This window comes from Choloepus didactylus, chromosome 16 (assembly GCF_015220235.1).
Source record: "Choloepus didactylus isolate mChoDid1 chromosome 16, mChoDid1.pri, whole genome shotgun sequence".
Lineage (NCBI taxonomy): Eukaryota > Metazoa > Chordata > Mammalia > Pilosa > Megalonychidae > Choloepus > Choloepus didactylus.
Window position 1 is genome coordinate 33,340,723 of NC_051322.1, and position 66,227 is coordinate 33,406,949.

The following is a 66,227-nucleotide window of genomic DNA, read 5'->3' on the forward strand; positions in this document are numbered from 1 at the left end:
TTCCATCAGAATTTGTACCTACAAGCTGGCCCTCACACAGCATTTTGGTCTGAATTCATGCTACCTATGTGGTCCAGTAAACCTCAAGCTTAGAATTTAATCTAAAGTGGTCCTGGGAACACAGGTGAACCTCAAAAACATTATGATAAGTGAAAGAAACCAGGTACAAAAGAGCATATATTATATGATTCCATTATATGCAATGTCCAAAAAACACCAATCTATATAGACAGAAAGTAGTCTAGTGGTGACCTGTAGCTGAGGGGTAGGAATAGTGAATAACTATAAACAGGCACAAGAGATCTTTTAGGGATGATGAAAAAGGTTTGAAACTGGATTGTGGTGATGGTGCTGAACACTATAAACTTACTAAACCTCATTGAATTTTACACTTAAAATGAGTGAATTTTACAGAATGTGAATGATACTCCCATAAAGCTGTTTTAAAAGTAGTCCTGGGTTAATAGTGCCCCAGGTGACTTGCAGAAGAAATGCAAGTCTTCTCTGCAGGAATACAACTTCATAAAGAATTCTCACAAGTTCCAAATATACTGAACAACTCACAGTCAAAAAACACAAAACACACAGGGAACAAAGATACTATGAGTGAGAACTAGCAGAAACACAGACAGTAGATCAGAACAGCAAAGAGTTCAGATAATGGAATTATTTTATACAAAATAAATAATAACTATATTGTCAAATTTATTAATTATAATTATGAAGTAAAAGAAAACTTTGGAAGCATATGCAAGCAACAAAAGATTCTAAATACAATGAAGCATATTTGGAAGAACCAGAGAATATCTCAGAAATAAAAAAATATATAATAATTTAAATTGAAAATGTAACAGATTGCTTAAATAGCAGATTGAATATAGCTGAAGAGAGAATAATGGAAACTGGAAGGTAGAGCTAAAGAAATTAATCAGAAATCAGGGCAGAAAGCAAAAGAATTATATATATATAGTTCCAGTTTGCTAGAGCTGCCAGAATGCAAAATACCAGAAATGGATTGGCTTTTACAATGGGGGGTTATTAGTTCACAAATTTACAGTTCTAAGGCCATAAAAGTGCCCAAACTAAGGCATCAGCAATAGGATACCTTCACTGAGGAAAGGCCAATGGCATCCGGAACACCTCTGTCAGCTGGGAAGGTACGTGGCTGGTGCCTGTTGGTCCTTTGCTCCTGAGTTTTGTTGCTTTTAGCTTCTGATTCCAGTGGCTTTCTCTCTCTAAATGTCTGTGGGTCCTCTCTTAGCTTCTAAGGGGCAAACTCTGGATTTCATCTCTTGGCTTCACATGTCCAAACATCTTTCTGTCTGATCTCTAGGTGTCTGGGTCTGTGTCAGCTCTGAGCTCTCTTAAGGACTCCAGTAAACTAAGCAAGACCCACCCTGCATAGGCGGGGTCACATATCCATGGAAATAATCTAATCAAAAGGTCCCACCCTCAAGTTGGTGGGTCACATCCCCATGGAAACAACTTAATCTAAAGGTCCCACCCACAATAGGTCTGCCCCCACAAGACTGGATGAAAAAAACACAGTCTTTTTCTGGAGTACATAACAGATCCAAACCAGTACATATATAAAGAGAGTTTACAAAGCCTGTAGAATAGACTAAGAAGGCTAATCAAAATTCCTGAGAGAGACAATAGAACAAATGTGGAAGTGGTAATATTCGAAGAGATACTGGATGAGAATTTCTCAGAGATGTTGAAAAACATCAATCCTCAAAATCAGGAAGCCCCAAAAAATCCTAAGCAAAATACATAAATCTAGATACATCATAGTTATACTGAAAACACCAAAGACAAAGAGAATAGATTTTAAATTTTCCTAAAGGAAGAAGAGAGAGTTCACCTACAAAGGAATGGCAGTTAGAATGATGGATGTGCAGCAAAAATAGCCAGAGCACAGACGATTAATATTGTCAATGTGCTGAGAGAAATAATGGTCAACTTAGAATTTTATAGCCATAAAAACTATCTTTCAAGAAGTGAAAATAAAATAAATTTTAGAAAAAATAAGAGATAAAAAGGAATAAAGGAAATTCCAAAGAATTTACTTTGGGCAGATAAAAATGATTCCCAGATACAAAAATGAATGAAAAAAAAAAAAAAAAAGACATGGGTAAATGAGTGAATAAATGATAGACAAAAGATATTGACACATGTATGAGTAAATACAAATATTTGGATAAAATGTGTAAATATAAAGTCATTGACTAATAAAATAACATTAATAATGTCCAACTTATATGACTAAAAAATAGGACTAAAAATTAAACAACAAAATTAAAATACAAGGCAATGATAGCATAGCCAATGAATTGGGGGAGGGGTGATCAGCTTTAAAGTATTATAAAATCACTGTATTGTTCAGGAGGATACTTGTTAAAATGACCATGATAACCATAAAAGAAATATTATGGAGTATATAAATTATAAACTAAAAGAAGTAAGAAATCAAATGAGAACATTATTTTTAAAAAAGAAAAAAAAAAACTTAATCCAACCCAAAAGAAAGGAAGGAAAAAAACAGAAAAGCAGAACTGATAGCACAAAATAAAATGATAGAAATAAATTCAAATACATCACTAATTATAATAAATACATTTAAATATATCAAATTGTCTGGTCAAAACACATTGTTGGCTGTATCAGTTGGTATAGGCCAATTTATACTGAGGTTGAAAACAGTGACCCCAAAACTGCAGTAGTTTACAACAAAGCCCTCTGTTCAGTAATTTATTGATTCAAATAAACCACCCCCAATCTTAATGGCTTAAAATAACAAAGATCTTTTCTTTCTCATGATTTTTTTCTTTTTCATGTTACTGTGTTACTGTGCTCACCCATGTGGCTGCATTCATCTGCTGAGTCAGCTGGAGCTGCAAGGTCTAAGAAGGCCTCATCTTTGTAGGAACAGCTAGAAGGCTAGAGGGAAAGTCTGTCTCGGTGAAGTCTCTCATCTTTCAGTGATACTCTAACCTGAGCTATTTCATATGGCAGCTGGGTCCCAAGAGAGTGGAGATAGAAGCTGCAATGCATCATGAGGTCTACACTTTGGAACTCACACAACATTACTTCCACCACATTCTAATCGTCAAAGTAAATCACAAGCCCAGCCCAGATTCAATGGAGTGGAGAAACAGACTATACCTCTTCATGATAAGGACAGAATAAGGGTGTGGGCAATCTACTTCTCAATCATGCAATATATCTATTGCTTTCAAAATATACCCATGTTGCTTTCAAAACAAAACAAGCAATGCTCCATGTTGCCCTCAGAACCCAGGCTGATGAAGGAATGTATACCTAAAATATTGCCAGTATTATGGAAATGGGAGAAAAGATCCTGGTTTTGCATATGCTGGCTCTTAAAGCTTCCATCCAGAGTGATCTTTGCTCATATTTCACTGGCCAAGGCAAGTTACATGGCCAAGTCTGTCTTATAGCACTCTGGGATTGTAAGGGTACCTTAAAAGAGATCATGATTAGACATGCTACTGAAGTGCGAACCAGTTGGGTGGGGAGAGAAGAGGAAACCACAAAATATTTAGACAATATACAATACTAAGAATCAGCTTTCAAGAAAATTTCCAAGAATATATTATGTTATGCTAACAGGGTTAACCGACACTGACAGTTATGGAATATCATGGAGCCCATGACCAAGAGGCCAAGCCGTTAGGCAGAGTTCCAAGAGACCCTGGCCACTGCTGTGTTCAATGCTCTCACCAAGTCCCACACTACCTTCTAAAGAATTTCTTCTCTGGTTATAAACCCAGTGCTAGAATCCTAAAAATGTATACCAAGTTCAGTCTTCTCCACACACAAAGGCAAACTGAGGATCATAGTTACCAGAAAATGTTAGAATTTGCATCTTGGGATAAAACAAACATTTACTAAGCATCCTTTATACTATGTGCTACAGTGAATGCCAAAGGATGAGAACTTCAAAACTCAGGAGGACAAGATTTAAAATTGTTAAATCATCAGAGGATGACACAAAAGCTTGTATAAGATAGCTATGATCCGGTCCTTGTTTTCGAGGAGGCAGCCATGGGCCCCTGAGATATTTGTACTTATTTTGGCAATTTAAGATATGCTTAAAGCATAGAAAATCATAGCAAACAACAGGGCAGTCTGTAAATGATAAAGCAGATGGTAGAGAGTCCAGGTGCTGGAGAAGATCAAAGGAAAGAAAAATCACAAAGGCCTGAAATAGCTGTATTGAAGGAAGGGGGACTGGATCTGAACACTGAATAATAACTCAAGATTACCCTTGGAAAAAAGATGGGAAACTTTTCCAAAAAGTGGGAACAACATGAACAAAGTGACCCTCCCCATGAGGTTACCAAGAAAGCAATGACAGGAGGAACAGAAGAAAATGTCCTACAGTCACACTTTATCATTATCTCTATTTGGGCCCAAAACCCCAACACAAAAAAAATTCTAGTAAGAGGCCAGCCCAGGAGTCAAACTCTTTTTCCTAAGTTGGTTGAGGAGACCTCCTGCTTAGTTCCACCTTTACCAATGCCCATACCGAAAAGCCAGATCTCATTACATTCCTAGGTATAAAGGATAGAGCAATGCCCATACATCCTGCAACTAACTTTTATGGCATAGCATCTTTCTCTAGCAAACATGGTCCCATCAACTTCCTAAAACTCAGCCAGTTAGACTAGCATTCCTCTTCCTTCATGAGAAGGGAGGAATTTAAGGGTGAACTTCTGAGTACTAAGTGCCATTGGGCCATACATAACTAAGTGCAACCAGAGTCACAGAAGGTTTACACTAAAAGTTGAGAGTCAGGGCTGGCAGCAAGAAGGGACCTATTAGTCTCTGCCTTCACTGGTTCTTGATGGTAGGTGCCATGATTACTAATGTTGACATTTTGCTTTTATATTACTCTTCTCCATATTTTGTTCTCATTCTTTTTTGTGCCACAGTGAACTCATTTCTACAGAGATTTCTGTCACAAGAAATGAGGAATCCAGAAAATGTTGGTTTTGTTTGTTTGTTTGTTTTTCAGTATCACACATGTTTTGTTGGCACCACAAAAGTACCCCAACTCTCTGGCCCAGACCTTCAACACAAAGAAGGGGGTTTTTCTTCTCCATACTCCTATACTGTTTTAATTCTGAATCATACAAATTAGCCTTGATTGCATGCTGTCCCGTCTTGTTCTCTGTTGTGTGAATGTCAATTCTTGTCTCCCCAGGTAGAATTTAAGGGCCCTGCAGGTTCCATGCCTGTACCCCCATCGAACCTCAACCAGTGTGCTGGGCAGACTCAACCTTTGGCAGAGTTGTACTTTTGCTCCCTTTTCCCCTAGCGGGTTGTGCAATTTCCTCTCTAAACCCAGGTACCTGTCATCCTCACACTTTTTATACCTCACTCCCATCAAAATACAATCTTGGAAAAAAATCTGATAAACTAATTTACCCTAAGATAGAAATGGTTGCCTGAGTTTAAAGTGACCTTCAAAGAAACAAATCTCCAATAGTAGAATTTCAAGTATTACCAGGACAGCAGGGAAGAGTCCTTGCTGGACCACTGAACCTCCAGAAGTTCCACTGGATGCTATATCCAACACTTCAGGCCAAACAAAATCCTATCTATCAAATATTTTCCTGCTTCCCACTTCCTGTGTATAGCAGACATTTTTAAAAATCAGTGGAATACTTATTTTCACCCTAGACAAGAAAAAAAGGTGATGAAAACCGAGCCAGCCCCAACTTCCACTGCTGCAGTAGACTAGCTCAACTTTCAATAAGTTCCTACTGTACAATATAATAATGGCAGAGTGTTGACAGATCTGGCCTTTTCATGACACTAAATACATTTCTACTGCTGGACTAGGCAGATAAACTCAGAATATGTGTCACCCAAAAAGCAGGGTAGACAAGTACACTGTTTAAAGTTAATAATGTGCTATTAAAACTATGTATGTCAAAGTATTTCATGCATAATGCAAACACATGATTTATCACAGTTAGGACAGTCTTGAAATGCCTAGAGGCAAGCTAGATTATGGGTTTAAAATATTTTAGTTTCTGCCATAACTTCACCGGAATGATTATGTAGGTAAAACTCTTCTACTGTCTGCTTTCACAAATCCCCTTTTTCAAGGGTTAGGAGACTGATTTGATTTAATCTTGGTGATATACATTGGCCTAAAAACAGAGGTAAACAGGGTAATTGCTCCTAGGAGGTTTCTGTTAGAACGTTCATAGAGTTTAATGTGACAGAAGAAAAAAGGGGTCATCAACTACCAGGTTTATTGGTTCCCAGTGGGACCAGAGCCCATCTGGTTTTTTGCACATAGTTCTGGGTGTAGTTCAGGCCCCAAGTATACCTAGAGGAAAAGTCAAAACTTGTGGGATGGAACAGGTCAGGTGCACATAATTACAGCTCCCCATTTTCAGGCTTCTCTTAAATTGCATGTGCCAGTTGGGTCCAGACATTTGTCTTCTTTGACCGTGCTTCCCACCCCCTACCAAGCTACATGTCTGTGGAAAAATAAAATCCATGTCCATGTTTTTTTGCCCTCTAATCAGTGTTTCCTTTGGAGGGTGTTGCTAAGTCCTAATAGTAGGGCAGCCCTGCTCCTTGAAGCACCCAAGTTTGCCTCTCCAGGCACACATCTCCTGGATGTGTGTGATTTTAAGTAACTTTAAGACACTGACTTCCATGAAGCCCAAGTTGGTAGCTTCTGGGAGGTCAAGGAGAGGTGCAACATGCTGTAATAGCTCTCTACCCACCCACCCCTGTCCCAGGCCTTCCAGCCTCATGTCTAACTATGTGAATTTCAATAAGGAAGTCATCACCCTCTGCTGAGACTCTTGATGTAAAGAAAAGGAGACCAAGGATCTGGTACCAATTTGGCCCAATCCTAACAACCCTGATCAAGAAACACCATGCCAGTGTTTCTCAAAATACACCAGCTTCGTAATCACCTGCTGTGATCTGAGCCCTATCCAAGGCTGTGAATAAATCAGAGTCTCTAGGGTAGAGCCACACTCACATTTGAGAACTATGGCCTGAGGACTCTGAGTTTATTATCTGTCAAATGGAACTAACACAGGCCATATCTGCTTAATGGGGTTATTGTAAGTATCAAAATGTTATGTTGTATGTAAAGTAATTTGAGGTCTAGTTTACTGGTTAAGAAAACATTTGAGTTTCAAACAAATCTGTGCTTGAAACCTGGTTTTGCCACTTACCAGCTGTGTGGCCTTGAGAAAAGGTATGATTTCTGATCACTTATGATCACCTGTTTTCATAATCTACAAAATGTCGACAATAATCCCTAACTCCTGGGAGTCACCTGAGGCTGAAATGAAATGCCTAACACGCACTTGGCACATTGGTAAGTATTTTAATTATGGATACATTTTTCCTCCTCCCCAGAAAATATCTCAAACATAAGTCAGAGTCTACTTCCTGTTTCATGTCTACAGTGAATCTCATGCTGCTTTTTCTACAGTAGGTCCAGGCTTGGTCTCAAGTCACCTTTCATAAACAATTGCTCAGGCTCTCCCAGTTCCTAGCCTGCTTAGTTAGGACATAAATTGGCATCTTTGCTATCTGTGTAGTTTCAAAGTGTTGGTTCTCTATTTCCTCCACCCCACATCTTCTTTCTCAACCTACAGTACTAAACAATGGGATAAGGGTCCTCGCACCATAGCCACACTTCAAGAAAGATAAAAATATTTTTAGCATATTAACAGACAGTTGATATCTAAGGGTGTATCTACACAGCAGGGTGCTGCACAGGAAATAAAAAGAAAACAAATGAATGAAACCAAAAGGTTAGTTTAAGCTGACCCTGAGAAACCTCTGGCAGCTGTACCCCCTAAACTGGCCTTGCTCACCCCTGTTCTCAACATTCCAGGCCAGGAAAAACAGAGGTAGGGGCTATATGGGGTGCAGCTTGGATAAAAGCACTTGACAAACAAGGCTACCTCCTTGTCCTCCAGCGCCAATTCTAAAGGCTCCCCTTGATGCTGTGGGGAAGCCATCCCCTGAGCAGTAAGTTCCTAGTAATCCAAAAATGTACCGATATATACCTCTGTTAGCAGATACTTCTTTGCATTTGGGAAGGAAAAGTGAAGGAAGATAATCTATTTAAGTTGTGATCAACATCGGGCAAGAGGGAACTCTTCCAAAACGTTTGCTGAGGCAACTTTCCCACCACTGGGAAAATTTCAAACCAGGAAACCCGGGGAAAGAGGTTTCGTGCGAGGCTATCAACTCGCACACATTTGTGATCCCAACGCTGCCACCTTCATTTCAGAGGCCTGAATGTCTGAGTTAGGATCCGATCTTTATACTTTCCAAATACTCCGGGCTGGAGAGAAACTCTTCTCCGGGCAAGCTCCGCGCGGCCAAGCAGGCCCTGGGCCGCCCCGCCCAGCCGCCAGGGGTAGGCGAGACCAGCGTGGATCGGGTGAAAAACAACAAAACTGAACACTCCTGAAACCCTGCGCTGAGTCACGGGTCCCGGCACCGCCGCCGCACACAGGCAGGGAAGCTCCCGCGCGCCCCCGCCCTCCTCTGACTGATCCACCGCGAGTTAGCAGAGGCGCGAGAGCGGGGAACCGAGTTCCGGCTGGGCCACAGCTTCTCCCCGCCCACCCCTGGGAACCCGGGCGGCGCGAAGCCCGGCTAAGCGTGACCCCGGTCTTTCGGTGAACCCAATCTGACCCCGCAGTGCCTGCTGCCTCCCAAAGCTACAGACATTCTCCCCGCTCCCAAGGTTCCACACGCGCACTAACAAGTCACAGAAGCTCCGAAAGCGCCCCTCACGCTCCTTGCGAGCCGCCGGGCTGCGGCTACCCGTTCCATTACCCTCAGCTGAGAAGAAATCTCGTCGGCCCACTCACCTCCAGGTGGGGTTGCCGCTTACCCTAGGGAAGAGAGCGACTCGGCACCAGAAAGGCAACAGGCCACCCTGAGGAGGGGATGCGGGATGAAGTGAGGGCAAAAGGCCTCGGGCATTGCCGAGAGGCCCGGGGGCAGGGCCGAGGGGGAGCGCTGACCGTCTGGGGAGTCCCCACCGCCTGTGGGGGGCGGAGCCCGGCCAGCGTCGGCCCCGCGGGGGAGGTTTCCAGTCGCACCTAGGGGGCGCGGCGGCCTGAGGTTCATGCAGAGTTCTTCCCCCCACCCCCACCCCCAGCGAAAGTAAGCACCAGGAACTGAGGCACCAAAAGGGCGCGAAGTCCTTTGCTTAACCAAAGCCGCGCCCTTTGTAACTCGCGCTTCCCTTCTCTTTGGAAACTCCCGCGCTGGAGCCTGGGGACCTAGGAATTCACTCCTGTCCGAACTACGGAGCGCTCAGAACACGCCAGCACTGTTTCTCCAAGGTCCGGCAGAATTAGGGGTGAGAGGAGGGTGGACGCATCGAGCCTGAACTGCTTGCGCTCTCGCTCGATTATTAAACGGGAAGACCATAACAGTTTCCCGTTGCCCGTGCGTGATTCACTCTGCAACTCTTTCTCCATTTCTCTTCCATACAGACGGCTGGTCTCAGTTACAGATATGGTCATAATCCCAGCCCCGCTCTCAAGCAGTGGAGAAGAGAGCAAAAGGAGGAAAAGGAGAGGTCTGGACTTCCACTCAGATCTCCATTTCTCTATCCAGCAGTCTTCTCCCCAACCCCCAACCCAGTCAATATCCCGGGAAAACGGTCGGTCCCCAAGCATGCAGTGGAAAGCCGGAAGTGGGCGCTGGGGCCGGCTAGATTTTTCTTCAAAGGCTAGTGCAAAGCGCAAAAAAAACTTGCAGGGAAGGCCGCGGAACCTGGAAACCGGCAACTTTCTCCCCGCTGTGGCCCAGCCCCACACCACTGCTACCCAGCCAACAGGTTTGCAAATAGAAAACGTTTCAATTCCGTGGGACTCGAGTCAAGAAAGGTCATCGCTGAGGCTCGGAGAGGCAATGCCCGTTGTTTGCGTTTGAAAGGGGACTCTAGTCTTCTCAGGTTCTGGAGACCCACTGGAATCCAAACCTGATTTCGCCCCACGCAACGCGAGGGCCGCCGGCAGCTTGCCGTGTGTGGACTGCGCGGCGCACTTTCGGTCTGCGGTGCCTTCCACCCGCCAGCACAGGGCTGTTCTCTTAATGAATTACTAATGAGTTAAAATTGGGCAGCAGGCTTAATTAAAGCGTAGAGGCAATGTGTTTACCACATTGTAATTGAACTCATTGGGGCTATGGCTTTTTGTTTTTTAAGCTGCCGCCTGCCTTCTGTGCGTCGAATAATCTATGGGAAACATTTATTAGAGAAGGAGGTGGTAGGGAAGAAACAGTCCATCAATTCTTTGAATGAAAAAGGCCGGATGAGAATGGGGAGGATGGTCCAAAGTCTCCATTCCACGGATGCATCAGCAGAGCCCGGGCTAGATTGAGGCTTCCCAAAGAAGTTCCAAGGGTAGAGTGACCGGGTGAGTGCTGCCCGCACTTGGGAAGGTGCCAAGGAAGGGACCAGGCCAGAGCCGGAAAGGCTGCCTTTGTAATTCCACACAGTCTTCCAGTACTCGGCCCATTTTCCCGCCAATCCCGCCCAAAGCGCTAGGAATCGACTCGAACCCCTGGCCAGCTCTCGTCTGGGAACGCAGTCTGCCACTTCAGAACGAGACGGATTCCGCTAGCTTTTCTTTTAAAAGTAGCGTATGTGCCCTATAGCTTTCCTCCCTGGGGGTTCCAAGAAGGAATCACTTCCTGTCTCCCATTTCCCCAGTTCCCCTGCCCGGGTTCTGGAGATGCACAGTGGGTGCCCATGACCACGGCTCCCCCAGGGACGCCGCTCTCCCAGCCCGACCTCACCTCAAGGTGGTCGTTCCTCGGGGGACTGGGGAGGGGTGCCCCCTCTTAGTGGACTGCCCGCGAGGGGCCCAGTAGAGGCGCACCTGGGGACAACCCTTCTCCTGGCAGGGAACTTAAGTAGTCACCTCGGGCTGCGCGCCCCAAGAGAGATTTCTCCCTCTTGCCCCTGCACCCACTTTAATTACCATGCCTCCAACTCTCCTCGCTTCCTTTCTCTCTTGCTTGAATCACTGGGTGCGGAGAGGTGAGGGGTGGAGGGCTGGGGCCAGCGCAATGCTCCTCGCCCTGCCCTGCCCTGCCTGACCGACAGGCGGCGTCAGAGACCTAGGTCTGAGCTGGGGAGTGGGGGTGCGCATCTGAGCAAGCTAAGCCGAGAAGCTGGGCGTGAGGAGAGCGACCCTCGCCCCAAACTTATAAACTTGCTCAGGAGGGGAGTGGGACGAGCTAGGTGGTCGCAGGGGACTGCCGAGAAGGGGAAAGGCTAGGCCGGACAGGGTCGCAGCGAGCAAGAACTCGGAGACCCGCGGGCGGCGGCGGCGAATTCCGCGCGGGGGAGGCGGCAGGCACCGCAGGAGGCAGAGCGCGGCAGAGGAGCCGTGCAGCGCGAGGCAGGCGGGGAGGACCGGGAGCGGAGGGCTGGAGACCGAAAGAGCGGCGCGGACAGGTAAGTGGCCTCTCCGCTCTCGGTCTCCCCTCCTTTGGAGAAGACTGGGTTGAAAGGAACTCCAGGAGGTTCTGGGGATCGGCACAGACCCACTGCTGACCCCTATCTCTTCCACTCCCGTCCTTCTTTAAATACATACCTATTACCAAGTCCCCACCTCTCATCATTTGTGGATTTTGTAAAAGTCTCCTGCTCTGTCCATCTCCTACCCCATCCCGCCTCCTCTCTCCTCCTGACCCGGGAGGTTGAGGTAAATTGTCTCTAATTTGTTGCCAAAAGATTAATTGCAGAGGGTGGGTAGATGTGATTAAGGCAATTAATCTTTGGTTACAGCGTTCTGGTGTCACTCGAGTCAGGGGGTGGGTATGGAGAGAGCTAGGGAAAGAAGGCAAACGAGGCTTTTTGGAGACGCGTGGAAATCGGATCCTCCGTCTGGGACCGCGGTCCAGTCCTAGCCCCCAGCCCAGCGCAGCCTGCAGCCCCAGAGCCAGGGCCGGCTAATTCAGCACCGGCAAGCCCGGACAGCGACTCCCGCGGACGCGCCTAGTAACTTCGCGTCGCAGAGTTTACACAACGCAGGCGATAGCAGGAGCTGGACGAAGGGTACTCTCTCCGTTCCACCTCCAGTCCAAACATTAGACTTCCCTTTCCCCCACTGCTTCAAAGCAGGATCAGCCAAATGGAGTCCCTAGAAATCTCCGATCCTCAAACCCACCTTGGGAGTGGAAGAGGGAGAAAGGGTCAAACGCCTCCTAGAAAAGTTCCCAAAGCTGGACACTTTTCTTTTCGTGAATAATTAATGCCGGTCATAAATAACTGATGGAGGCAGCCGAGAGGGGAAGAGGGAGGAGGCAAGCGAGAGCCAGAGCGGCCAAAGAGAGATCGAAGAGTTTGTTAAAGAACCATTAAGGAAGCCTCGCTGGGAATGGCGTTCTTCCGTAGATTACGCAGAGAAGATCCACGCGGTAAGAGCAGGGAAACCAGGAGCCCAGGGGAACCGGGGTTGTGCCGACCAAGCCCAGAGCACCCATTCAGGACCCTGTCTCAGCACTCTTCCTAACCCACCTCTCTCACCCCCAAGGCCAGGCCTCCTTTTCCCAGATCCCTTTGAACCCCTGGCCATCCCTTACTCTCTGGGCCCAGGGCCCAAAGTGCAGAACTTCTAGGCTAGAAAGTAGAGGCCCAGGGATTGTCCTGAGCTTTGGGTTTTGATATTTCTGCCCAGGCCTATGGCAAGACTTGCCCAATCCCAACTAATTCCCAGGCCACCTCCCCAAAGCCGCCCATCCCAGACCATAACGTTTCATTCCTTTCAAACTGGTCCAAAGTCTTGGGACTCCAGCTGTCAGCTGGTTCTTTCCCACCTGCTCACACCAGAGCCTGCAAGAATAGGGTATTCCCACACCCCATTGCTCCACTGCCAGGGCCTTTTGGCCCCTCAGGGAAACACTGGCCTCTTAGCAGACAGCCAGACTCAGATGGCCAGCACATGTTTTTTGAGTGAAACTCCTGGGGGTCCTTCAGCCAAGCAGCCAGCACAATCCTTTATGGGGCTCACTGAGGCCATCCCAAAACCGAAGCCATATCTTTTCTTCATGCAATTTGGAATAGGGAAGAAGATATTTCAGACTGTACCAACCACCACTAGCTGTGAAGCTGGGTTCTGACTTGGAGCAGGCAAGAACCTATTTCTGAGACTTTTCATTGGTTAACAGCTTCCATCATGCCCAGTTCTCTAATGACCATGTCCCACCAATCTCTGGGTACACAAAAGGCCAGCCTGGCTCCTGATTTTTCTGGGCTGGAAGATGAGAATGGCTTCTAAACAGGAAAGTTGGTGACCAAGCCTAGGAGAGCCTAGACTTTTTATGAAAACTCTCTCTTCTCTTTATGTGATACAAAAGAAAATACTAAAATCAGTTTTTTTTTCCTCACCCTAATTTACTTCCTCCTCACAGCTCCCCGCCCCCTCCCCCACACACACACACACAGAGACTCCATATTCTGAGCCTTTACCTTTTTAAGAACTGGGAAGTTCTGAGTGGAAAAGGGAAATGGAGGGAGAAGAGGAAGGTCTTGGGGAGTGTTCTGTCTACCTCATGGGGACATAAAAACCCAGGAGGACTGGAAAGTAGACAAAGGGGTGGGAAGAAATCTGATCTGGGGGTGGGAGGACTGCCCCTGGAGCCATGGGTTGTTTACTTCTCATTTAAAATACAACTCCCCCAAGCAGGAAGTTACTGCAAACAAGTATCAATAATGAATGAATCTCCTGTAATAAAATACTTATATAATTAGCACAAGTCAATTGGTTGCATTATGTTAACCTTTTGCAACTCTGAGCTGGAAAAATTTGCTCCAGAAATCCTCAGAATGCCGTTTTCATTCTCCAGAGAGGGTGAGAGCCAACCCCTCACCCGGCCTTCCACTCTATTATGATATGGTTTTCCATTTCTGAACCAGAACGTAAGTACTTCTGAAATATAACAGAAAACTCTCTTTGGTGAATTCAGAACAGTCATTAACATTCAGTTTTAAGTGAATGTTAACAGTAAATAAAGAAATCTCTTGATTGTAATAGTAGTAACAAAGCAATAATTACCCAGTAGGTGGTCATCAGTAATGATAAATGTATCATTATTACTGTGTGAGTCTGGGAACTCGGTTTTGGAAACTACTTCAGACTTTTTAGTAGTATGGCTGGTTACAAAGCATTTCTTAGCCTGCAAAAGCCATATAATTTTATACACAATTTAGGTGAAAATAAATTTAAATCTGTATATTACATTTTTAATTTCAAGTTAGTAATTAAAGTTGGTTCATTATATCTCCTCTGAAACCCTCAGTGCTCATCTCTATGGTTTGTTTGTACAATTTGTTTCTAAGACACCCAAGGTTACATCGTTCTAAAAGATGGAAAATTTAATTATTTGCCAACATTAAGAGTTTGCCGACAATATCATAATGCATCTTGAAAAAGTTTTGGGATGGTTTTGCCTTTGGTCTGGTTAGCTAAATCATTCTGAACCCCTAAGCCTCATGAAGGAAACCTTTTTTTGTTAGTTAAAAAAAAAACTGTCACTTTTAAATATACAAAAATAGAGACATTCCTCTCAATATTCTCTCACAGTATTTATTGGTTGCTGTATTTTCAGGAAAAAATCAATAAGTCAGATTTCTACCCCACTCTTCCCTGGGGTTTATTTTGCTAATATCTAATTTCACCTTTTGCTACCACTGAGTTAACGTCTGCAGGCAGAAGGAAAGCTTAAGGCGTGTTGCTTATTGGGCAGCCAGAGAGCACATGATAGTTTAATAGTGTATTAGCTAATGGGATCAGGCTTGATGGCAAAGTCAAAAAGATTCAGATGAGGGGGGCAGGGTGGGAAGAGAGCAGGAGAGGAAAAAAGGGCCTTCATTTCCCTAGGAAATCAAACCCAATGTTCCTTCCACCACTGTCAGCTGGGGAGATGTTAAATGCACATCTATGTCATTTTCTCTCTTGTGACATGTCAACAGACAATTTTCACCCCTCCCCCCTACTTCTACTCCTATGCCTCCCCTCCCCAAGCTTTAAAAGGCCCAGCTCCAAATCCTTTCCACATGCTCAACCTCAGTTACTTCTTAAACAAATACGCATGCTTCCCTGAAACAAAAGACTAGTTACAAAATAAATTAAGCCCCAAGCCTCATTTCTTATTCTTAGTGGTAGTTAGGGTCTTCCTACAATTAAAGACTCTTGCAGAAATCCACCCAAATACTTGCCTTGGTTTCCTCTCCCACAATTTTTATTTCTGGCTCCACTTTCACCCTCTCCCCTGCTCCCTTTTTTCCCTCTGCCTTCTTTAGGAATGGCAATCAAAAATATTCATTATTATAACAGCATCTTTGAGAAGTATCTGTTCCAATGAAAACTCCACGTAGATGCCTGTTCTTTTGTTGTAGCAGCTTAGGTTATTCAGGAGCAGAGACAAAAGCCTGAAGTGATGTGATCTAAATGAGCTCCGGGGTTTTCCAGCTGGGACCACCTCCATTTCAAAGGACCCCCTCCTTCCCAACTATGGGGAGGAGGGGAGTGGAGGGGGCGGGTACAGAAGAGTCTGCATGCACAGAGGAAGAGAAAGGAAAAAGGGGAACCGAGAGAGCCTTGTGGGCTTATTTCTCGTGTCTGTGTCCCTCTTCGATGCACATTTACAGGTGTGTTTGGGAAGAGCACATGTCCGTGGACATATGTCTGTTCTTAGGCATTTTGTGTGCCTTTGAGTTTTATCTCAATCAAGTAATATTTGCTGAGTGGTCATCAAGTACACAAAATTCATGTTCCATTCTGCATCTTATTACTTCGTGTAAACTCTGCACACATGTGTATGCCTTGCTGGGTTTAAAGGTTTGGGGGGGGGGCTTATGAAGAAATGTGGGTTCTGTTATTCAAAAAAAGTCCAGCAGCACATGTTTCAATATGTCCCTGGCCTCTGTGAACTGGTAGAGCAAGAGCTGTCTCTGCCACTTACCCAAATGGAAGCTTTCTCTAGCAAAAATGTTTTTTGGAAGGGTAAGAAGGTCTCACTGATTCCCTTAGTCATTAGTCCATAAGTCTGTGAGGGACTCAAGGGATTACTGGAGCAGGAATACAGTTCCTACAAAATGTGTTCCTTTTCCTGTCCCCTTCCCAATCCTGGTTTATATTTTCAGGTTTTGGGTCTCATAGCACCTTTCTCAGGGTGCTCTGGCCCCAGAAAAAGGAGTTTTTGTGTATAGACAATATTTCAAAGAAGATTGAAAGGTTAAGAGTAAGTCCCCAAATGTTCAGGAGGTCTTTCTCATTTCTCTCATGACTTCCACCATGGATGCATGTTTGATTTGTTCCTGATCCTTGGTTCGCTTCCTATAACTCCAGCCAGGGCAATAGAGGGAAAGCAAAAGAGTATAAGCTGGACTTGCCAGGCTGTGGAAAGTTCATTTGGATGGAAAGGGAGAAATGAGGGCTATCAGCAATCATTATAATTATGGCCATTATCATGGCTAGTATCAATTTATTTAAAATGGACTAAGCAAACAATGGTTGGAGTTCTGGCCACCTGTATACAAAATAGATGTAGATCAATTAGGAGTAGGATAAGGCACTAATGAGAAGGAATGAAGTTCCTCTCAGGAATTGTTTTCCCTGTCTGCCCACTAAGCTCAAGTGTCACTAATGTATTTTTTTTTTCTGGAGCTGTTGCAGATTTCTAAAGTATCTTATGACAGGACAAACCTAGCTCTTGTCCCATTCTCTAAGGAAGGTACTTTTAAAGCTACTCTATTAAATGACTACAGCGTGCCCAGCACATTGCGTATGTTATCTTATTTAATTCTCACAACACCCCCTTGGGGTACGTGTCAATCTCCTCATTTTGCAGATGAAGAAACTGAGGCTTGGGGAGGTTTGGAATCTGAGCAGGATTCCGCAGCTAGTAAGTGATCAGGAGATATTTGTATCCAGCTTCATCTGACTCCCAAACCCTTGAATTTTCTGATATACCAAGATTCTCCTCTGTGCAGTGTCCCTATTGGTTATGTCAGACTTCAGTTTCTCTCAAGACCATATAGGTCTCTTTCTTTGCAGACTTGGGACTGACAAGAAAACCACTTCTTGCCCTACCTGATGCAGAAATACCAATGCCAGGGACAAAAGACAAGACAGTAATATTTCTGTGTAAGAACTGAGGCCAGAGTAAGAGGGAATAGGTGAGCGAATGGACGCTATTTCTTTTATCTGTAACTGTTATGGGTTCTCCAATTACCAGGGTGGGAGTGGGAGGAGAAGGAATATCTGGAGTTTCCGGTTGTAATGAATTCATATGAGGGCCTTTATCTTCCTTGCTGTCAACGCAAAAACAGGGGAAAGGAGGCTGGATTTCACAGTCCTTGGAGATTGGGCACGTGTAGCAGAAGTAGCAGAAAGCAAAAGCGTGTGGTTCTGTATAACCCTTGCCTGCCTATTAAGTTTTCGAGGCAAGGGAAAACTCCGAACCTGAACCAGGAGCCGAATCCAGGCCTCCAATGGTTACGGGAGGTAACGGGAGGACCTCGAACGCAGTAGGATCTGCTACGCCTTACAGCGATGCTCCGCGGCAGCACCGCAGACAGCTCCCGCCTCGGCTTTCACTTCTGGCGCACACCCCGCAGGGCACACGGCCGCAGCTCCGCAAGCGACTGCTCCAAAGCAGAGACGCAGGGTTCTGCCCTGTCTCGGGCTTGGGGTCGCATCAACCAATTGTTAAAAGCCGTAGCTAGAAATCTCCATCCGCGCTGCCGCGGTCGCCGCGTGCGCCTGCATCCAGACGTCGCCGCTGCAGTTCCGAGCGGGCCAGCTGGGTTTGTGGTTTTCCTTTGGGTCCGGCGTCTGGCCTCCCTTACCTGTCCCTGGTCTGGGTGAACCGCAGCCGCTCGGAAAGGAGATAGGAGTGGAAATGCTCTCCTCCGTGCGGCGATAGATCATGTAAACGGGTGACACCATTTTAACCAATAAAACTATTCGAATCAATTAGCTGGCTGAGGAGAGTCCCGACGTGTAAAACGCATGTCAGCTCGAAGAGGAAAACACTGATTAACTCGGCCGGGACCTGCCGCCTCCTGTCACTGCCAGCTCCTTCTTTCCTGTCACTGCCAGCTCCTTCTTTCCTGTCACTGCCAGCTCCTTCTTGAGCACGCCGGGATCCAAGGGGTCCCAAGGCAGGGACTGGCAGAGGTGAGGCGCCCCTGGCTCGGCGGAGGAAAATGGTAGGGCTGCGTAGGAAAAGTAGGAAATTTGTTCAAACTGAGGAGAAATCAAAAAGCCAGAGGGATTCGTGGGTAGCAAAAAGTTGGTCACAGACTCAAAAATATAAGCAGGCTTTTGCTGACCAAATCCAGTCTCCAGGTAGGGAGGATTTTCCGGGAACGTGGGGTCTGCTTTGAACAACTGTTCTCTAATATTAATGAAGCTCACCCTCCGAAAATATAATTGGCCTGACCACGCAAACAAGCACCTCAGTCTCGGTGGGGAAATAAAATACTTCACTACTCTTAGAATTATTTTTGTGAAAGTGTTTAACCTAACACCACACATTCCTCTTTCCAGTGAAACTTTTTTGCATTAAAAAAATAATCACAGGTTTGTATGAGTCGCAATAAGCCCCCAAAGTAACGTGTGTTTATCTTTAAAGCTTCGGATAACTAGGAGACCTGACCGCAGGTATCACTCAGGTGTAGATTCACTCCTCGGGATAGCCTGGGAAAGGAGGGAAGGCAAGGATTCGGCCCATTTCTCTCCTCAAAGAGAGATGTTTTTGAAGACATTTTTATTTTTTAAAACTAGGGATCTGAAAGCGGAAGAGGAAGCTTTGGGGGCAAAGAAGTGAACTGCGCGATAAAAAGCGAGGCTCCCACGATGCTTGCTCCCCGGCAACCACCAGACTTCTCCCTGCGGTACGTTAGCGAGGTGATGGGACTTCTCATTTCTTCCCGTTTTCAGTCTTAAAGCGACCTCATAAACAGGCTTTCTTTCCACATGGCTCAAGCTTTCTTCCTAGCAGCCCGGGAGCTGGGAAGAGTGAGCAAGCGGAGATCTCGTTTGGTGGGAGCCCCTGACACCAGAAAGGGGCAGGGGAGACGGGCAGAACCCGGCCTGGCCCTGGAACCTACGGAAGGGTGCGGGGCCTCCAGCTTTCCGCGGGAAGGGATCCGTGGATGACAATGACGCTCTTTTGGCGAATGGGCTGGGCAGGCATAAAGTGTGAGTTTTCCTTTTTAGGATGGGAGACTTGCTGGGCACTGGGAAGGGAGAGCGGGTTGATTTCAGCCGCTTAGGACGGAGCCTGATTTGCGCCGCTAATCCTTTTGGAAACTGGGAAATGGGCGGAAAATTCTCACTGTCGCTCGAAACTTATGCCCAAAGAAACGTTACAATTTTCGTGGCTCTGAAACAGCGTTTTGGGGGGAGTTGACTTAAAACATCCGCAACTCCTAAGCAACAAGCCCCTCACGTTTCTGTACGACTGACCTTCCTCGGTTTTATTGACCTTTGATGAAGGGTTAAGATTTCACATTTTGACTCTTGTACACAGCATAGTTTATTGTTATATCAGATTCTTTGACAGAGTCTACTTGGTCTTTGGGGTCAGTAGAGTTTGTTCGATCATTTCCACAATGTAGCTACCCAACTCTAAACCTGTGTGTTTCACCAGGCAGCAGCTGAATATTTAGCCATGGTAATAAAGGGAAAATTCAAAGGGTCCCCATCTCCATCCCCAGTAAGTATCCTTCTTAAGAAAGCTAAAGAGATGGCTATCTGTCTAAATAAATATCCAAACAGAGAGCTTCTTCCCTTTCTGATAAGCTAGCAAGTGGCTGGTGTGACTTAACAGCTGGTCAATTCTGAGACAATATATGGACACTTCACCAATATCCTAGGATGTGCCTGACTTTAGGGAAACTCTGGGGAATGGTTCCTTCTCAACCCGATTGTCATTTTTTAAGGTATCCCCACATGGTTTCCTGTGAAATTTACTTCTCTAGGGGAATTGGCAATTTGCTGGAGGGCAGTCAGGGTTAGGGACCTGTCTGCTTTTCCGCCCCACCCTTTTCTTGTTGGGGTCTTATAAAATGGGATAACTATTTTGAATGAAGTTGAGGGATGAGTGTACAGATGTACACACTGGGGCCCCACTTTATAAAATAGAAAAGGCTGCAGCAACTCTCTATATTCTTGTCCTAAAAAGGAAATTTATATGTAAAAGTGGACAAACTCTCCATGCTTCCTTCCAAATTTCCATATTAGGCACTCTATGCAGACACTTTCCCCCCCTTTTTTTCATTTCACAGTGTTTCCAACGAGGGGCTGAAGCTATTCTAATCTCCCAGCTGACTGTCGTTTCTATGTTTTCCGAGATTCAGTGAGGCTACTGGTTTGGCCCATACTAGAAGGATCATTCAAGAGGGAGGGGGGCTCAGAGAGATGAGAGGAGGGGACAATAATGGGCAGGGATACAGTTAATTTGGAGGCGCCCTTCCAGAATCCGGGGCCTCCAGGAGCCAGGTCCCCAGAATGCAAGCAGACTGTTCGGTTTTCCATTCCTAAATCAGATCTGCGATTGCAACATCATTCGCATGTTTTGCTTTGGGGTTGGAAAGGTTGTTGTCAATAGCGCTTTGGTTAGGTGGTGGTAGCTTTCGTGCCAGCTGAGAAAGGATCTCGATCTACTTGCTCTCGTTTTCGCTCTCCCCCTCCCTCCCTGTAACATGCCAGCCCTTTAAAGTGGAGTGTCAGGGAGACGGGTGACGTCATCCTGCCCGCTGGGTGGCGTCCCCTCGGTCCGACACGAGTTCATAGACAGAGAAAGGCGCTGTCAGACTGTGCTCCACCTGGGGCTCGCTTACCGCGCGGGTTTCGGTGCGCCCACGCTTTCTGCGGTCAAAGGGACGCCCAGCTGCTATTCCGGCCGCCATTCTCCCCCCGACTGGGGTTCGAGCACCGTTAGCGCCGACGAACGCCCGGATCTTCGCGCGCAGCCAGCCAGAGTCCCGCCGGTTGGATTTGAGGACTCGCTTGGATGCTTCGCTTCCGAGCGCGCTCGGAAGATGGGCCGGCAGCCACGCGCGTAAAGACACCTAGGGGTTACCAGGTACTGCTGCTACCGGCCGGCTCTGACTCGGCACACAGCTCGCTGTTCACTATTTGAGCTCCCCAGCTGTGGGGTTTTCCCGGTTCGGTTGAGGTACAAGGGCGGGCTTCAATGCTGATTGGTTTGGGGGCCAGAAGAGTTAAGTTGCGGGGGTCATTGGCTCATGAGTCGGATAGGGAAGTTCGCTAGCCTCCTTTTCTCAGTTTAACTAACTTTTTATTCTCTTCTCCCCTCACTCTCTTAAAAAATTCCTAAATTGAAACCTCTTATTTTTGCCTCTGCTCTGACGGGAGTTTCTAGGAGGATTTGGGGTGAAGTGGAGGACACCCATGAGAAGACACTGTGCTGCACGGGCTACGGCTGCTAAGGCTGCCTGTCCCTAACGCACAGCCAGCTTCGCGCCCGGGCCCGGCCCGCTGCGCACTTTGTTTGGCGGCGAGAGTTCACACTATCCCAAGATCTTATTAAGTATTAAGAATCTTTTTGGGAGGCCGATGAGCATTGTAGGGCCATTTGGCGAAGCTAGGGTTTGTTGTATCGGGGCCAGGTATCGCTGTGCCTTGAACTGCCATTTAACGCCCTGTCCCCTGGAAATGTTGTTCCTGATCCATCCGAAGTGACAAACCAGCCTCTTGTCTCGTTTGACAGCGTCGAGGTTTGTTCAGGCTTCCTGGAGGCCGCCGAAAGTAATGAGAGCTAAGGATCCAGAGGGCAGCAGGGCAAAGGTATCGGGATAAACGTCGCAGGAGCCCAGAAAGGGCACAGATATGGCAGTTTGGGTGAGGGGGTAGGATAGTGTATCCTTTGAAATTGCCGCAGTAACAAACTCCAGGGTACTTTGGCCGAGGGTGGTGATACTATGGCCACTGGATGATTTTCCAGGGTAAGAGATGGTCTTGGGCTCTTCCCTTGGCCTGTCACTGTGAAAAGGTCACTGTTTTCCAAGAAGATGAGCCAAACCACTTTGCTTGATTTTACTTAATAGCATTGTCACAAAGGATTCTTTTGCTTGTTTTTTTTCTGTATTTTCGACTTACCTGGATATTTTCCTGTTGTAACACTTTGACCAGAGAAGAAATTAGGAATTTTACCGCAGGCCTAACCTGGGGCTTCCATTTTCAACCTTCCCACAGAATATCTATACCTTGGGATGCCTTTTCTCTCATATAGAAAGATACAGATTTAGATCAGAAAACTATGCCACCTTACAACTAAACTTGCTATTTAAGGCCCCCCAATAAAAATCTTCAAAAATTGTTAGTTTCTTTGCATCATTTCTGGACTTAGTCCACTTCTGCCCATATTTACTTGTTCATGGACATGGAAATGACAGAAAAACATTTTTAAAATATCACAAGTCTGCAACTTCATCTTTTTAAGCTACCTATCTGGGGCCAGAACCACCAGTTCAGAAAGTAGGTTTTTGAAAAACTGAAAATGAAACACCTTATTTTGGTGCAATCATTTATATGGCTTTGTACATTTTTCCACCTTTCAAAAAAAATTCTAATTTTTAAGAAAAATATCTAATGTTGAGGATAGGGAGAAGGGATTTCGTTTTGCTTTAATGAGCTCCATCTCACCGAGTAGTGAATTTTCACAAGGAAACCTCAGATACCACAAAAATCACTTTTTTTAAAAAGGTTTGGGTATATTTTTAAAAACCAAAATCAATCTATTTTCAAGCAAATGTAAATGATCCCTATCTTTATAGCTGTGCTTCAATGGCTAAGTCCCAGTTTCCCATAACTTTTATAACCTATACTAGTTAGAACTGTCGTCACTACTTTCTAATTTATAGTGGACATGCCATTTTTCTCCAACAGCTTCTATAAATCCGGGGAAAGGACGTGAGTTTCTTAAGAATTGACTGCTTAAAAAAAAAAACAAAACATAATTTGCTTTGGATGTTCAGAAAAGAAGAAAAGTACCTCTAAATCCCTTTTTCGTGGCTTTCTAAGGCGTAACCTTGAAGGAAATTGAAAAATGAATTTTTTGCTTCTAAAACTTGGTCCCTGTGCGGATAATAATCATGTCTTAACCAAAGCAAGGAAGTTACGATAATTTCTCGGTTAGTCAACGCTTTTTCCTTTCTCTTTCAGTCTCCAAGGCAAACCCGGAGGGTTCGGCCCGGGGTTCCGCGGCGGAGGAGATGGCTTCCAGCCCACTGCCGGGGCCCAACGACATCCTGCTGGCGTCGCCGTCGAGCGCCTTCCAGCCGGATGCGCTGAGCCAGCCGCGGCCGGGCCACGCCAACCTCAAACCCAACCAGGTGGGCCAGGTGATCCTCTACGGCATTCCCATCGTGTCGTTGGTGATCGACGGGCAGGAGCGCCTGTGCCTGGCGCAGATCTCCAACACCCTCCTCAAGAACTTCAGCTACAACGAGATCCACAACCGCCGCGTGGCGCTGGGCATCACGTGCGTGCAGTGCACGCCGGTGCAGCTGGAGATCCTCCGGCGCGCCGGGGCTATGCCCATCTCATCGCGCCGCTGCGGCATGATCACGAAGCGTGAAGCCGAGCGCCTATGTAAATCGTTCCTGGGCGAAAACCGGCCGCCCAAGTTGCCGGACAACTTCGCCTTCGACGTGTCGCACGAGTGCGCCTGGGGCTGCCGCGGCAGCTTCATCCCTGCGCGCTACAATAGTTCGCGCGCCAAATGCATCAAGTGCAGCTACTGCAACATGTATTTCTCGCCCAACAAATTCATCTTTCATTCTCACCGCACGCCCGACGCCAAGTACACTCAGCCAGACGCAGCCAACTTCAACTCGTGGCGCCGCCATCTCAAGCTCACGGACAAGAGCCCCCAAGACGAGCTAGTCTTCGCCTGGGAGGACGTCAAGGCCATGTTCAATGGCGGTAGCCGCAAGAGAGCGCTGCCCCAGCCCGGCACTCACCCCGCCTGCCACCCGCTCAATTCCGTCAAAGCAGCTGCGGTGGCGGCGGCGGCGGCTGTGGCCGGGGGCGGGGGGCTGCTGGGCCCGCACCTGCTGGGGGCGCCCCCGCCGCCGCCGCCGCCACCCCTCGCGGAGCTGGCCGGCGCGCCGCACGCCCATCACAAACGGCCGCGCTTCGACGAGGACGACGACTCGCTGCAGGAGGCTGCTGTCGTCGCCGCAGCCAGCCTCTCAGCAGCCGCCGCCAGCCTCTCTGTGGCCGCGGCCTCGGGCGGCGCCGGGGTGGCCGGGGGTGGCTCCGGGGGCGGCTGCGTGACGGGCGTCGGCGCCGGCGCTGGGCCCGGGGCGGCGGCGGGCGCCAAAGGCCCGCGCAGCTACCCGGTTATCCCGGTGCCCAGCAAGGGCTCGTTCGGGGGCGTGTTGCAGAAGTTCCCGGGCTGTGGGGGGCTCTTTCCACACCCCTACACCTTTCCGGCCGCAGCAGCCGCCTTCGGCCTGTGCCACAAGAAGGAGGACGCGGGCGCCATGTCCGAGGCCCTAGCGGGAGCGGGCGGCGGAAGCGCGGCGCCCAAGCCCGGGTTATCGGGCCTCTTTTGGCCTGCGGGGCGCAAGGATGCCTTCTACCCGCCCTTCTGCATGTTCTGGCCTCCGCGGACCCCCGGCGGGCTTCCCGTGCCCACCTACCTACAGCCCCCGCCGCAACCTCCCTCGGCGCTCGGCTGCGCGCTTGGCGACAGCCCTGCCCTGCTGCGCCAGGCCTTCCTTGACTTGGCCGAGCCGGGCGGCGCGGGAGCGAGCGCCGACGCTGCGCCCCCGCCGGGCCAGCCTCCTCCGGTCGTGGCCAACTGCAGGGGCTCGGGCCCACCGCCTCCCGCGGGAAGCGCAGGAGCTCGCGACGCGCTCTTTGAGTCGCCCCCGGGTGGCAGCGGCGGGGACTGCAGCGCGGGCTCCACACCCCCAGCCGACCCCGGAGCCACGTCCGGGACAGGGGCCTCGGTTGCGGGAGCCGGCCCGACGGGCACCCGGGTGCCCGCTCCCCACCATCCGCACCTACTTGAGGGGCGCAAGGCGGGCGGTGGCGGCTACCACCATTCGAGCGCCTTCCGGCCGGTGGGCGGCAAGGACGACGCGGAGAGCCTGGCCAAGCTGCACGGGGCGTCGGCGAGCGCGCCGCACTCGGCCCAAGCGCACCACCACCATCACCATCACCATCCTCACCACCACCACCACCACCATCATCCCCCTCAGCCGCCGTCGCCACTTCTGCTGCTGCCTCCACAGCCAGACGAGCCGGGCTCTGAGCGTCACCACCCGGCCCCGCCGCCCCCGCCGCCCCCTCCGCCCCCTCTGGCTCCGCAGCCACACCACCGAGGCCTTCCGTCCCCCGGGGGCACCAGCTGCAGCTATCCCAGTGAGGACAGCTCCGAGGACGAGGACGACGAGGAAGAGGAGCAGGAGGTGGACGTGGAGGGCCACAAGCCCCCCGAGGGCGAGGAAGAGGAGGAGGAAGGCCGAGACCCCGAAGACGACGAGGAGGAAGACGAGGAGACCCGGGTCCTACTAGGGGACCCCTTAGTCGGGGGCGGCCGGTTCCTCCAGGGCCGAGGGCTGTCGGAGAAGGGGAGCAGCCGGGACCGCGCGCCGGTCGCCGCGGGCGCTTTCCCACTCGCCTTGAACTCCTCCAGGCTGCTGCAGGAGGACGGGAAACTGAGTGACCCCGGCGGCGCGGACCTGCCCCCGCCCCCACCCCCACCCCTGGCTCCCCAGAAAGCGAGCGGTGGCGGTAGCAGCCCTGGCAGCCCTGTCCACCATCCATCACTGGAGGAGCAGCCCTCCTACAAAGATGTAAATATCCCCTTTAGGCTCCTTCAAGCTAATTATTATTATTTAAATGCACCTTTAGGCTGAATTGGTTACATATGCGCAGGAAAGATGAATCACCAGATTTCCCCACAGAAATGAAATATTCAGTGTGTTTGGGAGGACTCTTTTCTGCCAATGGTCCTCCAGAAAAATGTGTTTTCTGGTCTTTTTCTTATAAAACCTTTCAAAGATTTTGGGACCTGCCTTCCCTCTTATGTTTAACTTGGCTGATTATAGAAGTTGAGAAAGATTCTTTAACTGACTAGTCCTTTCTTAATCCAAAATTCCTTTTGCCCCCCCCCCAAATGAACACAATCCCCGCCCCCCCCCAAAAGCAGTGGGACTATAAACTGGAGCCGTTTGAAAAATCCAATCCCCTTTCTCCTCTGTAGTTCAATGCCTCACAATAGGGCTAATAAATGAAAATCATTTTCAAAAGCTAAATTTAAACTGTGTAAGGTTGGAACCCCAGAGTTCACATCTGTAAGATGTCCAGTAGAACAAAAGGCATGCTCTTCAGCCAGACTTCCAAACCAACATGGAAGTGCTAGCCGGGACCCTTAAGAGACCAAAGTTAAAATTAAAGGGTTCCACATTCACTGTTCACTCAAGTGTGCACAGAAAACACCCTCAAAGACTTCGGAGTGAAGTGAATCTGTCCTGACTTAGTGTAGATTTGTCAATTAATGTGGCATGTATATTTACAGAGCATAAGGTAGAAATATTTTTTTAATTAATCCGTAATACTTCTTAAAAAATAGTGTCGGTACATGTAGTCACACACACTTGTATTTAAATACAAAAACTATTCAAGGAAGATAATCATCAAAAAATGATGTCTCCTGAGGCTCCATGGAGTCACTTTTATTGATGCTTCTTCCTGCTGACTGTTGACATTAGCATATGGTTTGATCCAGGCATTGATTTGTGTGTCTAATTCTTCTCCACACAGGATCAGAAAACTAAGGAAAATAACCAAGTTATTTTGTCCACAAAGGAAAACAACAGTTTTTCAGGTAACAAAATAAAAAATTTAAAAATTTAAAAAAAAGAGCCAACACTCTTTCTTTCCTGCATTTAACCATTTCTGTAAGTCTTAAACTCGGCCTGCCCCTGCCACCACCATTCTGTGGGTTTTCATCCATTGATATATATATATATTTTTGGGGGGGGCAGGTGTGTGGGGTGGGAGGCAGGATAACACAGTTTATATCTTAAAGGACAGCATTTCTCTAGTTACCAAAGAATGACAATTTTCCAAATAAAAGTGTCATTGCTCCCAATCTCAGTGTACCTCTTTGCATTTAAATGTCAGCACTCTAAATATGCAAATAGATAAATACGTGTTAAAACTCTTGGATGTCTTTGTATACCACTTGTCAGTATGATCACTTGTAGATTGTGTGTTTTGTTTTGGTTCTAGATAAGAACAAGGAGCATAGCTTTTTCATCACAGATTCTGAGGCTTCTGGAGGAGATTTTTGGAGAGAAAGACCAGGTAGGCTGGGGACACATATGAGGGATGAATAGTTGGATGACAGAGAGAGGGGCTGAAATTCATAATCAAAAGACTGAATATTTAGTACAAGGGTAAAGACAAAAAAAAAAAAATTCCCTAGTAGATATAACTAAGAAAAACACAAATGGGAAAGCAGTGACATTAATAGCAATAAGATTATTAATTGCTGGGCATATTTCAGAAGAAAATTCAGAAACATATCGGGTTACACAATGAAACAGGCTGGAAAAGCATAAAATGACAATAATTGAAATGTTCTCTTAGAAACCTTCCATTAAAAAGGATCACAGCTTATTGCTTTTAATATCTGTCAGAAAGACATTAAAGGTGTTTTATGACATCTATGCCAACATTTATATTATCTCCATGATAATGATCTCTACACAAAATGTATAATACATTTACAAAAATTACATTATACAAATTAAATGAAACCACCTTTTACTGATTGCTAAATGTCTCCAAGGGGTTTGGGAAAGACGTGATTAGAAGTTTTGATACTAAGTTGTCTATTGCAAGTGTCTTAAGGAGAGGGTTTTGTTTCTTGGGAAAAAGGAATCTAATTTTCCATTTATGTAATGCAAACTGCCTTGGCTTTGACTATTCACGGTTAATTGACTGTCAAACGAGGTTGTTATCCTGCGGCAATGTCTGCAAATTTGCCTGTCAAATGAGACAGAGAGAGCAAGCTAGGAAGTGAGAGAGAGGGAGAAAGGGTGGTATGGGGAGCAGAAATAAAGAAAATAGGATCTTAAAGGAATCTTATATAACAGCAAAGTACAATGAAGCAGGTCTGTAAACCTTTGCTTTTATTTTCTCATAAAGGAAACTTTATCTCAGTATTTTAAATGGCAAAAGGCATATACCCATTTTAATGAATAAAGAAAAAAATAGCTTTATATATTATGGGAGGAAAGCTTTATACATCATCAGATAATATTTCCAAATTATTTCATTAATACAGTCTATAAACATTGATTAACATCCAATTTGGTTGACAATGCTAGGGAGTTACTAAGAATTTTGTTGTATATCATTGGTTAGTGGCCACGTCAAGTCTACTTAAAATATTGCATTTACCAGTTCTAAATGTTTTATTATTATCACTTCTGCACATTATAAGTCTTGTGCCATTTGAAAATTCATAAAATTACCTTTCTCAAATTTGCTCTGTGTCCACTATGATAAAATTGTAAAATGTCAACTTTCCCATTATGGTCTAACGTCACAAAGGCAACTACGTCGTCCCTAGTATGATATTTCACAACATTGAGCCAGAAATGGAAAGAATTGCTACCAACAGATTTCTGATGGGTTTTCACACACTCACAAAAGGATTTATAATTCTGTTCAATTGATTCCATGTTATCTAGCCATTTCCTAGACATTTCTAGTCAATTGCTTTTGTTTGTTTGATACGTGTAGAAATTAACAGCAACTGGAAACAACACATTCGTGAGTATGAAAAAACAATTTTAGAGACATTCCTTAGCCCCAGATCAAATCATATTTAGCAGCTCTGTGTAGCTAAAAATAGATGTAAAAGTAGCCCAATTTCTCCCATGCCTGGAAACCACAAATGGGGAGTCTATATGTACTCTAGTGAATGCAAATTAACTCAGGCTGTTTCAACAGCTGAAGTGGATCAGAGACCTTTGCTCAGTCTGTGTTGTACAACCAATGAGCACTCAGAGAATTCCCATTCCTCTATACCAAAATAGACAAAGCTCAGAAAGAGAGTTTAAAAGCTATCACATCCTGGTGGCCTTGTTAATAACTTACTTAATTTGGGGGGGATTTTATTTGATTTTGTTTTATTTTGTCTATGACCCTATTTTGTGAGCAGCCTCTATGAAGCCCAAAGTCCAATAAAATAAAAAAACTTGCATTTACCAGTGACTATGTATATATTTTTAATAATGTCACTTAATCACAGGCAGTACATGGGCCCCACTCTTCACTTACTAATCATAATATATATGAACAGATATAGAGTGTTCATAAATAAAAATTAATAATTAAAAATAGATTGAAATTTAATATTGCTTGTTAAAATTAGTATATTGTAATTTATATGCATTAATTTTAAGGTTGTTTTTGACTGCCTAAATTTAGAGGTTTTTATTTTGGAGTTGGCTGTTGGTGATATTAAAATTCAAATTATAAATACATGTATTTAATGTGAAATAACATATTTAAAGAGTAATGCACACCAACTTTATAATTCATTTAGCTATTAGGGAAATAGAAATCGTCCTAAGTCTGCTGTGCTACAAATCTTACTCTATTTGGGTGCAAATTCTGAAGGAAATAAAAATAAGATTTTGTAAATATTCTATAAAACATGTAAAATGTGCATAGCTTTTCAAGAGGTAACTGATTTGTACAAAACTATGGGATGATTTGATGTTTACATTTTTAAATTTAAAAGATTTTCCCTAGATTTAATGAGAGAACCCAAATTCCGCAATCTGAAATCATTTCTTTTTAGGAACTTTCATTTCCTACATTGCACTTAACAGAAAATACTCATAATTTTTATAAACGTTTTGAGTTAATATTTCAACAATTGTGCATACCCATTAGAAACCTAAATATATTAGAACATGCTGATTCCTTCACAGAATTATGTTCTCTTCATTTTATGTATATTAATAGTCTCTGTGGATTTGTTAAAAACTGAATTTCTCCTCTTTATCTTCCTCTGATTTGGATGGCTGAGCTAGTTCCATTTGAAAGCAAATTCCTGACCTTGGCTTCCCCACCCTTAGTAAACCCAGTAAACATTGATAAGTCATCAGAACCCCAAGAATGATGGCAGGAGTGGATAAAAATCTCAGAATCTACTGTTGATCAAAAAGGAAATACTAATGTTAGAAGGAAGTAAATAAAAATATGGTCAGGATCATTGTTCATGTAAAAATCCTACTGTGCCTGTTGGTCGGGGTAGTACAGTCAATAGTCATGTTGGTAATAAAACCTGGTCATGCTATTGATATATTATCGATTTATTACTATCAATAGTCATGCTATTGATATATTATTGGTATATTACTGACTAATAATAGTTAAGTTGATACAGATTCCCAGAGATACATGTTCCTCATTGATTTTTCATATTGCAATTTTATTCTTGTATTATTCAGGGAAGTATATGGGTACAATAGCAGATTAAACGTTCTTATTATCCTGCATTGAATGGAAGACATTATTGAAACGAACAAATGTTCAGATGAAGGATATAATCTGTGAAATTATTTTGGAAACTTGGGTCACAAGAACTTCATCTGAGCGTAGGGAGATGCTGTTTGAAACACCAAAAAAGTGTTTAAAGGATTTGAGTTCTTTTGGTACTGAACTTAGTGTAACTTCATCTGTACTTGCTTGCAGAAAAAATTAGCTAGTGGTCTTCATGTTGAGATTCACGTATGAGGAAATCTAAGAGTAAGCACCCAATTGGCCTGTTTTTTTATATTAACTTATTTGCTTGTGGTCGGAATCAAAAGATTCATTCATGTGACCAAGTGTCAAAAATCCAGATGAGCCAAAGAGATGAACACTTGACATTTTCTCCTCTGGTGTGGTAGCAGCAGAATGCCTTATTCTGTACTCTCTCCTCAATGGAGAGACTTCTCTTGTAGCAACTATTAACTTCTACCTCTATGTGATAGCGTGCATTTGTTTATTTGCTCATTTATTCCACATATTTTCAAATGCCTACTGTGCACTGGGTACTTCGTTTGCTAGGCTCTGTGGATTCAGAGACAGAATCAACACCAGTCCCTGCCTAAAGTTGTTTCCAATCGAGAGGAGGAGACAGATGGTTAGACCATTAGCCATACTGCTATGTGACTGTTATAATAGTGGTCTACACAAAATATCATCTGATAAGGGTTATGTAATTATATGTCCTTTCAGCCAATGTTTAATTCAATAATTATCATAGGAAAATATCGGAATATTTATTTTTATGCATATGCAGAATGAAATGTTTTTTCAAAGCTACTATTAAGTCAGTATGTGATTCTTGATTTTTACATGATTTTTTCACTTCTATGGCAGTCGTAATGTCTTTTCTCTAAACAAGTAAGGATATAGATGTATCTTTAAATAATGGGGACTTTAATCAATCCCTAACACAAATTCAATTTAGCAAGAATGCTTAGTTATGTTGTTAATCTTATTTCCACTTGATATTGTAGTTCATTGTTTTCAATAAGTCTGGCCTTCCTTCAACCTTTCAGCCTTTTTAGTATGTTACTTTTCAGCAATTTAAAAAGGATTACATTTTTAAATGATTCTTTAAACACCTCTCCATTTATGATCACTAATCTGACACACAACAGATTCTGGACTTCTGTATAATTAGAAGGACCAAACATGTTCCTAAGCAGCCAAACACCCTCTGAATCCAGTAGAACTTTTATCTCTAGGTCTCTTTAAAATTAGACCCATGGCCTAAAACCAAGTAACATAGATTGGAGCGTGTGTATGTGTGTGTGGCTGGGTGAGTGGGGGGGAGGTGGTGGTGGTAAAAATATGACCTACTCAAAAATATAAATGACAGCATTTCACTTGCAATCCCAGGGTCAGGTTTTGCATATCCGTTTTGAATAACTTTAGTGAAGTTAAGTGATTCGAAATTGAATGCAGTGGGGTAAGCTGGTAAGACAGCTCAAAGCTATCACAGGTCAAGGAAATCACATAAAGTAGAGTCATCCCCACTTTCAATCCCTTTGTAGAAATGCTAGCACCATTGGACACCAAGCATGGCTGCATCTTGTTATATGTATAGAAGTTTTGAAATCAATTTGATTTTCACTGGTATGATTCTCTAGTGTAGTTAATATGCTATGGATGGATTTCTGAGAATAGTGAAAAGCAGTTACACTTCTCATGAATAGATAGTGGATGAGGCACTCTGATTTATTATTCCATTCTATTTTAGAATAGTCTTATGATTAAAAAAAAAGAAAAAGGAAATTCTAAAAGACACAGACTAGTGGATCTAGATTTGAATTTCTTCATTTACTAGGCAACTTGGGGTAAGCCCTTTAACTACTTTGTGCATCAGTTTATCCATCTGCAAAATTTGATAAAACCTCTCACCTGTAATTAATTTTGAACATTTAGCTATGTACAAAGTATTTTGAGATCTTTCAAAATATGTATTCAAAATCCAATAAGCCTCATATTGTAGATATCAGTTTTTATTTATGAGAAAATTCACTTCTTACTAATGATTTTTGAAAATTTATATGAAACTCAAGGAGATTGAAGACAATAAAATATCTCCAGAAAAAAATATTAAATTCCATCAACTCACAATATCACTTTTAAAACTCAAGAGAACTCTTAAGTGAACTCAAGTTTCACTAACCAAAGATATTTGATATACTGATTAAGAAGCAATGTATATGCAACTGGCAATAAATCTAGATCATGAATTATAAAATTTACCATAACTCTTAGTTTACTATAATCCCACTGGTATTACTCAATCTTGTTCTTGCTCCTGTTTTTAGCTAATGGAGCTAATATTTAGTTAATACATTCTGTAGCATACCCTTTCCAGTGGTATTGATTTTCTTTTCTCTTCTGTTCTGTGACCTAACTAAAGTGCCAAACGTCACAGGGGAAGAATTTAATGTAGAATTTAACACCAAGAAATTAGCAGAAGTCCATGTCTTCACCAATAGTGGAGAAAATTATTTAACCTAGCTTTCTGTGTAATTGATTTTTTAATGCCTTAATGCAAAGTGTTTCTACAAACCTCTCTAAACCATACATATTCTATGCTAAATTCCGATTGTTCTTAAATGTACTAGTTACACTAACTGTAGATTACCTTTCACCCCACCCAAATTGTAATTCTAAATTAGATTGTTAGAGAAAGACAGAAAATTAAAATTCTAGAAAATCTCAATTAAATCTAGGTTATAAGACTAAGATTAATTATTAAAAAACAGTTTATTTTGGTGTTGAAGATGTAAAGACAGAATCTCTGTTCAACAGAGTCGAGGCCTGGCTGAGGCCATTGGGGGGCAAGGGGCAGAACCCTAGCCTGGTGCCCAAGAGCATGGCAGTGGGCAGGAGCTGCACAGGGGAACAACCGTAGCTTCCCGATTGAGCCCTGCCTTCTCTTCCAGAGCCTGCTCCCTTACCCCGGAACACACCTAGTATCACGAGTCCCCATGACCCTGAACATACGGAGATATCTGGATGCTTGACTGAATGCTTCATTCTTCATCCAAATGTTACAGTACCTGTATATCTTATGGAAAGACACAGCCCCAAACCAAAATAATTTCATTTACGAAATTTTCCTTTGAATGTGCCATTAAATAACGCACTTTCTTTCTACTAAAGGAAACATCTTGTCCCAATAAGTTTTCATCAAATATTGCCAACAGCAGTACTGGTGGAAGGAAGAGGCCCTTTTGGTGGTGAGCCGCTTGCTGGCTCCTGGTGCTGCTGGCTGGGGCAGCGCCTTTAAGTGCTGGTTGCAGGCTCAGGGGAGAATGTAAAAGAGAGAGGGACAAGACGAGGTACAAGAAACCAAGTGGAGAAGAGAAGAGCAGGAAGGCGAGAGAATGTATTTCCGTAGAAGGAATGAGTGAATGCTGAATTTTTTTATTCTTCATCCAAATATCAGGTGTCTCAGATTGAATCCTATGTATGTGTAGGGTATGAATATTCAAATGATCTTATTTATTGGATTGAGAGTTCAGCTCAAAAACAGTGCTAGCTATTTAATCAGCTTCTCCTCCTGTCCCGTGGCTACCAACAGAACAGGACATCTGCCCACTCTGGCTCTTATAATTCAATCATCTCTATAAATGTGACATGTCAGACATATATGCTGAATGATATTTTCATGGCCTGGTTAAAATTCAGTGCTGTGGTTTTGTTTGTCCCTAAAAGAAATTTTCAAAATCTCAGCTGGGAACAAAACTTAGAGTTTAGTTTCTGTTGAAATGTCACAAACTTCCCCAGTAAACTGAAAATACAGATTTAGTCCAATTTAGTCAAAATAAACAAATAGATCAAAATGTGTTTTATAGACAAGTTAACTCATTGGAATGAATTAGTGCTTAAAAACCCCTGTGACAATTGAAGACTTACAATAGTATTAGTATGAATTCAAAATGAATTAAATTAAGTGTAACACGTATTTGTGGAATGTACTTATACCCCTCCTTATGGTAGGGATGATGGGATTACCTGTAAGGCAGGGAGATCCTATATATATGATCAGAATATGGTCAGATATATATGATCAGAAATCATATATATATTCTTTTTTAGTGTTTGTTTATTTGCTAGGGAAGACTGGACTAGCATATGTGAAACATTAGAATGTTGGGTACAAAGTAGGAGAGCGAAGATGAGAGTAAAGGGTAAAGCACTTAGCCCTTCAGCTCAGGAAAGAATGGGTCGCCGGCATTTGCAGAAGTTGGGAAAGGCTTTATGAGAGAGTAGGGTCATAGCGGTGTAGGTTCCCATCTGATTTGGGATGGGCAGGGAGGAGAAGGGAGGCATCTTAGGCAAGACAAACAACATGAGGCAGAGCCAGCAGATACGAGAAATGAAGGCCTGCCAACAGAGAAAGACGAGGCAGGCTCGGCAGGGTGGGACAAGGTTATGAGAGCACCAGGATGCTCCAAAGAAGGAAGTGAGAGTAGATGCTGTGATTGATGTAGACCATGGGGAGCCATTACAGGTTCTTGAGCAGAGGTGTGACATGATATTTAAGAAAAAGTAATCTTGTGCCTTGAAAGGCAGTGCAAATAAATCTATTGGCTGTTTTAGTGGTGGGGTTTTTTTTCCCCCTTTGAGTATTCCAGTCTCCTCCTCATTTGCTATTTACTGCTCATGTCTGACCCGTTCTTACATCCAGCCCTCTCACATTTCCTCTTTCTGATGGCTGTGAAGGAGTAGAGCCAAGGGTGGGAGGAGGCATTCGCCTAGCATATGCAGCCACTTCACACTGAAGGACCCTGGAAAGACCAAGAAAGTAGGAAACTTGCAGCTCCAGGCTCTCTGGCCTCCATCTGCACTTGGCAGAGATGTGCTTCCCTATCATGGGACGATGCTATTTCCACCTTCCCGGCTGCCCACAGAGCTAGATTTGCAGGAACTGAACCTGTGAACGTGTGTTTGTGATGTCCTGGTGTAGACACACCCCAAAGCAGTAGTGTTTAGACACACCAGTCCACAGGAGGCCTTTTACACCCTAGTTATCTGTTACCCTCTAACTTTAAGCTGTTTTCTTTTATTGTCCAACTTAAGACATGTTACAGGCCAGGCCTCCAAGAAAGGTGTTCCTTCCACATTACAGTTTTCCTCCTGGAACTCTGCATAATTAAGATCTCTATGCTTTCCCCCTCTTGTAACTTTTTTAAAAAGGGTAAGATAGAGGAAGGAAAGTAAGCATTTTACTTTTTGGATTTCTCCAAACCCATTCATTATTTTTTAGAAGGTAAAATGGATCTACCCTGTTGGAATATTTATAAAAATTGGAAGCTCATTGTCAACTAAATCACATTTATTTATTCTAGTATTAAACTGCCTTTTTTTTTTAACCAGATGGAAAACATTAGCAGTAATAGTGAACGAACATATCCAGGCTCCCAGAGGTCATTTTTAACCACCATTAACAATCTGGTTTTCATAGATTAGAAATATACAAAAGGCAACGGTCCAGTAAAAGCTACACAAGAGACAGCTGAAGCTTCCATGCTCCTTATTTATTAACACGTAACCATTTTTCTAAACTGTTTGTGAGACATTTGAATCTTCTAAGCTCCAAGTTGGCAGATTTTACCCAGAAGCTGCAGTAAAATATCTGTTTGAAAAAGACACTGTTGCAAAATATTAGCAAGATCTCCACAGAGCTGATGAACAGAGAGACTTACTGTTAATGCCATCAGTGAATTTGCCTGTGGTTAACAGTTTCCATTTGCTGTCTGTTTGTTTAGTAGCTTCATACCCTTGGAAAGCTACTAATCATGAAATGGAAAAGAAATGCACCTTTACATGTCATATTTTAATTTTTTAATTTAATTCTGTAATTAAAATGTAATATAAGTCCACAAAATTTACTAATGAATCAAAAAGAACCTGGTCTAAAATGTGGAAACAAAACAAAAACAAAAACCCTGACTTCCAGAGTGGCCTATTCAGGAACAAGCTTCTCATTTAAATCGTTTTTTGAGTAGATAGAAAATTGTAGAATGCTACAATCTCATTATTCCCTATAGATAGATGCAAGGAGGTGTGGTGCTCTTTTCTTCTCTCTGTCAGATTCATTATTGTATGTGAGCATAAAACTGCTGTGCACTTAACTGGTTAACAGAGGCTTGAGTAAGCATAGGTAAAACTGCACATAATATGCATTTATCTTCATTTAAAAATATCATTATTTTTGGTTTACACATTTATAATTTGTTATCAACCTTCATGTTTCTCTTCCTTTAGATAATATTTTTGGGAATTATATTGAGGTCTATATTTATAATGTTTCACAGTTATTTCCTCATTATTTTCTTATTACAAAAGCCAAGATATTAAGGTTCAAGAACACCCCTGTCCGTGAGAGAATGGGAATGAGGTTGTGCAAATATGATTCAGATAGTAGAGAAAATCCCTGTCATTAAGGAACTCAGGGATGCCAAGGATATTATTGTTCTAATGATGGGGAGCCAGGACAGACTCCTTCCCCTCACTAGGTATACATTCTTGGGACATATACACCTGTATGCACACATACTCCTGAGAGGCATCAGGTGGAGTGCAGAATAGCAATTTATAATATCATGTTGAGGATTTTGTTGTCTATCCATGATACAGCAGGTCACTGCTTTGGGGAAAAATTCTGTTTCCCTCTTTGCAGAAAATTTTTATCCTGAAAATGAAATCTCCCAGTATTCCTACAAGTGCCTGGGGCCACTACATTCCATTTCTTGTTGAGGGAAATGAATAAATAGTGAGGAGAGAATTGAAATAATTTATTCTGACTCATGCTATAATTTAGAATTTGCAACTCTTGGGGTCCCTTTCAATAACAACTCAACATGCTCCATTGAGGGCCTTTTATGGGTCCAGCCCTGTGCTAGGTTCTGGCCATACAGGAAAGACAGAGCCCCTGCCTTCAGATAGCACACAGCCTAGTGGGTGAAGGTGAGGGTGCAAGTGGCACCATGACTGCAGCGTGTGCAAGTGCCCTGGGGACACAGAGAAGGGGTCTAACAGGGTTGGGGTTGGGGGAACACAGGGACAAGAGGATCGAAGAAACCTTCTCAGTGCACCTTTGTACTACCACACCTGTTCAGGTAAAAATAGGAAGCTTAATTAAATTATGTGGATAGTTGCAAATAGGTTGAAATTTGAAAAAAATATTCTGATTTGCTGAATGTTTGGACTTCTTTGGTTTATTTAGATTTTCTGGATTAAGTAGACTCAATTTATGACTGTAGATAAATGCGTTTTCTTGGCTTGCCATCATTCTAGTTAGCGCATAAGCAAAATCAGTAAGAACTACACTCCAACCTTTATCCACAAGACAGTTTTTATTTGTTGAGGATAGGTCATTATTTCACATCTCTGTTTCAGGTTAAGTTTTTTAAAACACCACACTGTCAGTGATTAGGAAACCCTTCCAGGCTTACAGATTCCCTCCCAAGGACGACTAAGGCCTTCCTCCACTTAGTTTTCACTGCCCCAAATTTGGGTGGCCCAAGAGGGCAGGGAGGCATCTGCTTCCATACTCTTGAGGGCTCCCCACTTCAAGAAGGAGGGGGCTCTGATCAGTTTCTACCAGAAATCTTGATGGCCTGGGCCCCACTTCTGGCTGCTCTAGCGATTACCTTCGTTGTGAAGGCTGGGGGTTGGGATGCTAACTTCAGGAATCTGCATCCACTGTGCCGCCATCCACAGGCTGGGCTCTGCCCTCATTTGCTGTAACTCTGCTCCCTGGTTTCCGGGGAATCATACACGAGTAAATGAGGACAACACTGGATCCTGAAGATTTCTAATTTCAAATTATATTAAATAAGCTCTTTTGTAGATATTAAAAGAAAATGAAAAGATAAACTTTCCGAAAACAGCCTGTACAAAACTAATAATATTTTCCTTCCTTTTTTGAAGGTGAACACACACAAGAAACCAACTCACCTCATTCACTCAAAAAGGATGTAGAAAATATGGGGAAAGGTGAAGTAAAGTTTTAGTTCTGTAGACTCCTCTTAGGTTTAAAAGACTATGGAGATAACAGGAGGATATTTTTGTTCTGCACCATATTTTAAGCTTGACAAGCAACATATGAATAATATATGGACCATTGGGTGGATATAATTGAGATTAATGCATATGTATCAATCAATACGTGACAATGTAATATAATACTTTAAAATAATATATTACATTGATTTATATTCATGGATTTCTGCACAAAATCTATCCTATGTCTATGCAACACTTTTTAAACTGGTAAAATATTTTGTCTTAGAATAATAAATTGCCAAATATAACAGTTCTCTGGAGAGTTATTTGTAAAGATTAGTAAAATGACTCTTCTTTTTTTCTTTATTAGAAGAACTTCAGAAGGTTTTATTTGAACAAATAGATTTACGGAGGCGACTAGAACAAGAATTCCAAGTGTTAAAGGGAAGCACGTCTTTTCCAGTATTCAGTAAGAAACCACTTTTATTTCATTGCATTTGTGATATTTGCTGACACTTGTATCATTAGGTTTCAGAATATGATTCTAAGTATTAAGAGGTTGTGTAAAGCTCCACACGGTCTTCTTGTCATTTCTGTTTAAATACATGGAACTTACAGGCTCTCATTTCGGTTTTGAATTGAGTCACAGAAAAAAATTCTTAAAGGAGCCTTTTAGTATTTGTTTTATTGATATGTGTATACCTGTGTGCATGTATTATGTGCATTTAAAATATGTATGTAAATATACAATTAAATATATAAAGATATTTAAATATTAGGTACATTTAGATTACATATATTTAAAACAAAAGAATTGCTCAGATATTTTTAGTCTGTAACATAGGAAAACAAAGAACAATTACTCTTGTTCTTGGCTAATGCCAAAAGCTGCCTAGTGCTTGAAATTTGTATAATCATGAGGATTTAAAATTTAACAGTTCAATGTACACTATTTTATTTATTGAAATTGGTATCATTTTAGTAGTTTTGGATTCTCCATTCATATTTAATGTTAAAATTCTGACCCAAATTTGGAGGGTAATAGATATTCTAGCCTAAAAACTATTGGTTTCACTCCCAGAGTCTTGGAATTTCAGGAAGAGCTCATGGGAGGTGTCCAGATTTCCAAAATTGAGCTGCCCTGGTCTGGGTCACGTTTGGACAATTCTCTCAGAGTGGTGATTTTCAGGCTTTTTGGAGTTTCATTTAGTCTCTGTTCTCTTCTCCAGAGAAAGGAAAAAGGGAAAGAACATAGTGTGTAAACTTATGTTTTATATGATATAAATTTAAAATTATTTTTCTCCAGAACACTTTTGCCAAATGTCAACATGCCCCTTGTTATTAATCCAGGGACCACAGAACTCGAGTTAGTGATTCCTGTGCCAGAGTCACAGGCCAGCATCCAGGTTTTTCGGTCATTGTGACAATTCTAACGACATGAACACACAGGTTTGCATTCACCAGGGCTTCTCAGATGGCATTTTCAGCACTGCTGAAAGACATGCCTGCCCCCTTGGGTGGCATTTTTGAATAGTACTGGGTTCCTGGTAATGTGCCAAGCTGAGCTCCACCAGAACACTGAGCTGGAGCAGAAACGAAGCTATCACTCCATGACGGAGGTGAGTTCTGACCGCAGGGAACAACGGGGTCTGCCAAACCCGCAGTCTCCCACCACCCACGAGGCAGCGTTGGAACCCACAGTGCTTGAGTATTTTGAATTCAGAGAGTGCCTCCTGAGGCTTAGAATAAGGTCAATAGCTTTTGATAGTACATTAGGAATATCATAACTTGTTTAGCTTCGAGGAAAGGAGAAACATGAAATGTATCTTTGAAATATTAAAAAAAAACAGGTGTTTCCAAAGGATCCCGATTCTTTAATTTGAAACACTGCATCTTAAGAAAGACTGCACCATTCCTAGCAACCACGTGCAAATAACATTTAATCATTTGTTTTCCTATAGACTGATGTTTATCTAATTGCTGAGTTTGCAAATCCCTACTCTTAAATCCCACAGACTGGGTCCAAGTCCCATTGATTCCTCCTACATTGTAACTCCCCATGAAGCCATTGCAGCCATAATTTATACCATTAATAAGAGCTAGTTCATGATCATTTTTGAGGAATTCAGTAATTTACATTAATTTATACATATTCCTTATTAATTGCTCCATCATAAACAGGTTTGACATGCTTCTGTGAAGGAAAAAAAAGTTAGTATGTTATAGTACAACTGCTCAGTTTCAATTCAGACCAATCATTCATCCTTTTGATCTGAATTAAAATGAATCCTCCATTACTGCCATGTATATGAAACACTTCAATTAAACAACAACAAAAAATTTCCTCTTTTTTTTAACTGCAACCTACTCCACTGACCAAGGAAGTGGCGTGTGTGTACCCAAGTTTGAATAATGTGTGGTTAGACACACCACAAAAGAGCAGTCAATTTCACACCGATGAAAATAGCAAATGTACATTATGTGCTTGTTAACTAAGTGTGAGGGGCCGGGAGGCTAGCAGATAGATTTAGATTCACTCAGATGAAAAGAGGAAAACCAAACTTTGTAAAGCCACATTGGAAGGAAGTATAGAGGAATCCCTGCGAACCTTATGCAAAGCTTTTACTGGGAGGTAAACAGAGACACACAGTCATGGCACTTAAAATCCAGTTCACATAGAGCACTGGTGACCTTGGTAAGAACCTACAGCATAAGGCAGTTAGGACTCCAGTCTCAGAAATTTACCAGACCTGAGTTCACTTTTGGGCTCTGCTACTTACTGTTGTTCCAAGGTTGTATGACCTTGGAAACTGTATGATGGGGCAGATAATTCCTGTCTTGGAGGATGAGAGCACTGAAGAAGATGGTCATGTAAATTGTGTACACATCTCTAGCATCTAAGTGTTCAATAGATGTCAGCCGTAGTGATGATGGTGCTAAAGAAGAGAAGGAGAAGGAGGAGGAAGTTATTGGCACTGAGCTCTAGAAAGGCGTTTCTGAAATTGCGTCCAAATTTCTGAGTCTCTCTCTTGAGCTTCTTGTTGTGGGTCTGAGGGTGAATGAGGACCAAGGAAATGAATCCTGGGCATGGAGAGAGTAAGGATAAAGATTAGAGGAATAGAGTCAGGGAGGGTCTCCCAAGGAAGATAGGAGAAATGTAACTTAGAAATGGGTGCAAATAGGTGTTTGGGGAGAAAGGATGAGGAGGAGCTTTACCCTCGTCATGGTCACTTTGAGATGACCATAGGACAACTGGTCAAGCATGTTGCACATTTACTGCCATGCATGATAAGACCAGCCCCCCCAACCCCCTAGCAACATGCCACCGTTCCAAACTCCCCCACTAATGGTCTGAACTTTCTTTTGTCTGCTTGTTGTTTTTTATTAGAGAAGTTGTACGTTTACAGAAAAATCATGCATTAAATAGAGTTCCCGTATACCACTCTATTATTAACACCTTACATTAGTGTGGTGCATTTATTGCAATTGATGAAAGCATATTTGTATACACATACTGTTAACTATAGTCCATGGATTACATTAGGTTTCACTGTTTGTGCTGTACAGTCCTATGTTATTTTTTTCTGTTTTCTTTTTTAATTTTTATTCTAGTGACATGTATGCAACCTAAAAATTTCCCCTTTAACCACATTCAAATATATAATTCAGCATTGTTAATTACATTCACAAAGTTGTGCTACCATCACCTCAGTCCATTGCAAAATGGTCTGATCATCCCTGCAGCTGTAAATCCAGAAGTCATTTTTGTCACCACATTATTTCACCTTCCCCAGTGACTCTGCCTCATCTTCCTCTCTTTTCCCCTGACACACTGCATCTTCCTTTGCTATAGCATCCATCCCTTTGCCATAGTTTTTTTTTATTCAGTTGTATTGAGATATAGTCACATACCATACAATCATCTATGGTATACAATCGACTGTTCACAGTACCATCATATAGTTATGCATTCATCACCCCAATCTATTTTTGAACATTTTCCTTACACCAGTGCGGTCGTAGTTGATTCGTCTGGGGCGGGGGGGGGGGGCGGCCGGTTGCTGAACCCTCGGCTCTCGGCGTTGCTCGGAGGGCACCGGCGGCGGGGGCTCTTTCCCGGAGGCGAGGGCGAGGCGGGGGACTGGGCCCGGTCCCCGGCGGAGGCGTGCAAAGTATGGAGGGTGGCGAGAAAGGAACAGGCGGGACACGTTTCTTTTAGTGTGAAGAATCCAAGAGAGTTTATTAGGGGAGAGTACAAGCTTATATCGGGCGGTTTAGAGGGCGGGGTGGCTGTAGGGGTTAAAGGCTTGGATTGGTTCTGAGAGGGCGTGAAGGTTGATTGAAAAGGTGCGGGAGTTGCTCCGGTAACGAAGAGGGTGGAGGGTACGGGTAAGGCACGGGGGTGGGGTTTTTCTCCGGCAAGCCCTCCCCAACGATTGTACTTTGGGGTGAGGAAATGGGGCCTGCCTCCGGCCTCACTTTCTCAGGCCTGGGGGGCTGTGGAGGGCGCTGTCGCCCGTGCCCACCACCCTCCCCAGGGGCTGATCAGGTCCCCCAGCCCAGGCCCGCCAAGTCGAAGCACGTAATCAGTGTCCCGCATTTCCCCCTTCTGTTTTAATTAAAGGAAGAAGCTTACCGGAGAGGTCCGCTAAGGGATGAGGGAAGGGGAGGCCGGGGAGGGGAAAAGGGGTTGACGGTTGCTCAGAGAGGCTGGAGCTCGGCGTTGGTGTGGCGCCCGAGCGCTCGAGAGGGGCCTCGCTGCTTGCGGGATGGACGAGGGTGGTGGCGCTGCGGAGGGTCAGCTTTTTCAGTGGAGGCAAGTCGTTGATACTGGACTTGCACAAATGATGAAAAGACAGCATCGGCTTGGTTCTTAGCAAGTTGGACAATTTTGCGGATAATGCAGGGCCCTAGGGTAAGAGCTAGAATAATCATTAGTAGGGGGCCGAGGAGAGGGAGGAGGTATGGGAGGATGGGGGCAAAGATATGGGACCAATAGTTGGCGGCTTCACGGTTTCTTTTGCGTTGTTCTAGTCCTTCCCGGACCTTTTTTAGGCTGTCTTCGGCGAGACCTGTGGAATTGGCATATACACAGCACTCTTCTCCTAGGGTGGCGCAAAGGCCTCCTTCTTTGAGGAGGAGAAGGTCGAGACCTCGGCGGTTTTGGAGCACGACCTCAGAGAGGGAATTGACAGAATTTTTAAGATGGGAAATAGCGTCTTGTAGGTGACGAATGTCCTCGTCAACAGCCGCCCGGAGGTGAGTTAGGGCGGAGCCTTGACTGGCTAATGCAGCAATTCCGGTGCCAGCGCCTGCAAGACCTAGGAGGGAGGCAATCGTGAGGGCGGTGATGGGTTCTCGCTTTTGCAGTGGGGCAGGAGCTGCAGTTGTTTCCAGGCGGAGGAAGAAGTCTTCCTCGCTGTGGTATAGGACCCTAGGGATGAGGACAATCAAGAGGCAAGTTTCATGAGTTGTATTGAGGGTCAGTACGTTAAGGCAGGGGGTAAGTCCTGTAGAGGAGCAGAGCCATTGGGAGGAGTTATGAGGAATGAGAAATTTGGCAGAGCTGCTGGGAGATGAGTAGTTGGCACAAGCTGTGAGGTTGGGAGAGTTACTTGAGCGAGGGCGGATGCACTTTCCTGTAAAGGAGACTGAATGAAAGGTTAGGGGGACGGCTGAGGTATTCCAATTGCATTCCAAGGGGTTGTCTTCTGCATTTTCTGAAAAGGAGAGGTTGGAGGCAACTGGCTCATACAGGGGGGAGGAAGTGGAGAGGCAAAGCCAACAAGAGGAGGTAAGATTGGGGTTGGAGGAATTCACTGAGGTGAAGGCCGCTTGGATAAGGTCGAGGATGGGAGAGGAGTAACGAGAGGGTGGCAGAAAAGGTTGGGGTGGTGGGGTTGGCGATGCACTGTTTGCAGCTGAGGTACGGCTTCCGGTCGCGCTGCTTGTACCTGAGGTGCGGCTGGAGGGCTGCGGAAAAAGGGGGTTAATGACTTGGTTGGGACCTATGCCAGAGGGTGTTTTTAATGCAGTATTTTGGCATGGTTGGCTTACAGCCTTCTTCTTTATGAGAATAAGTGATCCTCGGTCAGCTCCTTTCTCATAGATTCTGAAGCCCCAAGTTTGACCGAGTAACCAGGAGGGGTCAGTGGGGAGCTGCACTGTAAGATTAAGATGTGTGCAGGATTCCTCACTTTCTTGGCCGAGCCAGTTAACTGTAGGGAGTTTGCACCCTGGAGGGGCCCACCTTAAGGTAAGGTATTGATTAGGAACAGGAGGCTTCCAATTAGTGGCTAATGTTTTACACCCCCAGTATACTTGCAGCTGCCGGACAGACACCTTACAGCGATGTGTGTCTAGGAGACCCGCTAGAGCGCGAACTTGGGGTGCTTGGCGTGCAGATAGACGATTACCCATAGCGGAGGGAGAAAAGAAAAAGGGGGGTTGATTATTGAGTAAAGAAAATGAGGTAAACCGTGGTCGCGAGGCCGAAGGAGACGGCGAGAATAGAAGGCAGGAGCCTCTAGTAGCGAGAGCAGTTTGGGGGGGGCGGTCGCAAAGAGGCACACCGCGCCAAACAAAGAAACAAGGACACAAAGGACCACAGCAAAGTAATGGAGGGGAAGAGGGAAAGCTACTGGAGGAAGAGTGTTAGGAGGAATGGGGGGACATAGGAAGAGAAGACGAAAGGTAGTCGGGGGCAAAAGCCAGGTTAATGCGGGAAAGGAAGAGCGGCCCGGGCGCGGAGCAGCGTGGGAGAGGCGGCTCCAGACGTGGAGCAGCGAGGGAGAGGCGGCTCCGCGGGACGGCGAGGGAGAGGCGGCCCTTACCTTGCAGGCGAGGAGAAGGGGAGGTGGAGAGGCGTCCGGGCGAGCGGGTGGTTTACTGGACCGCTGCGTGGAGAGGACCTTTAATCCCAGGGTCGTGGGTTCGAGCCCCACGTTGGGCGCCAGTTGCGGTCGTAGTTGATTCGTCTGGGGGGGGGGCGGCCGGTTGCTGAACCCTCGGCTCTCGGCGTTGCTCGGAGGGTACCGGCGGCGGGGGCTCTTTCCCGGAGGCGAGGGCGAGGCGGGGGACTGGGCCCGGTCCCCGGCAGAGGCGTGCAAAGTATGGAGGGCGGCGAAAAAGGAACAGGCGGGACACGTTTCTTTTAGGGTGAAGAATCCAAGAGAGTTTATTAGGGGAGAGTACAAGCTTATATCGGGCGGTTTAGAGGGCGGGGTGGCTGTAGGGGTTAAAGGCTTGGATTGGTTCTGAGAGGGCGTGAAGGTTGATTGAAAAGGTGCGGGAGTTGCTCCGGTAACGAAGAGGGTGGAGGGTACGGGTAAGGCACGGGGGTGGGGTTTTTCTCCGGCAAGCCCTCCCCAACGATTGTACTTTGGGGTGAGGAAATGGGGCCTGCCTCCGGCCTCACTTTCTCAGGCCTGGGGGGCTGTGGAGGGCGCTGTCACCCGTGCCCACCACCCTCCCCAGGGGCTGATCAGGTCCCCCAGCCCAGGCCCGCCAAGTCGAAGCACGTAATCAGTGTCCCGCACACCAGAAAGAACAAGAATAAAAAATAAAAGTAAAAAAGAACACCCAAATCTTCCCCCCCATCCAACCCTATTTTTTCATTTAGTTTCTGTCCCCATTTTTCTACTCATCTATCCATACACTGGATAAAGGAAGTGTGATCCACAAGGTTTTCACAGTTACATCGTCACACCTTGTAAAGGTACATTGTTATACAATTATCTTCAAGAGTCAAGACTACTGGGTTGGAGTTTGATAGTTTCAAGTATTTACTTCTAGCTATTCCAGTACATTAAAACCTAAAGAGTGTTATCTATATAGTGCATAAGAATGTCCACCAGAGCGACCTCTTGACCTATCTGAAATCTCTCAGCCACTGAAGCTTTATTTCGTTTCATTTCACATCCCCCTTTTGGTCAAGAAAATGTTCTCAATCCCACGGTGCCAGGTCCATACTCATCCCCAGGAGTCATATCCTGTTTTGCCAGGGAGATTTACACCCCTGGGAATCAGGTCCCATGCAGGGGGGAGGCCTTTGCCATAGTTTTTAATTCATTTTACTCTCTTCCCTCTAGCCATCTGTAGAACCTCGGAGCCTAGCCCTGAACCTAGGAATGAATGGGCTGAGGGAATGAATGGAGAAGACCCTCATCCCCTCTCTCTGCTATGTCACACTAGCAGTATGCCCTGGACGCTCACCCCTTTCCCCACTCCAGCCTTCTCTGTCTGCTGAGGTTCAGTCTTTCTAAAACTCTATCTTTGGCACCAAGTCTTCCACTCTAGAAGCTATCGTGATTCCTACTGCTTATCATCTAGATTCCGTTGTATCATCTAGATACTGTTATATCTAATTTAACCCCTGGCTGACTCTCAACACCCTCCACACTTGTTCTGCCCTGCCTCTCCAGCCTTATTTCCACTTCTCCCCCTGCTCAGCTCCAGTTAACCCACAGTTCACTCTGCCCCTGGCTTTCCACCGCTGCACACCATGATTTGCTACTCTGAAATGCCTCCCCTCTTCTAGGTCCTCAGCATCATGGCAGACACAGCTCAGGTTTTGCCACCTCCAGGAAGCCTTCCCACTCTTGCAGTAGACACTCTTTTCTGAAGCCTTATGGTGTTCATTGCATTCCTCCTCCCGTGCTACTCTCCTCTCTCCCACTGCATTGTAAATACATCAGGAAAGGTGTTCTTCCTTTGCTGCCTACATAGCAGCTGGCATATTGCGGGTACATAACATACTCCCAGTAAATGATTGATATAAATTTTGATGTCATATTTGAAGAGGTTAAAACTGACAATTAAAGATGAGATTGGATCACTGAAAAGTGTTATATAGAGGAGGTTAGTGAGAGCTCATGAGTTGAGTCCTTGGCTTTGTAGGTCTGATGACAAACTCATGGCACTGGAGAAAATTGAGCGAAACAGCCCATCGGTTATTACAACCAACGGCTAAGTTAATGGAACAAACGACAGAGGCCTATGAAAAGCTTCGGTAGTAGATGTTAACTACATCATCATTTTAGATTCTTGTAAAGAATACTTCTCCCAAATTACTGCTAGAATTACTTACTATTGAAAAAAAACAACTACTACTTTTCATCTTTGGGACTTTGTTCCTTAAACTACCTAAATATGGTTGTCAATATCTATGTATTGTGGCTATTTCTGGATTCATTATATATAGTTAGTGGTTTCCTTGCTGCATCTTTTGGTACCATTGTCTGGAGGAGAAGATATGGGAGAATTGCAAAACACTGTAGAGACCAAAAGTCCCAATAGTTGTTTGAAGGTGTTAATAAAAAAATGAAGATCATATGAACAAATGGAACCTATTGCTTGACACGTGGTATCTATGAGACGAATTGGATATCTCATACATAATCTCTTATCTATGGTCCCAAGAATGTAGGATGGATGTTTTGTATTGGTATTTGCAAATCCTTTTAGGTTTTCAAACTGTCCAAGTCTGCAGTACATGTTTGCTACCATGTTGGCTGAAATGTTGCACTTCATTGCGTTTCTCTGCTACCTCTTTTTTTTTTTTACCCTTTTTTAATTTTATCATATTTTTTATTGTAGAACATAACATATATACATAGAAGTGGTAACTTTCCAAGTGAAATTTAACAAACAGAGAATAAATTTCAAAGAATATTGTAGGTTACAGTTCCACAGTTTCAGTTATTTCCTTACTGTGAAATATATATACAAAAAGGTGATAGCTTTCAAATTACAATTTAACAAGTAGCTATAGAACAAATTTCAAAGGACGCTATGTGTTACAATTCCACCATTTCTTTTCTTTCCTTCTAGCTATTCTAATACACCAGCAACTAAGAAAAAAAATTATATAAAGATTCAGTATTCATAATCCTTTGTTAAATTCCACCTTGTCTGTGCTACCCCTTTGTCAAGTTTAATCACATTCCTGATCTTCAGGAATGTCTAGACAGTGACCACCCTAAGTTATTCAAGTTAAAAAAGGATGTCAACTTTATGAGCAAAGGGGACACATCTAGGTGATGTTCTTGAAGAGGCTTTTTTTTAAATTCAGTTTTATTGAGATATTTTCACATACCATACAGTCATCCATGGTGTACAATTAACTGTTCACAATACCATCATATAGTTATGCATCCATCACCCCAATCTATTTTTGAACATTTTCCTTACACCAGAAAGAATAAGAATAAGAATAAAAAATAAAGGTAAAAAAGAACTCCCAAATCATTCCCCCCATCCCACCCTATTTTTCATTTAGTTTTTGTCCCTATTCTTCTACTCATCCATCCATACACTGGATAAAGGGAGTGTGATCCACAGGGTTTTCACAATCACATGAAGAAGCTTTTTCCTCTGGGTTTGAGGACTTAGCTGGCATAGGAGTTCTCTGAAGAATTTAAGTTTCTGAGGAATAAACTTAGTGAGTGAAACCTGTATAGAGTCTCAGTTAGGGATCCAGGTATTCTTTAAGGTTTTGGGGACTACTGTTGACTTGCTCTTGTTACCTCTTATTATTCTATCATTTTCCAAAATTGGGAGGGTTTTAAGTGACTCTTATTAGAGAAATCAGCTTAATGGTATTTTGTTGCCAATTAAATTGTGTCTTCAACGTTTAGAATATAACAAAAATTTTATTTTTTTCATTTGCCAATTAGTAATCTGTATATCTCAAAAGTTATACACATGTTTGTTGCAGAAAAATTTAAATATATAGAAAAATGAAAGAAAACAGTAATTTTGTCACCTAAAAATAACCAATGTTATTATGCTGGATTTTTATCCTTTTTAGCACATATTAAATCCTTTTTCTTAACAAAAGGAAATCATACTATACACAGTAATTTTTACCCTCTTTTTTTCACTTGCCATTACTACACAACATTCTATTAATGTACTCTTATGTTAGATATTAAAGTTTATCCAAGTTTTAAATGATGGAATATGATTGTAAGTAAATTGTTCCATGATTATTTCCTTAGGATAAACTCCTAAAAGAAGAATTGCTGCATTAAAGTACTTTTAAAGCTTTTAATATATGATTTTCAAGTTGTTTTCCAAAAAGGATGTACTAATTTACACTTGCATTCTTGAACACCATGTATCTTTTCTTTCAATCTTTGCTAACTAAAATGGAAACAAAGCTTTCTCATTTTCTTTTATTTCACTACAAGTGATGTTGCAAACTTTTCCTATGTTTATCGCCCGTTTGTATGTTTTGAGTCTGTCCATTTAAATTCTTAACTGCTCATTTCTTTTTTTAATGAAATTTTATTGAGATATATTCACACATCATACAATCCATCCAAAGTATACCATCAGTGGCTCCCAGTATCATCACATAGTTGTGCAATCATCACCCTAATCAATTTTAGAGCATTTTCATTGCTCCAATAATAATAACAATCATAATAATATAAAATAAAAATATAAAAGAAAACCCAAAATATCCCTTACCCCCATCCCCCCTGCTCTGGTTGTTGACCCCTAGTATTAATGTGGTACATTTTTTACTGTTGATGAAAGACTATTAAGATACTACTATTAGCTAGATTCCATAATTTGCAATAGGTACAGTTTCTCCCAAATACCCATGTATTATTAACTCCTTGTAATAGCCACATTTCTTTTGATGTGTTCATTTTCTTATTGATTTGTATGAACTCTTTATATACTAAAATATTGATCTTTTGTCATGTTTGTTGCAAATGTTCTTTTTTAATATCACTTGCCTTTATATGTTGACTGTTGTATTTTATGAACTTTGTAGTTTTTTGTCAAACCAAAATTTAAAATTTTTCTCTAGTCCTTTTCAGTTTTGGCTGTTGAGGCCCTATTCCAAGCTTATAAAAATATTCGCCATTTTTTGCCAATACCTTAGTGGCTTCACTTTTACGTTTAAATTTAAGGAATTGTATGAAGTGTGCCATCTTAGAGCAATGAGCATGAATTGAGTAAGGGCTGGTGTTCGTCATTCCATTCTGATTTGCTCTTAGCTATTTTCTCCTCCAGAATCAGAATCTGCTGGGATCCAAGCGAAGTGTTCCAGCCAGGTTGGCTTCAGGCAGCCCCTTGTCCCCAGTCCACCCTGATCGGAGGTGGCACCTTGGATCCCTAGAGGGAGAGAGGAATCCAGGGAGGCTCAGGGAGCATTCTCTCCTTCAGAGTGGCGCCTGCTTGGGATGTACTCTTGCCCTGAAAGCCCCCTGATATTCCCAGAGGCTTTCAGGCCAGGTCCTGGAACCAGGCCATTCCTGGCTGCTGCCCCCCTGTTGTCCTGGGCCAGCTTTGACCCACCCTGCAGAGAGTCCTGAGGTGGCAGGATGGGTACCAGCTCTTCACATGGAACCTCACCCTTAATTTTTATCATTATCCATCGAAATCATCCATTCTCCCTTCCCCAGCACAGGAAAGACAGAACTGGGTGCTTGGAGCCCAGCCAAAGCAGTTTACCTTGACCTCAGATCTAAAAAGCCTGGGACCAGAAAGAGCACATCGTTCCACACCGTCATTCCTTGTGTAAAGCTTTGAGGCCCCAGAGTGGGGTGATTACTGTCAGTGGCAGTACCCAGGCCTTCCAGTAGATACTTTGGCGCTCTTTCACTCATTCTCTCACTAGCCCCTGCTGTGTGCCAAGACTGTGATGCGCCTTGGAAATGTAAAAACTGTCAGCACTTAGCTTTTTGCCCTCTGAGAACTCTGTTAGCTGGGAGACAGTTGTGTGAGAACGAATCATAGTACATGTTATGGATGTGTTAATAGAGGCGTGTACAGGGCGCTAGAGGAGCTCGAAAGAGAGTGACCAATTCCAGCAGGCAGGGGCAGGAGAATTGGAGAGGACTTTCTACAAGAGGTAATATTTGAAGTGGACTTTAAATAAAAGAAAGGCATTTGCTCTAAGGGTCAGAGGACACAGCAGAGCCAAAGGCATGGTCTGGGAGTATAATGCGTGTTTGAAGACTCGAGCGTCGTTTGGTGGCGTCAGGGGTGGAGGGAACAGCAGAAGGAGGAGACTGTTGCCCTCGGCGCCCTCCGTGGCCATCAGCAGAGCCGCTTGCTGTTGGCCGCTGCTCCTTCCCCATCTGTGGGTAAAAGGCCATCTTCCTCCTTCTGCTCGAGCATTTCCTCCCCAGTAATGCCCCGAGCATATGAGGCCTCCTCCCTCGAGCCTCTATTATAGCACCTTTCACATCAAATTCAGAGGTGAGGGTAGGGATAAGTTCTTTTTTAAAAAAATAAATTAATTAAAATACGTGTTTGGAGTTGGGGCTAGGATTCAAACATTTTAGAAGGGTAGAAGTTGAAAAACTGAAAAGAACAATGTCTTTTAATCTCTAAGTAGTCAGAACTTAATGGGTAATAAAGGATTTATTATCTTGAAAGCTTTGGGGAGCCAGTAGAGAGCAGGTAGCGACCGGGATTTGAAGAGGGGAGGGCTGGAGGCCAGGTGGCTGGTTAAGAAGCCGTGACAATGGCAGAGAGAGGAGAGGCTGGAGGTAGCGTGCACCGGACTCACACACATACCAGGTGACCTAGAGATGAAAGGAATTGGAGAGGAAAAGGTGACAACAAAGTTTCTGCTTTCTTCGTGCAGCTGTCCTGTCTAGCAACCACAGATTCAATATGAAATCATGTTGATTTCTCATTTAAAGAGAAAAAGCCTAAGTTAGCCAAGGCCACACTTGAAAAAAATCACACGGAGAAGATGTGCCAATAGGAAATATATTTGGAAATAATTTTGTTCCTTAAGTGCGATAAAAATGATCAATGCGTAGAATGGCAAAGAGCGTTTGCAAAACAGTATCCCTTAAGTTTCCCCCTCACTCAGAGGGAGGTGTGTAGAGGGCTGTAGAAACACACCAGGGCCAAGGAGGACCATAAAATAATGCAGGGTGAGCGGATCTACTGGGTGGGAGAGTCGGGCCGGCCTGGTGCATCACTCTCTTTGGAATGAGAGGAGCCGTGGGGAAGCCAGGCAGGCATATTTCCCGGACCCACTTCTTATCCACCAAAAAAGCATGACATACACCGAGTCGGCCTTGCCCTTGAGGTTCACCCCCTCCCTTGCACTGGGGTTCTGAACACAGCAGGATTGCACAAGTGTACAAAGGTGAGAGAACACACTTGCACCAGATATTACTGAGTAATTATTATATGCAAGGGATTAAATTGGTATGAAATAATGTGCAATATAAGATGTAGACCATACCCTCTGAATATTTACCATCTATTCTGTTTAAATTGTAGTGTCTTGAAAACATTTTTCCAAACAACCGTATTATTTACTTTTTAAAAAAAAATCCAAAAAAGTGGGAGAGACTATCTAAGAGATTTTTGGTACTATTTTTACAAATATACTAAAAATAGATATTGCAGTTTAATTAATTTCTTTCTCCATTTCTCTCTCCTACCAGATAATTTTCAGGATCAGATGAAAAGGGAACTAGCTTATCGAGAAGAAATGGTGCAGCAATTACAAATTGTAAGATGCATTTCTACTTTAAAATAAATGCAACTCGATTTGGTTTGTTTTCAGACCATGTAATATGTATGAAACCGTTCCTGTTTTTGCTGTGAAATCCACTGGTCCACTTACCTCTCGGCTGGTTTAGATGCTAATTACCAAGAGATTTACTTAGACATAGGATAAACAGATGTGCCGGTGCGTTTCCTCTAAATGTAACTACCTGCCATGTGTTAATAGCCAGATGTGTAAATTGTCTCTGTGGGCGAGCCACAGGTACCTGTATTTCCTTCCACTCTGCAAACTTCCTGACTCAGTGCTGGGATAAAATAGGAGCCCAGGGAAGGGCAGCTGTTTTCGTCCTCCTTTCACTACCCAGACCTGAGCCAAGCCCTCCCCTGTCAATAGATCTTAGTATAAACACAATGAATCAATTAAATTCATCCAAGCATGATGAAAAACACAAATTATTTCCAAACAAAGTGTGTTACTCTATCCTAATCATTTCTAAAAGCGGACACTGGCTGAGATCTATTTGTACAGGAACAGGAAGATGTCTGAGAAATAAATGTGGATTTTTTTTTTTTTCTGAATCCCTTGCCCTTTGTCCCGATGCAGATTCATTTGGTATTCTTGCTTGGTGCATTTAATCTAGTCTCCCAAGCTTCCTCATTTTCTTAAGAAGAATGGGGGAAATAATTTCTGCTCACTCTTTACAAGATACGTCTATTCACCTGTATTGTAAGGATGTGTACTGATCCAGCCTGATTATCCTCATTTGGGGTGCTTGACATTTTTTGAGCTGGTCCATGGTCCTCATAACATCAAGCATGGACCTGTGTGTGCATACATATGACTACCCGTCCTGTCTGGATTACCAGGTATCTAGTTTTCTGTCAGGATTATTTCAGAAAGATGGTTATTAATGTTTCCTTTCTGCATTGGAGAACTTGTGTTTGTGTTAATGGCATTTACTGAGAGTCATTTTTAAAGCAATCTTATTTTCTACGATGTTTTTCCCTATTCTGGGGTCCCTGTTGATGGTGCTGCATGTAACTCAAACGCTCCCACTGAGTTTTTCCTTGATCTCCAGTATGCAGTAACCATTCTCAGCTCTGAAAAACACGAGAGAAGATGCTGCTGAAACAGGCTCTGTCTTCTTGTTCTGGTTTGGTTTGCGTGTTAGTTTTGTTTGCACCTGAATTGACTAGGGGAGCAGAAGGATTTTCTTCATCTATTGAAAACAAATCCTCCACAGAATTTTTTTAAATGTATCTGCTTATTCTACCTAGATAGTTAGAGCTACTGATCACTTGCTGTGAATATACTTGTTATCTTCTTTATCCAAAGGAAGACTTTTAATATAGGAAGGGTGGTAGGGGCATGCAAAATTTTAAGACCTTACTTATTTTACACAGGGCATCATTTTCTGACTCTTAAAAATTGCCACACATGCAACAACAACAAAAAAACCTCTGATTTGGGGTTGGTAGTAAGTATAGCAAAGTGGACACTGGGAAAGGAAACTAAGTATTTATTATCAGTGCCCCTGCTTAATGCCAGTTATGTAATCTTAATGTCCTCATTTTCTTTGACATTTGGTTTCATCGTTAGTAAAGGAGGAAATGATATTGCATCCATTTAATAAGCAGGTAGTATTAGAAGAACAAAAAGTCTCAAGTCTGTTGAAATATTCGGTACAGGGAAAATACAAATTAGTATTACTAAATATTTTTATTATACTGTATTGCAAAATATTTTATCGTATATACTCATCTATCTAGACAAGTGTTATTAATTCATGTTCCTCTAGATAGTAAATTATCCCTGATAGCAAATTAAATACTTTGAGAGAAGTTAGAATTTTTTATCCAGCCCTGTAGGTTACTATATAATTCCCTAAATTAGCAAAGGCGCAATCAGGCTAGCAACATGAAAAATTGTGAAATAGATATGATTTGTCCCTCCCTCTTCTTCCCCTTCTTTTGTGTCCTCACCATAAGACGCCCAGCATTTTTGTGCTGCTCCCAGCACCTGGCACAGTGTCAGATGGCCAGTTCGTTTGTTGAATGAGTCCCTGCCCATGGATGCCCTGTATCTCCAATTGTGGTAACCTGACCCAACTCCGATACTCTTATTTAGGGTCTGCAAACTTGAGTTCAGGTCCCATCTCATACAGTTAATTATGTGTCAGTGTCCTCATTGAAAAAGGAACTGTTGTAAGGTTTAGTCTAGTGCTGTGATAGGGGTATTGTAAGAAGCTAGTAAATAATAAACTGAAATGTCTGTGTAAGCCATGAAATGTTATGCCAATATGAGTAGTCAATTTAACTCCAAGTAGTGCCTCTATTTAAATCCTAGTAGCTAGAGATGATTTGGGGCAGGAGGGACTTGTGTTCACATTATTCCACATGCTTAACAATGGAATCAGCAGGTTATCAGTAAGGGTACTTGAACAGAAATTTATCTAGTCCCTTATTCATCTTGATAAATTTCCTAATGTACCAGTGCAGGGAGAGTACCTTTAGGAACTCCTATCTAAAGAATATCTAAAAAATATCACAATTATTGCCTTTCTCTATATTTTGAGTAAATGATCTAATTTATCAGTAAATATGGTTGCATGCTTTGCTCCTGAGAACAGAACAATTCACTCAAAATTATTTTATATTTAAAGTTTACAGAGCATATATTACAGAATAGGCATTTTCCCCTTAATATGAAATAAAACCCACCCTATCCTGCAATCATGGAGAATTCAAATATATTAAAACCATCATATTCTGTAACGATTCCCAAAGACCCACAATGCATTTATTCTGTGTTGTTACACAGTGTTCATACTCAAAAGACTTATATCAAAAGCATCTTGGGTACCATTGCTGTAGAAAGAAAAGTTATGAATTTCTTTGGCTCCTACGTTTTAGATTCTCTGCTGACTATAATTTCTGCACTATTGCTTCTTTTTCCAGTTTGTTAAATGCAAAGTTGTGATAGCTATAGAGTCAAATGATTGACTCTGTGCATTTATAAATGAATGTGCACTTATCTCAACGTAAAATTTAAAGTATACACAGAATTTGTTTATTTAACATTTATACATGACCACAAACTAGCTCTTTAAAAAAATAGTTTAAAATTTGAGTTTTGTAGTACTTAATACAGATTGTGTTAGACTCCCACCCCAACCCTGGGTTTCATTTAAACATTTTCATTTTTTAAACTAGATTTATTTCTGCAAGTAAAAAGCTATACTCCTCTTACTTGACACAAATACAAAAGTTTTAAAATTGAGCAAGCTCATGAAAATGTTACTGTGTAGTATAATAAGGTGCAAAGGATTTCTCATTCACAAGTGAATTGTGATTCTAGGAGAAATTTGATCAATTTTAAAATAAAAAAACCGTCATTCCTAAAGTTAAGAAGAAGCTGAAGCTATTCAGTGGACAACCTTTTGATTAAAGTTTTCCCAAAGACTGGAAAGTAATAATTTGCGATATGAGCTGAGACCATTGTGATGCCTTGGTAAGCTTTTATAAAAAATACTAATTGGCAACAACTTTTTACGCAAGTACATCTGTGTATGAGCTACTCCTGTAGGTTTGTCGAAGACACGCTCTTTCTTGGTCATGGCTCTGGAAGGGGCCTGTGAAACTGCAACACAGAGCACATGATAAATAGCTAACCCCAGACTCACATCCCTTGAACCGGCTGCATCTCTACAGCGAGGCAGGTACATGGAGGAAATGTACCAGTCTTGAAGTGCCCTCTGCTGTTATTCCAGAACTCTGCAGTCACACACAGCCAGGGGGAAAATGGTCTCAACGTTCTTCATTAAAAGCCTCAATTAAAATAATGTTCAGTCAATAGATTTATACTAACGCTTCATTCACTACGGACTTGTAAAACAGCATTTTACAACTTCCTGATGGTGGAGTGCGGTGCTTCCCCGCAGGGAAAGGAGCAATAGGTCTTCGTGGTTGCTGGAGGAGCACTCATTGGCAAAGGCACAATTCTTAGCGATATGATCTTTTCTTGGAGGTCTTCCAGTGTTCATTAGGATGGGAGCTTGCCCAGATTTCTACTTTCTCAACCCAGGGCTTTAAACTATATTTTATACCTTTTGTTTTTAAGTTGATAGAACAGATACTGTTTTGCATTATATTTTTAGCAAAAGATCCTGGGCTAATAGAGGATGTTGGTTTTGTGGCTAAATATATATACCAAAAGGAGGTCTCTCCAAGTCAGGTGATTTGGTGCAAGTCTGAACTTCAGTGGAAGCTGCTTTAAGATTCTCCAGCAGGAGACAGACTTTGGCTCAGTGCATCTTTTTCCAATTATCGATCTACTGTGATGCATCTTGACAATGTTGTTCCTTGGCTGTACAGGCCTTCTCATCTCTCTCCTTTTGAGATGTTGACCCACATGAATGTCTGAGCTCAGGCTAACTCTCTCTCTTGCCACAAACTAGAAAGTTTATTTTGATAAGACCTCAATACTCTTGATCTACTAGAACCAACTGGGTAATCTAAACATTATATAGTACTTCATATTTTTTTGCCCATGCCAGTCTTGGTGGTTTCCAATCTTGTTGAAATGAAAAGAAAGCTTTTGTAAGTCCTATTGTAGGAGGTTTACATGGAATAATTCACTTAAATGGAGCCTTCAGGATCCTGAGCTCCTGTATTGAGAAGTGTTTGTTGAGGTCTCTATCAATCCATATATAATTTCATTGAATCTGAAGCACTGTCAATTGTCAGAGGTACCATGATTTGATGTCTCATAGGAAAAAAAGCTTCCTACTATTATTCTAAGAGACTATCAATTGTAAGACACACCCAATTTCAGAGACGTTAAAATGTGAGGGGAAAAAAGTTCGTCTTAGAATCATTGAAATGGGGATGTTTCCATGAACAATGGGGCCATGTGCTAACATATTATTTTTTTTATCATGCATAATTTAGAACTTAGAATTAAAGATACATTATTCCCAGTTAACTTTTTGCATTTTTGCTTTTGTTGTTGTTATTTGGTTGTTGTTGTTTTATTTTTAAATGAATGTTTATTTTTTTTTAAATCAATGTTTGAATGGGGATAATTCTGCACACAGATTTAAATTCCAGTCTGGAGCTTTGCAGGATCAAATGAGCTTATTTGGAAAAGGGCTTTTTTGCCCGAGTCCTTTTTTCTTTTCCTTCTCAGCTTCCCACCTTAATGAAATGCTACATTATTGTTTCTGCAAAAGAAAAAAAAAAAAACATTGTGACTTAGATCTGAGAGTAGTGCCTTTAGGCAGTTTTCTTTGGTTTAGAAAGAGTGGTTTACTGGCTTTGATGAGATGGCCCAGGGTGATGTTACTAAATCTTTGTTGCATCTAATCTTGATGTTGAAAACTCTTTCTAAATGTAAGAGTGGCACAAGCACATTATATTGTTAACTCCAGGTGCCCCAAAGTTTACATTGTTTTCCACTTGTTACCTTCCATGGTAGAATGCCATTCAAGGCTCTGGTATATCATGTATCTAAAGAGATAAGTGAACCCTGTGCTTTGGCAAATTAAAGCATAAACCATCTTGGAAAACCAAGGCTCAAGCATGTGTGTTAGTAGCAGGTGCAGCGTAAGCTAGAGTGAAAAGACAAGGAAACTAAAGTAGGTCCCTCTGTAACTGTTCTTGTTGTGGTTATTAGCTGATCTCATTCATGTTCTAAAATACAAAATTAGGATGCTGAAATTTTTACATTACTATATGAAGCATTCATTTCAATGCTGCCATCTCTGCCCTTTATCAGATATGTGCCTATCAGATATACCATGTTGTGAGCGTGTGTCAGAATACTGAGATTGTTATCATAGTCTTCTCCCCCTTTTTCCCCCTTTAAAAAGATTGTTTGATTCAACTGATGGATTATTATGGTAAATCGGTCCAGCTCATCTTAGCCACTACCATCGTTGTAGATTTGTAACTCCTTCCCATTCTTAATGGTTCATATTTTTGAACTTGTGGACCAAGAGAACAAGGCATACAATATGCTGGAAATGTGGGGAATACACATAACAGTATTCAAAAGCATTGCCTAATTGTAATGAGATTTTTACTGCTTTTACACAACAGCAGCATTTCACATTACATTCTAAGAGGCTGAATATTTATTTCTCTAAATGTAAAACAGATTCAGATCTTTAAAGTCTTGAGTTTAGCCTTGTACTGATGAAGTGGGTAACATAACGATGAAGTACCTTAACTGGGGTTAGTGGAGAGGCAAATTTAAATAATGCATGAAGTCCAATTTTAATCATTTGATTTTCTAATGAAAAGTAGCATATCACCTGTGATGGGCTTTCATTTAAAGCCCCAGTATTCAAATATACTTTAAATCTATCCAAGTAGAATGCTCCAGGGTCATATTTTCTGATCAGTGTAATTATTTCTGATGCTTCTTTTTAGTTATTGGGAAATTACCCAGCTAAATAGTCTGTGTTTAGTTGGTCTTATTTGTGATTTATAGTGATAGCATCTTTCAGGGAGAAGTCACTCTACTAAAGTAAAAGATTACATTGAAGTAGCCAGTAATGACATTCTTGTTTTGCAACCTTGCACATAATCATTAACGTCATAGCTCACTTTTCATATCTAAATAAAAAATAATACCATATACTACAATTTTTTAGAAACTTTTTTAGTGAAACATCACATAGCACCTCAGGGACTAGCTGTAGCCACAGTTCAGTGTAGCCATCTGTTCTGTCCTTCATGAGCTTTCTAACAGGCCATGGAACACCTTTCCTCTTTGGGGAGGGCCCATTGACATTCAAACTGTTAGGCTTGATGAAGGGTCTACATTACACATCTGTCTCCAATTTTAGCTTCCCTTGATGTTTTTTGCTTGCTTTTATCTTCCAGATCCCCTATGCAGCAAGCTTGATCAGGAAAGAAAAGCTTGGTGCCCATCTCAGCAAAAGCTAAAAGGTGAGATTGCCAGAAGGAAGAGATTTTCTTGACTCTGAATTGTTTTTGCTTTACTGCATTCTTTATTGATGTATTTGCAATAGCCCAAGGGATTTACAAAGTTGCATCCTATATTTAAGCCAACATACTGATGAACTTTGTGTCTGGGGATGGGACTTCCTAAATGCATGGCTAAGTGCCTCTTATAAATTCCATGGAAAATTCTGAAAACAAAAATTCTCTATTTGCTCTAAAGAACTGATCTTCATTCCGTCTTGAGGATTTCTGCTCTTTGTGGTTCTACCTGACACGTTGATTACTTCCCCTATAAGGGAAACAGAAGAGCCAGTGAGTTAGGCTTACTGTGTTTCATCTTCTCAGTTTTTCCTTTGCTTCCAACAAGTCTTCCTGAAATCTGTCAGTGGGCTACTGACAGATGATAATATGAACAATTGAGGGCAATGCAGACTTTTGAGACCTTCTGCACTAGGAATATTTATTCATTCTTTTCCCAAACCAACAATAGTTTCTTTATAGCTGAAGCCAGGTTCAAAGTCACTTCCTGCAACAATTTGAAAGGCAAATATTTTGGACTCTTAAGGAAAAGAAAACAGTGAAAATTCAATGACTAGAATCAGAATATACTTAAACATTTTGAAAGCAACATTTTGATTTTATGGAAGAATACATGTATAATTATTAGGATTAAGAGAATTCAAGAAATAGGACATTGTTGTTTCTGCACATTCATTAGAATGATTTAACAATTAGGATTGCTAAATCAGGAAAACTTGTTGTCAGAGAGCATTTGTTAGTGCTCATGGCCAACTACGATGGTGACCATTTGTCACTGACCCATTATTAGAATGATTCGTCCTGTTCTTTCCCTTTGGAACATATTGTCAACTCAATAGAATTTATTGGCGAAAGGAATCTCCTATAATGCAGGCTCATGATTCCATTTCTTTCCATCAAGCCTCTCTTCTGAATATCACAAGCCTCATCTACCATGTGCAGATGACAATCCTACTTCTTGCCATCATCTTTATTAAGGGGAATCTTCAGTATTTGTCTTCAATAATGAAAATTATGTTGCACTTCATCAGGAGCCCAAAACCCTTTCCAAAGCAGTCTCTCATTTATATGCTTCCCCTTAATTCTCTGCATGAGGAACAGAAAAGAAAGGTGTGACATTTTATGGTCCATAGTATAAAGCCAGGAAGAGATTCCAAGGCTCCTGTCTTTAGATCCAGTGCCTGCCTGCTCCTAATGCATGGACTTCCTGTCCCCTGTGTGCAGATGTTTCCTCAACAGAGATGCTCAGATAATAAGGCATTCCACTTCCATCTCCATGAAATCTTACACAAATGGGTCTGTGAGTTTGCTTCATTCTATATATTCAAGTATTTTTCTTGAAATCTGAAGTTGACTGTGGGAGATTTCTTTCTCATTATGGTGACCAGTTTTGAACCAGCAGTGTGAAATAAAGAATTTTAGAACATTCAGAATGCAGAAAATCTAAACTCAGAATATCCAGGTAATTGAGACAAGAATAAGTCACATTAATGATGATAAACTCTATAATAATTTGAAAATGTCAAACTAATTTTCTTTCAAATCACAGAGAAAATATTAGGATGTGTTTTTTTAGGTAACCTTTTATTGAAGTATAACACATTCAGCAAAGTGTACAAATCACATACAACTCAGTGAATTTCCACAAAATGAACTCACTTATTTTTCCAGCACCCAGATTCCATGCCCATCTCACACCCTCTCTGTTACTCCCACGCCCCCAACAAAGATGAGTTTTGCCTATTTTTTGAACTTCATGTAAATGACATTGCATAGAATGTCCTCTTGTATCTGGTCCCTTTCACTCGGAGTTTGTGAGATTCACCCATTAGAATGTGGCCTGAGTTACACTTACTTAAATAAACTCTCTTCTACTTCCCCAACTCATCTCCCCTGCCTGTCAGATGCAAGCCACTCCTGCACCTACAGAATGGAGACTGCCCAGAAACCACCCCTGTGATGCTGACATAGCATATGACTAGGTGACAAAAAAAAAACAAGATTGATTCGTGTTTAGTAACTAATGCTTCCTCCATGCTGATTTTGTTTCCATCCTTGCAGACAACAGGGATTTCTCTAAGTAGACCCTGGTGCTTTCAGAAGATTAGTGGTTACTTAAATGCTTAGCTAAATCAGCCAAGCATAGAATCACAACCATATTGTTAGATGCAGTCTCTGATTCTCAACATGCGAAGCCTGCAAGGAGTTACCCCAAGAGAGATTACAAAATAAAAATCATTATACCAAGAGAGAGAGACAAATTCTGTCTTGCTGAGTGACCGCAGGTTTCCAAATTAGGGACTGATGCATTAATGTCTTATGCAAGAGTGACCCTTAAGGTAGTATGTTACGTTCTTGCCACCCAGTGGATTTCAATATGACTTCTAGGAGGAGGAAGCTTTTCAAAACCACAGGCAATCCACTTAATAAGCTGAAGCAAGGAGTGCCACATATCACCACTCCACTAATCTTTTTTCCCTACTTTAGAACATCAGAAATTCCATGTTAACTTAGAATAAAGGTCCACCCAGACCAGGATACTAGCCATGTAATTCCATTAGAAGAGCTAAATTGTTGTTCCTAATGATACCAACCTCAATATTTGGTCATGTACACTGAATCCTCTTAACTTTCCTGTAATTCCTTAAAGACCCATTACCCGTGAATTTATCTAAACCTTTCTTCATCTTAGGTATAGCCCCCTCTTGAGCAATGAATTCTATTTCTTTAGCTATCAGCTGTGTAAAGGGTACTTTATTTTATTTATCTTCAAACTAGCTCCTAAAACAAGCCCTATTAGATTAGGCATTGTATTGCACTGCCTGTGTGTTTCATTGTGAGTTTGTGTGATTATTATTTGAAAAATATTTCAAAATTCTTTTGTCTGGGACTGTTTTTAATGCCAGTTATTCCTGATGGTCTTCCTTACCTCTCTTGTTAATTCTATAACCCAATTTCTGCACAGATACCCAGTATAAATTGTATGAAAACTGCACACCAAATAAAAATGAAATGATATTAACACTAATTTGCATTCATTTTCCTTCCAAGCACCTTATGTATTATGTAACTATCATTTCTGTAACTGGTTGAAACACCTATGCCATTCATTCACAGAGAACTAACTCATTTTACAAAAGTAGAAAGTGAATCGAGAAATATCTGGCTCATAGTCATATAGAAACTCATTGACCAAGATGTAAATAATATTACCTACCATATACTGAGCATTAACTGCCAGATACTGGTCTAAATTCTTTAGTGCATTATTTCTTTTTTTTTTTTTTTTTTTCATTTTTATTGAGATTGTTCAGATACCATACAATTATCCAAAGATCCAAAGTGTACAATCACTTGCCCCTGGGTACCCTCATACAGCTGTGCATCCATCACACTTAATTTTTGTTCAATTTTTAGAAACTTTTCATTACTCCATACAAGAAATAAAGTGAAAGATGAAAAAAGAAAAAAGAAAAGGAAACTAAACCTCCCCTATCCCTAACCAACCCCCCTCAATTGTTGACTCCTAGTATTGATATAGTACGCTTGTTACTGTTTATGAAAAAATGTTGAAATACTACTAACTGTAGTATATAGTTTGTAATAGGTGTATAGTTCTTCCCTATATGCCCCTCTATTATTAACTTCTAATTGTGTTGTCATACATTTGTTCTGGTTCATGAAGTGATTTCTAGTATTTGTACAGTTGATCATGGACATTGCCCACCATAGGATTCAGTTTTATACATTTCCATCTTTTGACCTCCAACTTTCCTTCTGGTGACATATATGACTCTGAGCTTCCCCTTTCCACCTCATTCACACACCATTCAGCGCTGTTAGTTATTCTCACATCTTGCTACCAACACCCCTGTTCATTTCCAAACATTTAAGTTCATCCTAATTGAACATTCTGCTCATACTAAGCAAGAGCATCTACATTTCTTCCACAAGCCAGGGGGGAGAGTCAAAGAAGGTAGAGAGGCAAAAGAAAAAGGAAGCAAAAAAATGACAGCTAGGAAGCAGCAAAAGGAAAAATAACCTTAAATAAAAGTAGAATAAAAGAATCAGACAATACCACCAATGGCAAGTGTCTAACATGCCTCCCCTATCGCCCCTCTTATCTGCATTCACCTTGGTATATCACCTTTGTTACATTAAAGGAAGCATAATACAATGATTCTATTAGTTACAGTCTCTAGTTTATGCTGATTGCATCCCTCCCCCAATGCCTCCCCATTTTTAACACCTTGCAAGGTTGACATTTGCTTGTTCTCCCTCGTAAAAGAACATATTTGTATCTTTTATCACAATTGTTGGATACTCTACATTTCACCAAGTTACACAGTCCCAGTCGTTATCTTTCCTCCTTTCTTGTGGTGTCTCACATGCTCCCCACCTTCCTCTCTCAACCGTATTCATAGTTACCTTTGTTCAGTGTACTTACATTGTTGTGCTACCATCTCCCAAAATTGTGTTCCAAACCACACTCCTGTCTTCTATCACCCTGTAGTGCTCCCTTTAGTATTTCCTGTAGGGCAGGTGTCTTGTTCACAAAGTCTCTCATTGTCTGTTTGCCAGAGAATATTTTGAGCTCTCCCTCATATTTGAAGGACAGCTTTGCTGGATATAGGATTCTTGGTTGGTGGTTTTTCTCTTTCAGTATCTTAAATATATCACACCACTTCCTTCTTGCCTCCATGGTTTCTGCTGAGAGATCCGCACATAGTCTTATTAAGCTTCCTTTGTATGTAATGGATCGCTTTTCTCTTGCTGCTTTCAGGATTCTCTCTTTGTCTTTGACATTTGATAATCTGATTATTAAGTGTCTTGGCGTAGGCCTCTTCATATCTCTTCTGTCTGGAGTATGCTGTGCTTCTTGGATCTGTAATTTTATGTCTTTCATAAGAGATGGGAAATTTTCATTAATTATTTCCTCTATTATTGCTTCTGCCCCCTTTCCCTTCTCTTCTCCTTCTGGGACACCAATAATAAGTACATTATTGTACTTTGTTTTATCCTTGAGTTCCCGGAGACGTTGCTCATATTTTTTCATTCTTTTCTCCATCTGTTCCTTTGTGTGTAGGCTTTCAGGTGTTTTGTTCTCCAGTTCCTGAGTGTTTTCTTCTGCCTCTTGAGATCTGCTGTTGTATGTTTCCATTGTGTCTTTCATCTCTTGTGTTGTGCCTTTCATTTCCATAGATTCTACTAGTAGGTTTTTTGAACTTTTGATTTCTGCCGTATACATGTCCAGTGCTTCCTTTACAGCCTCTATCTCTTTTGCGATATCTTCTCTAAACTTTTTGAATTGATTTAGCATTAGTTGTTTAAATTCCTGTATCTCAGTTGAAGTGTACGTTTGTTCCTTTGACTGGGCCATAACTTTGTTTTTCTTAGTGTAGTTTGTAATTTTCTGTTGTCTAGGCATGGTTTCCTTGGTTATCCAAATCAGGTTTTCCCAGACCAGAACAGGCTCAGGTCCCAGAGGGAAGAAATATTCAGTATCTGGTTTCCCTGCGGGTGTGTCTTAGAAAATTGCTCCACCCTTTGATGCCTCGGGTCACTGTGGTTTTCTGCCCAGCAGGTGACGCCTGTTAGCCTATAATCCTTGACTGGTGTGAGGAGGTATGGCCGTGTTCCCCCAGGCTCTGGGGTCTGGTTCTGAATGGAAAGGGCCCCACCCCTTTCCTCCTAGAAAAGACAGACCCCTCAGGTGGAGGTCATTAGCATTTCAATGGTCTCGCTCTCTGCTTGTGGTGTCTCCACCCTTCCCAGAGTCACAGCCCTGGAAACTGAAAATGACTGGGGCTTTCTCCACTGAGCCAAAAAAGAAACAGATAGTTCCCTTCAGACAGAGTCCAAGGCGACCCTCAGGCTCTCCCAGGTCAGTCATCACCCAAAGCCTCTGTCTGTTTTTTGGGGCTGCGTACCTGTAGTGAGCAGTTCACACTCGCTACTTAAAACCCCAGTTGGAGCTCAGCTGAGCTGTATTCGCTTGCTGGGAGAGAGCTTCTCTCTGGCACCATGAGGCTTTGCAGCTCGGGCTATGGGGGAGGGGGTCTCCTGACC

General features: G+C 42.8%; 1 protein-coding gene across 1 annotated transcript; it reads left to right on the top strand.

The window, feature by feature from the left end:
• The first annotated feature begins 21,070 nt into the window (after nucleotides 1-21,070).
• On the top strand, nucleotides 21,071-60,101 carry SKOR2 (SKI family transcriptional corepressor 2). Its single transcript, XM_037806291.1, has 8 exons — nucleotides 21,071-21,147; nucleotides 23,250-25,894; nucleotides 26,865-26,928; nucleotides 27,336-27,410; nucleotides 38,580-38,645; nucleotides 39,025-39,123; nucleotides 53,087-53,154; nucleotides 60,039-60,101. Exons 2-8 carry the CDS (start codon nucleotides 23,300-23,302, stop codon nucleotides 60,099-60,101), a joined length of 3,030 nt encoding a protein of 1,009 aa, XP_037662219.1. The 5' UTR covers nucleotides 21,071-21,147; nucleotides 23,250-23,299.
• Nucleotides 60,102-66,227: the final 6,126 nt, after the last annotated feature.

Bases quoted from the DNA above. Each gene is read 5' to 3' on its own strand.
- SKOR2 (XM_037806291.1), top strand. From the start codon at position 23,300: ATGGCTTCCAGCCCACTGCCGGGGCCCAACGACATCCTGCTGGCGTCG. The intron at 39,124-53,086 runs GTAAGAAACCAC...CTCTCCTACCAG, and splicing joins CACGTCTTTTCCAGTATTCA to ATAATTTTCAGGATCAGATG. The intron at 53,155-60,038 runs GTAAGATGCATT...TTTATCTTCCAG, and splicing joins TGGTGCAGCAATTACAAATT to ATCCCCTATGCAGCAAGCTT.